Below are 60,948 nucleotides of genomic sequence, written 5' to 3'. Positions count from 1 at the left end.
GATGTTTCTACTACAGGGAATATTAACCAATGAGGTGGGTCTTTCCACATTCTACCAACACAACAGATGTTTCTACTACAGGGAATATTAACCAATGAGGTGGGTCTTTCCACATTCTACCAACACAACAGATGTTTCTACTACAGGGAATATTAACCAATGAGGTGGGTCTTTACACATTCTACCAACACAACAGATGTTTCTACTACAGGGAATATTAACCAATGAGGTGGGTCTTTACACATTATAGCAACCTAACAGATGTTTCTACTATGAAGCAGCTTTCAGGTTAATTCAAGTTTAATTCCCAAATATCCTACACAGGTTTGGTCATTATCAGGTATTGGAGCGTTGAAAGATGATGCACAACAACGGTTTCTTCCAGGAAACCACGACTCCAAAAACCACTGCGGTCGAAATAACTGTAAAGTACGTCACCATCGAAACGGCTACCACTACAATCGACCTGTTCGCAATACATAGGTATTGGGATCTAACATCATTGCTGTGCCAGTAAGCTATGTTTACATGGGTATTGGGATCTGACCTCATTGATCTGTCAGTAAGCTATGTTTACATGGGTATTGGGATCTGACCTCATTGATCAGTCAGTAAGCTATGTTTACATGGGTATTGGGATCTCAGCTATAGTATAATCCAGCAAAACAGTCCTACTAGTTCTGCAGTAATAAGGCAGGCTAGTGGGACACAGCCCAGCTAGCAGTAATAAGGCAGGGTAGTGGGACACAGCCCAGCTAGCAGTAATAAGGCCATTTTGTGTTTCCGAAGAGGCCATGGCCAGAGGTTCTTCGCCGACTCTTGGCCTGTTTCAGTGCTTCCCTTGTCTTTTTTTGACTTGTAGGCATATCATCACACTTGGCTAAAGTGTAGTAATCAGTATGGGTGAAGTTATCGAGTTTTAGTACAAGTTTGTTAAAGATTTATCGGGAGCTCTGTCTTAGCTTTGCTGCATCACGTGACATCCCTCCCCTAGGAGTCTTAACATGTTCGATACCAATGTATCTCAGACAGCTAGGGTGTAAGCTGTCTCTGCGTAACAGGGAATTCCTGTACGTCGGCTTCCTGTATAGGTCTGTGCTAAAGCCACTCCCCTCCCTCTTAATCAAAATGTCCAGATAACTTGTTTCATGCGCATCAAAGGAGAGGGTAAATGTCAGATGTTCACTGCTTGCATTGATGAAAGAGTGGAATTGATGAAGTTCCTCTGCTGTCCCCTGGAATAGAAGGAACACGTCATCAATGAAGCCTTTTCCAGAGCCTGATGAGGTGCTAGAATGGATTGTTAGGGCTGACAATCACATTCTTCTCAAACAGCCCCACATACAGATTGGCATAATTAGATGCTATTTTTAAACTACAATGACCATAATGACCTGCACACCTACTTGTCTGTGTTTCTTTTACACCTGCTATGTGAAAGAGACAGAATAATGCACAATGGTCAATGCTATCTGGGATCCTTGGGATATCCCTACCCTAAACCCTAACCTTAACCCTTTTAAAAGTCAACTTCAATGGGCTAGGGACGTTCCAATTATGTATCTCTACCTGAAAATATATGATCAAAGTTATTGATAGTTGGTATTCAGCAGTCATAAACCCTTATTTACTTTAATGAACTACTAAAATAGTGATTTTGTCAGACAGCATAGACAGCAGCTCTACACTTTATTGACTGACTGATCCATTCATCCTTCCATCCCTCCTCAGCCTTCCTCTCCTCTGAAGACCCAGTGAGGGTGGAGCTCAGTCAGAGAGCAGTTGAGGGACTGGTTAGGAAGAACACTTCTACAGCCAGAGAAGTGAGATGTCACACATGGTTTAGATGGTAAATATTTATGTCCCCTTTTTATTTTTTATTTAACCAGGTAGGCCAGTTGAGAACAAGTTCTCATTTAGTTCTCAGTGCGACACAAACAACGACACAGTTACACATAAACAAACGTACAGTCAATAACACAAAAGAAAAATCGAAAAATCTATGTAGTGTGTGCAAATGTAGAAGAGTAACGCAATAAATCGGCCCTAGAGGCGAAAATAATTACAACTTAGCATTAATACTAGAGTGATAGATGTGCAGATGATGATGTGCAAGTAGAGATACTGGGGTGCAAAAGAGCAAGAGGGTAAGTAATAACATGGGGATGAGGTAGTCGGGTGCTATTTACAGATTGGTTGTGTACAGGTACAGGGGTTCATCACATAAGCAAAAGGGAATATGTTCCATCATCTATTTTTATTTACATTAGTGCAAATTGTCCACTGATATTGGTGTAATTTCTCACCTCTTTTGACTGTATGAAAGTTAATTTCCCCTCAGGCACACACATTTGTTCTTTGATATTATTTTTTAATTTAAATTTGACCTTTATTTAACTAGGCAAGTCAGTAAAGAACAAATTCATATTTTCAATGACGGCCTAGGAACAGTGGGTTAACTGCCTGTTCAGGGGCAGAACGAAAGATTTGTACCTTGTCAGCTCGGGGGTTTGAACTTGCAACCTTCCGGTTACTAGTCCAACGCTCTAACCACTAGGAGGTTGTTTGTGTTAAATGTACTTTTCCCCACTCATTCACCCCATCTCTTTACATTGCTTATGAATATTTGGTGGCCAGACACAAATTCCGAACACAATGCCCATCCTGGCAGATCTGAACCTAATGCAGCTTGTAGTGATCAGATGACAGAAGTCACATTTAGGTGCCAGGGGTAACTGAGGCCATAGATGCTCCATATCCATTACTTTGAATGTTTTATATAATATGACTAAAAGTGTTTCTGTGTTGCAGGGGCAGTCAAGAAATGGAACAGCAAGGCCACAGAACATAAACATAAGCAGAACTGTGGGAGACCACCTCAAGCCCCTGGTAGAGCCGGGGGAGGTGTTTACCACTCCACCACGCTTGAAAAGTGGGATTGATCTGCTTTATCCATTTGTTTGTTTCAATGTTCAGAAGTTGAATCCTTTGACATGGGGTTGATACTGATTTTCATACTAAGAGGGACCAGGAGTCTGTTGATTGGTCAGTCATTGGGTTCATTTGTTGAAATCAAATCAAGCTTTATTTATACAGCACATGTCAGACATGGATGCAACACAATGGCTTCACAGGAAAAAACTATGAAAATAAACAGAAATATCTAGTACACAAACATAACAGGATAAAAGAACAAGATTAACAACTGAAAGACTAATGAACATTCTAAGGAAATGCCATTGATTAAAATACTAATTGGATGCAATATCCAACCCAAAATATAAGCTTGCTCTGAAAGACACTATGGGTGTCCACTGAAAGTTGACTAGTAACAACAACTGGGACATAAAAGGCACCCACCATGAGACCCACTAAATCTGCCAAAGAAGAGGAAAACAAAACAAAAAACCACACCAAACCAAACTTAAAGACAGGAAGCAAACCAAAATGGTGGTTAAAATAATTTATTACAATCAATACCATTCATACTATTACAAAATCATAATTCTCATTCATTCTTAATTAATTGTATTTACAAAAACATTAAACAAAAACAAACCTCAGGGGAGCATCGTCCCTCCCCGTCATACCTAACCAATACCTAACCCTTTCCCTATCTCCCCTTCCCTAATCTATCCCCTTACCAAACTCACTCTAACACTCCCAGCCCTAAACCCCCTTTCCACCTCTCCCGTGCCGCATGCTTCCCCCACTTCCTCTCCTCCCTCTTCATCTTCCCCCTCAAATCACCTTCCACCCTTCTCACTATCCCTTCCACCCCCCAATCTCTCCCTGTCTTGACTAAATTCTGCCTGGCTTCCCACAGTCCCTTTTTAAAGAGACTCATGAGAAGCCAGAGCAGAAACCTGTCCCTATCCGTTCCCTTTGCTCTCCCTACGCCTCTCTCTAGCCTAGCCCATGTCACAACAAAATCACTCCTAATCACTCCTAACCACACCTAGCATTACCCGTGCCCTAGCCCAGACTAGTCCGGCAAAGGCACAGTCCCAAAAGGCATGGCGCACAGTCTCCTCCCTGCCACAAGAGGATCTTGGACAGGTGGGTGATTGCACCAAACAAATTACCCTCCCCTCCCCCCCCCGCCACTCTCTTAACCCCCCCCTCCCCCTCCACACCCCCCTCCCTCTCACTTCCTGCCAAGCTCCCCCTCTTTATCCCTTTCTTCTTTGGTGAAGGAGGTAGCGGGGAGACACAACGTCCCATCCCCACTAACCCCTCCACCAAATCCCTCATTTCGACCTCGAGGAAGCCTGGCAGGCTGTCCCCCCACTCCTTCCCCCCATCTCCCCCCCCTCCCACCCCCTCCCCTCCCACATCCACTCCTCCCTCCTTCTCCTTCACTGTCCCCGTTCCCTCTTCCACTCCTTCTCGTACCACTGTCCCCGTTCCCTCTTCCACTCCTTCTCGTACCACTGTCCCCTTCTCCCTCTTCTCAGCTCCTCCACCTTCTTCTTCTTCCGTCCCCTTTTTCTTCTCTCCTTCTGTTCCATTCTTTTCTTCTCCTCGCCTCTTTCTTCTCACCTCATCCTTCTTCCCATCTTCTTCCTGCGCCGTCTTTTCCCCTGTGCCATCCATGCAATCCGCACGCGTCCTTTCTTTCCTCCCCCCATCCCCCGCTCCCCCCCCAGCTGCAGACGCGTATGACCTGTGACGAGCCGGGCAATCACGCCACAGGTGTGCTCTTGAGCCACACCCGTGGCAAGCCTTGGGCTCGTCACACTCCTTGGCCTCGTGCTCTTCCGACCCACAAAAACGACATTTCTTGGCGCTGCACGAGGCCAGGATATGGCCGTAGGCCATACAACGCCTGCAGAACGGGGGCTGACGTGCATAGTAGAGTGTTCCCCTGTCAGCCCCCAGGGAGAACATCGCCGGAGGATGGAGGTAGCCATCCACACTCTTCGGGGACTCCCTGAGTAACGCCTGGAATCCTCGCCTCCCGTTCCAGAAACCCAGGGAGTCCCTGAGGTACCTCGCTGAGGAGACATTGTCCATGTACCTCCCCAGAAAGGCCCTCACCTCTTCATCTTTCACATGCGGATTGTACATGGTTACGGTGACCACCCTGAAGTTGTTCTTCGCCAGGCTGGTCACCGCATAATGGCACAGGGGTCCCGTTTTCTCCGCTTCCTTTGCCATCTTCATTACTTCATCATGTTTTTCTTCTTTGTGAAATGTCACATCGAAAGCCTTCTCATTCGGGTTCCCTTGAAGGCAGAGCACTTCCTTCACCTCTATCCTGAGGCATCCCATCAATATGGTCCTTCCAAAAGTTTCCCTGCCCCAAGGTTCCATCTCCTTTTCAGTCCATGAAAATCTTACGGTATTTGCTATACCAATCCCCGGAACCGACCAGGTTTGCTTGTTTGTATTCATTTTTTTTTTTTTTTTATTTTATTTTATTTTTTTTGAAGAAAAAAGCTCTCTTCAGAAAGAAGCTACAACCTGAAGTGAAAACATCTTTAAACCAAAACGGTGGAGCAACTGAAGGTGTTGACTCTCCACATCTATCAAGACAACTGGAGCACTGAGCCAGACACTCTAAAATAGAACCTGGACCAGCTCAGGTGAAACACCGTCCCACTAACGAGATGGACAAGCCAGCACAGGTGTAACACATACTGACTAACGAGGTGACACCAATCAGTGCGCCCTACATGCTAACGAGCTATACGTGCTAAAGTACACCCCTTTGTTAAAACCTTTTTGTGAAAGGGGTCAGCGTTTTCACTTTTGGATGAATAGCGTGCCCAGAGTGAACTGCCTCCTACTCTGTCCCAGATGCTAATATATGCATATTATTATTAGTATTGGATAGAAAACACACCGAAGTTTCTAAAACTGTTTGAATGATGTCTGTGAATGTAACAGAACTCATATGGCAGGCGAAAACCTGAGAAAAATCCAACCAGGAAGTGGGAAATCTGAGATTTGTAGTTTTTCAAAGCTTGGTCTACCGAATACACAGTGGGATATGGATACAGTTGCACTTCCTAAGGCTTCCACTACATGTCAACCGTCTTTAGAAACTTGAATGAGGATTCTACTATAAAGGAGGGGCTCATGAGAGCTGTTTGAGCCAGTGGTCTGGCAGAGTGCCTTGGTCTCATGACGCGCGCTCCCGACAGCGTTAGCTCTCGTTCCATGGCTTTTCTACAGACATAGGAATCCTCCGTTTGGAAGCTTATTGATGATTTATGTTAAAAACATCCTAAAGATTGATTCCATACATCGTTTGATATGTTTCTATAACCTGTAATGGAACTTTTCGAGTTTTTGTTTGGACGAAGTGCTCACGCCTCATGAAGATGGATTGCTGGGCTGAACACGCTAACAACAAGTGGCTATTTGGACATAAATGATGGACTTTATGGAACAAATCAGTCATTTATTGTCAAACTGGGATTCCTGGGAGGGCCTTCTGATGAAGATCATCAAAGGTAAGTGAATATTTCTAACTTCTTTTGACTCCAAAATGGCGGATATTTCTCTGGCTGGATTGTTGTGCTTTCGCTGGAAAGCATATTTGAAATCAGACAAGATGGGTAGATTAACAAGATGTTTATCTTTCATTTGCTGTATTGGACTTGTTAATGTGTGAAGGTTACATACTTGTAAAAAATATTTTTGAATTTCGCAAGCTGCCTTTTCGGCGAAATGTTGTCGAGGGTTTCCGCCCTAGAAAGGTTAATATGTATTGGCAATAATTCACTTAATGGTGAGGCATGGAATAATAAAACATGTATCTTTTGTCAGGCTGAATGTTTGAAATATAAAGTGACTTGAGTCATGTTACTTCAGTAGTGGAATAAAGACAATTAGCACTTGAATGTTGTCAAGAAATGCTGGAGTGATGTAGGATTGTTAATAAAATTTATTATAGACCAATTTATTATACTGTGTCCATGTGTATAGGCTGCAAGAACATTGAAATTAAGATGTTTAAGTCATTGAAAAAACTACCGGAAAATACATCTTCTCAACTTTCACTTTCAACCGAACGTATATTGGACTTGGGGCATAGTCTTCTTTTCAATTACATTTTGCTAAATTGGAATAGCGTAATGTAAAAACACAGTTTTAACATGTTCAAATCAATAACCAATATGCAGAAACAGTTTGGATATATTGAAAACCTAAACATTTTGTAGTGTTGCATTTTGATTCAAGTGGGTCACCAACGTGTTAAGTGTAACACAACTCTTTTTTCGTTAGTCACTTTTGTTATATCACATAAATAGTAGTCTTTCAATTCAGAGCCTGGATTTTCACCCTGAGGCTAATATCCATATAATGCTTAAATCAATAGAACAGGGGGCAAACGATTAGGGTTCTACATTGTGACATCATTAAAACACTCCTACTACAATGTTAAAACATTCTGCATTGTGTCATTATTTCATTGATATCATGAAACAACTCCTTCATGTATTTTCTGATGTTTAATCAGAGAACTTTTATCAGAGTATCTCTTCCCACATTGATTATAGTTAAGAGATGTCTCTCCTGTGTGTGAAGTCAGCTGGCTAGATGTAGTAAAACTCTTCCCACATTGACAACAGTTATAAGTTATGAGATTTCTCTCCTGTGTGTGTTCTCTGGTGCACTGTCAGAGAGCCAGATGTAGTAAAACTCTTCCCACAATGATCACAGCTATAAGATTTCTCTCCTGTGTGTATTCTCTGGTGTAAAGTCAGAGAGCCAGATGTAGTAAAACTCTTCCCACATTGATCACAGCTATAAGGTTTCTCTCCTGTGTGTATTCTCTGGTGTAAAGTCAGAGAGCCAGATGTAGTAAAACTCTTCCCACATTGATCACAGCTATAAGGTTTCTCTCCTGTGTGTATTCTCTGGTGCACTGTCAGATTGCCAGATTGACCAAAACTCTTTCCACATTGACCACAGCTATAAGATTTCTCTCCTGTGTGTATTCTCTGGTGCACTGTCAGAGAGACAGATGTGGTAAACCTTTTCCCACATTGATCACAGCTATAAGGTTTATCTCCTGTGTGTATTCTCTGGTGCACTGTCAGATTGCCAGATTGACCAAAACTCTTCCCACATTGACCACAGCTATAAGGTTTCTCTCCTGTGTGTATTCTCTGGTGTAAAGTCAGAGAGACAGATGTTGTAAAACTCTTCTCACATTGATCACAGCAATAAGATTTATCTCCTGTGTGTATTCTCTGGTGTGATATCAGGCCGGTTGACTGAGTAAACCTCTTCCCACATTGACCACAGCTATACGGTTTCTCTCCTGTGTGTATTCTCTGGTGTAAGGTCAGAGTGCTAGATGTAGTAAAACTCTTCCCACATTGATCACAGCTATAAGGTTTATCTCCTGTGTGTATTCTCTGGTGTGATATCAGGCCTGTTGACTGAGTAAACCTCTTTCCACATTGACCACAACTATAAGGTTTCTCTCCTGTGTGGATTCTCTGATGAATTTTAATGCCTGATGAGGAGGTGAATCTCTTCCCACAGTCAGAGCAGCAGTGAGGTCTCTTCCCTGTGGATCTCTGCAGGTGTTTATTGAGGTGTTCTGATCTGGAGAGACTCATCTCTGCCTCTTCAGCATCATGAGGTTGTTGAGGCTCCCCAGAGGATCCACGATAGTCCCATATCTCTCCTGTGTGAACAACAAAGTCAGACAGCTGGTTAAAGGCCCACAGCAGTGGAAATCCACTGTAAAAGGTGATGACAACAGCGTAGCCATGTTGTACAACAATTGACGCCTGTTATGAATGTTAAAATTATTTGACAATTGTCTTAAAATGAGCAACAATAGTCATATTTTAGTAGTATCATCGATGATTGTAGGCTAGAAATAAGATATTCATGTTTTTGAAACTCTAAGCAGTGTGCCAGACGACTTTTGGTCTCCAATATAGGCCCCTTTCTGTGTTTGCTAAAATTGCGGCACGAGGGCGATGCACATGCAATTTGGATGTAGAAACTCCTCCCCACTAATGAGGAAACCGATAGTTATGGATGTACTATATCTGTTTAGAGCAAAAATGGCAACGATGTTAGTTTTCACAATGTATTCTGAATGTGAATGGGGGAAAACTCAGGAAGTAACCTCCATTTCCAGGAAGCTTATGAGTGCATTTCAAACTACTTTGGATTATAATTGTAAGGCTCGCTTGAATGTCCTGCTTAAAATAATGTTTGCTACAGTATTAAGAACCGCGTTAATGACAGTATCCAATTGGGTGTTGTCAAAAAAGTTATGATTTTTAAAATGTATTTTTAATTACATTTTGTTTTTCACCTTTATTTAACGAGGTAGGCCAGTTGAGAACAAGTTCTCATTTACAACTGTGACCTGGCCAAGATAAATCAAAGTAGTGCGACAAAAAAACAGAGTTACACTTGGAATAAACAAACGTACAGTCAATAACACAATAGAAAAATCTATATACAGAGTGTGCAAATGGAGTAAGGAGGCACTGCAATAAATAGGCCATAGTAGCGAAGTAATTACAAATTTGGAAATTAACACTGGAGTGATAGATGTGCAGATGATGATGTGCAAGTAGAAATACTGGTATGCAAAAGAGCAAAAAAAATGGGGATGAGGTAGCTAGTTGGATGGGCTATTAACAGATGGGCTGTGTACAGCTGCAGCGAGCGGTAAGCTGCTCAGATAGCTGATGCTTAAAGTTAGTGAGGGAGATATAAGTCTCCAACTTCAGCGATTTTTGCAATTCGTTCCAGTCATTGGTAGCAGAGAACTGCGGCCAAAGAATGTGTTGGCTTTGGGGATGACCAGTGAGATATACCTCCCGGAGCGTGTGCTATGGGTGGGTGTTGCTATGGTGACCAGTGAGCTGAGTTAAGGCAGCCAGGAAAAGACTTATAGATGACCTGGTGCCAGTGGGTTTGGCGACGGATATGTAGCGAGGGCCGGCCGACGAGAGCATACAGTTCGCAGTGGTGGGTGGTATGAGTGACAAAACAAATGGCACTGTGATAGACTGCATTCAGTTTGCTGAGTAGAGAGTTGGAGGCTATTTTGTAAATGATATCGCCGAAGTCAAGAATCAGTAGGATAGTCAGTTTTACGAGGGTATGTTTGGCAGCGTGAGTGAAGGAGGCTTTGTTGCGAAATAGGAAGCCGATTCTAGATTTAATTTTGGATTGGAGATGCTTAATATGATTCTGGAAGGAGAGTTTACGGTCTAACCAGACACCTAGATATTTGTAGTTGTCCACATATTCTAAGTCAGAACCGTCCAGAGTAGTGATGCTAGTCGGGCGGGCGGGTGCAGGCAGCGATCGGTTGAAGAGCATGCATTTAGTTTTACTAGCGTTTAAGAGCAGTTGGAGGCCACAGAAGGAGTGTTGTATGGCATTGAATCTCGTTTGGGGGTTTGTTAACACAGTGTCCAAAGAAGGGCCGGATGTATACAGAATGGTGTCCTCTGCGTAGAGGTGGATCAAGGAATCACCTGCAGCAAGAGCGACATCGATGATATATACAGAGAAAAGAGTCGGCCCGAGAATTGAACCCTGTGGTACCCCCATAGAGACTGCCAGAGGTCTGGACAACAGGCCAGGTTGATGAAGACGGCTGCACAGTAGTGTCTTTTATCGATGGCGGTTATATCGTTTAGTACCTTGAGCGTGGAAGAGGTGCACCCATGACCAGCTCGGAAACCGGATTGCACAACGGAGAAGGTACGGTTGGATTCTAAATGGTCAGTGATCTGTTTGTTAACTTGGCTTTCAAAGACTTTAGAAAGGCAGGACAGGATGGAAAAAGGTCTGTAACAGTTTGGTATAGAGTGTCACCCCCTTTGAAGAGGGGGATGACTGCGGAAGCTTTCCAATCTTTAGGAATCTCGGACGATACGAAAGAGTTTGAACAGCCTAGTCAAAAAATTCTCGATTATCGTGGAGTTATCGGTGGTGACAGTGTTTCCTATCCTCAGTGCATTGGGCAGCTGGGAGGAGGTGCCCTTATTCTCCATGGACTTTACAGTGTCCCAAAACTTTTCGGAGTTAGAGCTACAGGAAGCCAAATCTCTGTTTAAAAAAGCTAGCCGTTGCTTTCCTAACTGACTGTGTGTATTGGGTCCTGACTTCTCTGAAAAGTTTAATATCGCAGGGACTATTCGACGCTAGTGCAGTACACCACAGGATGTTTTTGTGCTGGTCGAGGGCAGTCAGGTCTGGAGTGAACCAAGGGCAATATCTGTTCTTAGTTCTACATTTTCTGAAAGGGGCATGCTTATTTAAGATGGTGAGGAAATTACTTTTAAAGAACAACCAGGCATCCTCTGCTGACGGGATGAGGTCAATATTCTTCCAGGATACCCGGGCCAGGTTGATTAGAAAGGCCTGCTCGCAGAAGTGTTTTAGGGAGCGTTTGACAGTGATGAGGGGTGGTCATTTGACCAGGAACCCATGACGGATGCATACAATGAGGCAGTGATTGCTGAGATCCTGATTGAAAACAGCAGAGGTGTATTTGGAGGGCAAGTTGGTCAGGATAATATCTATGAGGGTGCCCATGTTTACGGATTTAGGGTTGTACCTGGTGGGTTCCTTGATAATTTGTGTGAGATTGAGGGCATCTAGCTTGGATTGTAGGATGGCCGGGGTATTAAGCATATGCCAGTTTAGGTCACCTAACAGAACGAACTATGAAGATAGATGGAGGGCAAACGAGTCACATATGATGTCATGGGCACAGCTGGGAGCTGAGGGGGATCTGTAACAGGTGGCAATAGTGAGAGACATTTCTGGAGAAATTAATTTAAAACTTAGGGAGGAGGCTTCTGATGTTAACATGCATGAAACCAAGGCTTTTACGGTTACAAAAGTCAACAAATGAGAGCGCCTGGGGACACAGAGCCTGGGTTAACCTCTACATCACCCGAGGAACAGAGGAGTAGGATGAGTGTACAGCTAAAGGCTAACTGGTCGTCTAGTGCGTTGCGGACAGAGAATTAAAGGAGCAGATTTCTTGGCGTGGTAGGATAGATTCAATGCATAATGTACAGACAGGGGTATGGTAGGGTGTGGGTAGTGGAGGTAAACATAGGCATTGAGTGATGATAAGAGAGGTTGCATCTCTGGAGGCACTTGTTATGATAGGTGAGGTCACCGCATGTGCGGGAGGTGGGACAAAAGAGCTCTCTTAGGCATGTTGAGTGGGACTAGGGGCTCTGCAGTAAAATAAAACAATGATAACTACCCTAAACAGTATACAAGGCATATTTACATTAGAGAGAGACAAAGTGAGGCATAAAGCAATCACAGGTGTTGATTGGGAGAGCAAGCTAAGACAAAAATGGGTAAGACAACAACAACAGGTAAAATGGTGATGAATGGGCAGAGAGGGTCAGTTAACTTCACACAGGGCCTGAGTTTGAGGCTGGGGCCGACAGGTAAACAAAATAAACAAAATGGAGTACCGTGATTAATGAACAGTCCAGCAGGCATCAGCTTTGTAGCTAAGTGATCATAGGGTCCAGTGAACAGCAATATATGAACCAGGGAAGCCGTTAGGTAGTCATCACTATGCTAGCTGGGAGATGAGCCTGGCTCGAGGCTAACTGGTGCTAGCGTCGGGACAAGGGCATCACCGACGATTATTTACGTTTTAGGGTACCTGAGATTGGTTTAGGAACGTGGTTTGAAATGTTTGGACCAAGTTTACAGGTAACTTATTAGATACTTTGTAGGCATGTTGGGCGAGTTGAAACCGGTGTATTTCTGAATCAAAAGCGCCAAATAAATTGACATTTTTGGGACATGAAGAAGGACATTATCGAACAAAAGGACCATTTGTGATGTTTTGGGACATTTTGGAGTGCCAACAGAAGAAGAATTTCAAAGGTAAGGCATTAATTATATCGCTATTTCTGACTTTTGTGTTGCACCTGCCTGGTTGAAAAAGGATTTTCATGTGTTTGTATGCGGGCGCTGTCCTCAGATAATCGCATGTAAAGCCTTTTTGATATCTGACACTTTGGCTGGATTAACAAGAAGTTAAGCTTTATTTTGATGTATAACATATATTTTCAAGAATGTTAAATATTTGAATTTAGTATTTTTGAATTTCGCGGTCTGCCATTTCACCGGATGTTGGCCAGGTGGGACGGTAGCGTCCCACATACCCTAGAGAAGTTAAAGGCAGTCAACTTAGTGTATGTAAACTTCTGACCCACTGGAATTGTGAAACAGTGAAACAGTGAATAAGTGAAATAATCTGTCTGTAAACAATTGTTGGAAAAATGACTTGTGTCATGCACAAAGTAGATGTTCTAACCGACTTGCCAAAACTATAGTTTGTTAACAAGAAATTTGTGGAGTGGTTGAAAAACGAGTTTTAATGACTCCAATCTAAGTGTATGTAAACTTCCGACTTCAACTGTATGAAACAGGGAAGCCGTTAGGTAGTCGTTACTATGCTAGCCAGGAGATGCGCCTGGCTCGAGGCTAACTGGTGCTAGCGTCGGGACAAGGGCATCACCGATGTCCGGCAAAGGCCAGTTGAGGGCATATCGGACGGAATTACGGCGGCAGACCAGACGTGATGGATCGGTGGGGCTCCGTGTTGACAAAGGGTCCAAGCCAATTGGCAAAAGAGGTATTGTAGCTGGAGTAATTTTGTTTGCTAGCTGAGAGATGCACCTGGCTCGAGGCTAACTGGTACTAGCTTCGGAACAAGGGCGTTAGCCACTATAGCCAAAGGTCCAGAGCTTATGGCAGGAAACCGGTGATGTAGTGGCTTCTAGTCGTCTTAGTGAAGAGTCTGGGAGGCATCAGCTGTGTAGCCGAGTGATCATAGGGTCCACTGAGCAGGCCGGTAGATGGCTCAAGGCTAGCTTCGGGACTGGGCCACTCGGTAGCAGCTAGCTAGGTGCGATTATCCAGTGTAATGGTCCAGAGCTTACGGCAGGAATACAGTGAAGTAGTGGAGAAATACAACCCAATATGTTCAGGGTTGATATCGCGCTGTGTAGCATAGAGGTCGACCGATTAAATCGGAATGGCCGATTAATTGGGGCCGATTTCAAGTTTTCATTACAATCGGCGATCGGCATTTTTGGACACAGATTGTGGACGATTACATTGCACTCCACGAGGAGACTGCATGGCAGGCTGACTACCTGTTATGTGAATGCATCAAGGAGCCAATGTAAGGTGCTAGCTAGCATTAAACTTATCTTATAAAAAACAATCAAGCTTAACATAATCACTAGTTAACTACACATGGCTGATGATATTACTAGTTTATCTAGCTTGTCCTGTGTTGCATATAATCGATGCGGTGCCTGTTAATTTATCATTGATTCACAGCCTACTTCGCCAAATGGGCGATTTAACAAAAGCGATTAGTGAAAAAAGCACTGTCATTGCACCAATGTGTACCTAACCATAAACATCAACGCCTTTCTTAAAATCAATGCACAAGTATATATTTTTAAACCTGCATATTTAGTTAGCATTGTCTTCTAACATGAATTTATTTTAACTAGGAGAATTATGCCACTTCTCTTGCGTTCTGTGCAACAGAGTCAGGGTATATGCAGCAGTTTGGGCCGCCTGGCTTGTTGCGAACAGCCAACTTCGCCAAACGTGGGATGATTTAACAAAAGCGCATTTGTGAAAAAAACACAATGGTTGCACGACTGTACCTAACCATAAACATCAATGCCTTTCTTAAAATCAATACACAGAAGGATATTTTTTTTAACCTGCATATTTAGTTAAAAGAAATTCATGTTAGCAGGCAATATTAACTAGGCAAATTGTGTCACTTCTCTTGCGTTCATTGCACGCAGAGTCAGGGTATATCCAACAGTTTGGGCTGACTGGCTCGTTGCAAACTAATTTGCCAGAACTTTACATAATTATGACATAACATTGAAGGTTTTGCCATGTAACAACAATATTTAGGCTTATGGATGCCACCCGTTAGATAAAATACGGAACAGTTCCGTATTTCACTGATAGAATAAACGTTTTGTTTTCGAAATGATAGTTTCCGGATTTGACCATAGTGACTTAAAGCTCGTATTTGTGTGTTTATTATATTACAGTTAAGTCTATGATTTGATAATTGATAGAGCAGTCTGACTGAGGGGTGGTAGGCAGCAGCAGGCTCGTAATAGTCAAAGGTATATGGTTTAGAGCGAAATAGTCGACGCGTCACAATTCCTATAATAACACGCGGCTGAACTTGAAATGGGTTCCTTCGTTATTTTACCGCTCATGTCTTCCATAGAGAAGGTCTTGATCTACTTCCAATAAGGTCTGTGTTTCATGCAGGCTTAAAACGCCTCGGCATTTTGATACCCGTGTAAATCTCACTAGGATAAGGTAACATTTGTCAACATATTTTCATAAATCCATTCTACAAAAAAAATGATCTTCGCTTATAGAGTTACCTTGTCCTATGGATATCTACACAGTTATCAAAGTGGCAAGGTGGTGTAAACCTACACGAAACATTGACCTTATTTTAAGTGAATCTAAAAAATATCCTATGGAATAAATGAATGAAGGAACCACTTTTCAAATTTTGCTAGGTGTCATGGGGATTATGACTCACACTTTGGTAGTCAATTCTTACCATGCCCACTATTAAAATAGGATTTCCTGCATATATAAATTTGTTTTTGTTTTCAACATTCAACACAGGTAAACTCGATTTTTATTATTCAAACAGTTGAAAGTATTTGTCTCCTAAGCAGACTCTTCAGTATCGTTGTCACTTCAGAGCTGTGTGTGTGTGTTTTACAGGTGGCAGAGAAAATCAGTGCACCAATGTGGGACTATTACATGGAATTGGCACCAGGGAAAGCAAGGTGTCTTATTTGTAAAAAAAAAACTAAAAAAAAACATGTAAGCATGGGGTCAGCAACGGCTAAATCAAAAAATACCACGAACCTGAGGAATAACCTTAAGAACACCGACCCAAAAGCCTATAAGGAAGCAATGATGAAAAAAGCAAACACATTCTTCACAAGGAAAAAGTGATACAGACACGTCACAGACTACAATCTTACAACTTTTTAATAAACAAGCAAAATGGCAGGACAAAGACCAGACGGCCAAGAAGATGGATGTAGCAATTATTGAGATTATTGCCACTGACAAACAGTCATTCACAGTGGTGTCTGACGTTGTTTTTCGGCAGCTGATTACTCTTGCTGAACCCCGGTACAGGATCAAAGATAAAACATTATTTTGCACCGAAATGCTAGATAAAACACATGAAAGAGTTGTGATGAAAGTGAAGAATCTGGTGGCACCAGTCAACGCTCCACATATGGCATTCACAACTGACTGCTGGTCAGGCACTGATTTCATTGACAATGTCTGGACAAGAAAGCAGGTTGTGCTGAATGTCAAGACTATGACTGGATCACACACAGGAAACTACATCAGAGAGATGTTTTTGACCATGTTGGAATACTGGGAAATCCACACAGAATGTGTAGTGCTGGTCCTCAGGGACAGTGGGGCAAACATGGTGAAAGGTATGAGACCGGCAGAGCTTCCAGACTTCAGCTGCAGTGCACACACCCTACAGCTTGTAATCAATGATGGACTATCCAGTCAGAGCTGTGCAACTCACTTTGACCACTCTGTACTGGCCAAACAGAGGCTGAGGGCCATTCAGGAAGAGCTTGGCCTTCCCAAGCACAGCATCATCCAAACAGTTCAAACTCACTGGAACTCAACACTACGCAAAGGACGTTTGAACAGAGGCATGCACTGAGTGTGTATGCAGGTGAATACAGACACATCAGCAGTTTGTCTGCTGCACAGTGGGACATTGTCTCTAACCTAATTGAGACTCTGGCACCTATGGAGGAGGTGACACTGGAGATGAGCCACTACAACTCTACTGCAGCATGAAGCATCCCCAGAGTGTCGGTGCTGATTCTGATGCTACATCAGGAGGGTTCTTCTACTCAAGGCATAAAAACTTTACGGAAGACCATGTTGGACAGTCTGACAAGGAGGTTCTCCAAGGCCGAGGAGACAAAGTGCCTGGTGCTGGAACTGTCCTGGATCCACGTTACAAGAGCTATGCCTTCAGCTCAGGGACAGCACTAGAGAAAGCAAAGGAGTGGCTGAAGGAGGAGTCTGACCTACTAAGGAAACCAAATCCCAGAGCCACAGCAGATGGGACGAGTGAAGAGGAGGACCTAGATCCAGGTGCAAAAAGGCAAAGAGTCCAGGTAGATCAGCCACCCAGTCTGGTGGACAGCCTCTACGCTAGAATACTTGGAAGCCAAGAGAGCAGGGCGGAAGTCCAGTGTTGTTTTGAAATTGAGTTTGAGTGTTAGCTCACAGAGCCTGTCATTGACAGAAAGAGCGGCTTGCTTTTGGAGTGGTGGAAGCAGAATGAGGACAGACTTCAATCATTCGCTCCACTGGCAAAGACATTTCTTTGTCCCTCACCTTCTTAGGTCCCAAGCGAGAGAGTGTTCAGTGAGGGGTGGTCATTTATGATAAGCAGAGGAGCTGATTGACAGGGGAGCATGCAGACAAGCATTTGCATTTGATCAATTGTTAACGTTTTGTTGATGGTCCACTCTTGATGTTCTACACGTTACAGTGTAGCTTCAGCCATTCCTACAGAACAACATTCAAGTGCATACTGGTTCAACGACTGCAGAGACGGTACTTACTGGTGTTAAACAGATCTCCATTCTCCTCTTCTTCCTCCAATGTGACCGTCATCTCCCCCTTCTCTTTCACTCCATAAACTGCATCCTCCTCCTCTTTCTCTTCCTCCTCTTCTTTTACTGTAACATCCTCCTCCTCTTTCACTCTGAACGCGTCTTCCTCTTCTTTCACTGAAACGTCTTTCTCTTCTTCTTTCACGGTAACAGCCTCACCCTCTACTTCTTTTTGTATTGTAACATCCTTCTCTTCCTCCTCCTCTTTGACGAAAGCTTCTTTCTCCGTCCAGCAGACCTCTTCTTTATCAGGAGGAGAGTAGCTTGGTGAACTCATGGTCGGGGATGTTAGCTAGCTAGCATTAGCGACTAGCTTAGCTCTAAGATAACTTAGCAAACCAGCTAGCTGACAAACAACGTAAACATATAATTAAATGGGCCAACAAGTACATACGACAGAAGTGTGTTTAATACACAACGACTAATATACACCAAAAACAGTGTAAAGAGCGTGAATGTTGTAGCTATGTTTGCTAGAAAGCTACCGAGGTGTCTGACTAGCTGTTGTTGTTGAAGGAGCGCCCGTCCACTAGATTATACGTCACACTGGCAGCGTCGCCTGTATCTAAAAGACGCACATCGCCATCTGCTGACTGGAGTGGGCAACGCAGTTGAGGAACCAAAATGTAAATTTTTCATTTATTTCATAAAGGTTTAATATTATATTAACTCGTTCAAAGAGAATCACGTGTTGATTGTTTTAAATTCTCACTCATTAAAAACGAATCAAACTTTACACTCACTACATATTTGCTTTGAACCATACTTCTGACATGGATCATTTTTAAATTCTTCCAATTTTTCATGACTTTGTCAATCAACTTGTTCTTAATAAATATAAATCATGGTTTAGTGTTTCTGTATCAATATGAACTATTAACAAATTCAACTAATTCAAATCCTTTGGAGTCATGTTGACTGTTTATTTAATATCAAAATCACATTTTTGGACACTGTGCTATCTAACCTCCAAACGAGCTTCAATGCCATACAACACTCCTTCCGTGGCCTCCAACTGCTCTTAAACGCTAGTAAAACCAAATGCATGCTTTTCAACCGTTCGCTGCCTGCACCCGCACGCCTGACTAGCATCACCACCCTGGATGGTTCCGACCTTGAATATGTGGACATCTATAAGTACCTAGGTGTCTGGCTAGACTGTAAACTCTCCTTCCAGACTCATATCAAACATCTCCAATCGAAAATCAAATCTAGAGTCGGCTTTCTATTCCGCAACAAAGCCTCCTTCACTCACTCCGCCAAACTTACCCTAGTAAAACTGACTATCCTACCGATCCTCGACTTCGGCGATGTCATCTACAAAATTGCTTCCAACACTCTACTCAGCAAACTGGATGCAGTTTATCACAGTGCCATCCGTTTTGTCACCAAAGCACCTTATACCACCCACCACTGCGACCTGTATGCTCTAGTCGGCTGGCCCTCACTACATATTCGTCGCCAGACCCACTGGCTCCAGGTCATCTACAAGTCCATGCTAGGTAAAGCTCCGCCTTATCTCAGTTCACTGGTCACGATGGCAACACCCACCCGTAACACACGCTCCAGCAGGTGTATCTCACTGATCATCCCTAAAGCCAACAACTCATTTGGCCGCCTTTCGTTCCAGTTCTCTGCTGTCTGTGACTGGAACGAATTGCAAAAATCTGCTATCTGAGCAGCTAACCGATCGCTGCAGCTGTACATATTATTGGTAAATAGCCCACCCATTTTTACCTACCTCATCCCTATACTGTTTTTATTTATTTACTTTTCTGCTCTTTTGCACACCAGTATCTCTACCTGTACATGACCATCTGATCATTTATCACTCCAGTGTTAATCTGCAAAATTGTAATTATTCGCCTACCTCCTCATGCCTTTTGCACACAATGTATATAGACTCTCCTTTTTTTCTACTGTGTTATTGACTTGTTAATTGTTTACTCCATGTGTAACTCAGTGTTGTCTGTTCACACTGCTATGCTTTATCTTGGCCAGGTCGCAGTTGCAAATGAGAACTTGTTCTCAACTAGCCTACCTGGTTAAATAAAGGTGAAATAAAAATAAAAATAAAACAATTTATTGGTCACTTACACGTGTTTAGCAGATGTTATTGCGGGTGTAGTGAAATGCTTGTGTTTCTAGCTCCGACAGTGCAGTAATATCTGACAAGTTATATCTAACAATTTCACAACATATAACCAATACACACAAATCTAAGTATTTGAATCTAAGTTTCTCTGTAGACATGGTCCATCCCACCAGAGGGTGGAGGGGCTCCTGTATCAGTGGTTATGACCAGATAGACACCTATACAAACAGTATAGTGCCTCCCAAGTACTCTCCTAAGATTAGACTTCTATACCACGTATCACGTGACTGTATACAAAACTGCCAATGGTAGAAAATTCTGCCAGAGGTAGAAAACTCTGCCAGTGGTATACAGTGCATTTGTTAAGTCTTCAGACACCTTCCCTTTTTCCACATTTTGTTACGTTACAGCCTTATTCTAAAATTGATTAATTTTGGGGTTATGAACTAACAGGTATAAATGATGGGTTATGAACTAACAGGTATAAATGATGGGTTATGAACTAACAGGTATAAATTATGGGTTGTGAATTAACAGGTACAAATGATGGGTTATAAACTATGGGTTATGAACTAACAGGTATAAATGATGGGTTATGAACTAACAGGTATAAATGATGGGTTATGAATTAACAGATATAAATGATGGGTTATGAATTAACTGGTATAAATGATGGGTTGTTTATTAACAGGAACAAATGATGGGTTATCAATTATGGGTTATGACTTAACAGGTTTTAATTATGGGTTATGAACTAACAGGTATAAATGATGGGTTATGAACTAACAGGTATAAATGATGGGTTATGAACTAAGAGGTATAAATGATGGGTTATGAACTAACAGGTATAAATCATGGGTTATGAATTAACAGATATAAATGATGGGTTATGAATTAACTGGTATAAATGATGGGTTGTTTATTAACAGGCACAAATGATAGGTTATCAATTATGGGTTATTACTTAACAGGTTATAAATTGTGGGTTATGAATTAACAGGTATAAATGATGGGTTATGAACTAACAGGTATAAATTATGGATTATGAACTAACAGGTATAAATGATGGGTTATGAACTAACATGTATAAATGATGGGTTATGAACTAACAGGTATAAATGATGGTTTGTGAACTAACAGGTATAAATGATGGGTTATGAACTAACAGGTACAAATGATGGGTTATAAATTATGGGTTATGAATTAACAGGTATAAATGATGGGTTATGAACCAGAGCTGCTAGAGTCTCCCGTCTGTCCAGAGCTGCTAGAGTCTCCCGTCTGTCATGAGCCGCCAGAGTCTCCCGTCTGTCATGAGCCGCCAGAGTCTCCCGTCTGTCATGAGCCGCCAGAGTCTCCCGTCTGTCATGAGCCGCCAGAGTCTCCTATCTGTCATGAGCCGCCAGAGTCTCCCGTCTGTCATGAGCCGCCAGAGTCTCCCGTCTGTCATGACCCGCCAGAGTCGCCAGTCAGCCAGGATCTTCCAGAGTCACCAGTCAGCCAGGATCTTCCAGAGTCGCCAGTCAGCCAGGATCTTCCAGAGTCGCCAGTCAGCCAGGATCTTCCAGAGCCACCAGTCAGCCAGGATCTGCCAGAGCCGCCAGTCAGCCAGGATCTGCCAGAGCCGCCAGTCAGCCAGGATCCGCCAGAGCCGCCAGTCAGCCTGGATCCGCCAGAGCCGTCAACCAGCCTGAGCTACTTCTCAGTCCTGAGCTACCCCTCAGTCCTGAGCTACCCCTCAGTCCTGAGCTACCTCAGTCCCGAGCTGACCCTCAGTCCGGAGCTGCCCCTCAGTCCAGTGGGTTCTTAGGCCAAGGTCGGTGGCGAGGGTTGCCACTCAAAGGCGACCCTCATAAGAAAGCGGACTAAGACTATGTTGGAGTGGGGTCCACGTCCCGTGCCAGAGCCGCCACCGTGGATAGACGCCCACCTTTGGGGGGGGTTACTGTTTTCTTTATTATTTTGGTTAGGCCAGGGTGTGACATGGGTGATTTATTGTGTTTGGTCTTGTCTAGGGGTTTATTAGAATTATGGGGTTGTGTTCAGTGTAGTTGTCTAGGTAAGTCTATGGTTGCCTAGAGTGGTTCTCAATCAGAGGCAGGTGTTTATCGTTGTCTCTGATTGGGAACCATATTTAGGCAGCCATATTCTTTGGGTATTTTGTGGGTGGTTGTTTCCTGTCTCTGTGTTCTCTGCACCAGTTAGGACTGTTTCGGTTTTGCCACGTTTTCTTATTTTGTATTTGTATAGTGTTTACGTTTTCGTCTTTTTTAAAGATGCTTAACAATAACCACGCTGCATTTTGGTCCTCCTCTCCTTCCCAGGAAGAAAACCGTTACAGATGGGTTATGAACTAACAGGTATAAATGATGGGTTATGAATTAACTGGTATAAATGATGGGTTATGAACAAACAGGTATAAATGATGGGTTATGAATTAACACACAAAAGGTCCCCGGTTTGAACCCGGGCGGAAACAGCGCTCATTGATACATTCAATAAGTACCATAGTTGTAACAGATAGTTCAATTTTTCATTAATCCCTTATTTTGGGAATTCGAAAACATGCAATGAATATTACGTTAAAAAAAATACCTAAAGTTGTAATACAAAAGTAGTTTGAAATTAAAGTTTACAGTTCATTTTTTAGATATTTTGTAGTCACGTTGCGCAAGTTGGAACTGGTGTTTTTCTGGATCACATGCGCCAAATAAATGGACATTTTGGATATATATCAACGGAATTAATCGAACAAAAGGACCATATGTGATGTTTATGGGACATATTAGAGTGCCAACAAAAGAAGCTCGTCAAAGGTAATGCATGTTTTATATTTTATTTCAACGTTGTGTGTAGCGCCTGCAGGGTTGAAATATGCTAACCCCTTTGTTTACTGCTGGTGCTATCATCAGATAATAGCTTCTTATGCTTTCGCCGAAAAGCATTTTTAAAATCTGACATGTTGGCTGGATTCACAACGAGTTTAGCTTTAATTGAGTATCTTACTTTTACATGTGTGATTTAATGAAAGTTTGAATTTTATAGTATTGTATTTGAATCTGGCGCTCTGCATTTTCCCTGGCAATTGGCCAGTTGAGACATTTGCGTCCGCCTATCGCAAAGAGGTTTTTAGTTCAACTGTTGTACCCCATCAGAACCCCAAATAAGCTTTTTTAGCTCCAATGTTTAGAAACAATGTAAATCAACACTGTATAGCCTCAACATGGTTAAAACTATAATGTTGATATCATGGATGGTCATTCCTTGCATCGATAGGTCTGTCGGTCTGTAGTTACATTTCTCCAACCCCATAATTATCTTATTACCAAAACAGTGGTGGAATGACAGATTTGTTATTGTTTGAACTGCAGATTGCTGGGTTGTGTGGGTTTTTTAAACAGCAACAAAATGGCTGCCCAGAGGTTGGTTTGGTTAACAGCTGAGGGATGGGGGAGGGAGAAGTGTAACCACTCTCAAATTCATAGAGAACGCTATTGTAGAAACCGTAACCCAACACCTAGCGACCTCGTCAAGAAGTTCAGACATCTTGGCGTAACAGTTATAAGGTGTTGACTTGACAGTCGCTGGACCCAGGTTTGAGTTCAGCTCAGGGCTACCCCCTGAATTCACTACACTATGAATACAAAGACTGGCCATGCATGAGGTCATAATGATAGTTTAACCAGGTTTCTAGGCTATATAGTATATTCTATAATTGCCAGTGAAGATTTCTTGTGGGGGTCAAATTGTTAGAGCTGTTGATAAGTCATTGGATAATATTCAGCCAATTTATTTTCATGCCATTACATCAATACAGCCCAACCAGAACAGAAACTTTTCCCGAAGCACCTCATCCTGCTGGCCTTCATAAATTCTGACGTTGCTGGTAATAGGCTACACAAGCAGTCAGCAACCTACATTTGGAGTGCAAATTTATCTGACCATTTCTACCGATCTGCGTGACAGATATGATTTTCATATGTTCATTTTACTGGAACAGTTTAATTTAATCTATAATAGTATCTCAAAATCATTGTCTGATTTTAATCACTGTGATTAATCTACATTCTATCTCAATCTAAATGAAAATTATACAAATCTAAATAACTTTTATTGCCATTGCCAACTGTGTAAAAAAAATAGTCTACACAAAGCCAACAAATAAAAACATTGCAAATAAATATCCTATAAATCACGTGGCCTGTCTACAACAAACTTGGAACATGCAGGCCAGGTAGACTAGTACTACTTCTATATGCGTAATCAGTTGCCTGTCCTTACTCAGCGCATTGACATGAGTGTTTCAAACCAAATGAAGTGTTTCAGACTATGAAAAAATTTACAAAACTCACGCATCTTGCAGGGTCATGTCTGGGTTGTCTGCCATAGGCCATTTCATTTAGTATACGTTTGGGTCGACCTGGGGAATGATTGTATTTCCCTATAGTATCTTGTACTGAAAGGAAGCGTGACTTTATGACTATAATTACTCTTCCCTGAAGGAGGGAAACGAGGTACAAAATACATGTTTGGCCCCGCCCCTTCCTGGGTCGGTGAAGAGCGGTATTATATTTAAGGAATAAATCCAAACCTCACACCCATCACCTGTGGAAGGGGGGTCTTCCAGTGAGGCGTGGATTTAATAGTATGTTGTACCTAGTCTCCCTCCTTCAGGGAACAGTAGTTATAGTCATAACATTTGGATTTAATAGTATATTGTACCGAGTTTCCCTCCTTCAGGGAACAGTAGTTATAGTCATAACGTTAAGCTTGTTATATGATGAACTTCAACTTAAATACTGGATCTTGCTGTCGGACAGTTTTTTTGTATTCAGATCTCTGAAATGCACTCGAACTACGTAACATTTAGTGTCTCCTTATATTACGCTGGGAAAACAGTTTTCATGGGCACAGAAAATATAAATAATTTCAGAGTTTGTTAAATCCAATGGTTTTTAACTTTATTGACAACACCCAAATGGATACTGTCATTAACGCAGTTCTACAATAATTACACATAATACTTAATACTGTAGCTGTTTAGTTAGTCACCTAAGTTATGGGTCCTACAGTATTTCTATGTTAGGTGAAGTTATAGGTCCTACAGTAGGTCTGTTGTTGTTGTTAGGTGAAGTTATGGGTCCTACAGTAGGTCCATGTTATTGTTAGGTGAAGTTATGGGTCCTACAGTAGGTCTATGTTGTTAGGTGAAGTTATGAGTCCTACAGTAGGTCTATGTTGTTAGGTGAAGTTATGGGCCAATTGGTTAAAAACTTAGTGTACGAACCCTTATTGTCTTATTGCTGATGGCAAAGCTAGTCAAAGAGCATGTTTCTAGCTGAAGTGTTTAACTATAAATCAGTTGATTTGCGACAAGAACACAAACATATTAAGCAGGTGATTCAAACGAGCCTTACAATTATAATCCATATTTAATGTGAAATGCACTTATAAGCAACCTGTAAATGGAGGCTCTTTTTGCTGTCAGCCAATGAGAACTCCCCTGAGTTTTCCCCCATGGTGGTGAATTAGTGAATAGACACAGAGATTAATGTGAGTTTCCTTGAGTTGCACTCCTGATCTTGCGCTGTAATATTCAGAATACATTGTGAAAAACAAAACTCGTTGCTCACCATTTTTTGCTCCAGGGAGATATACTACATCCATAATTAGCGGTTTCATCATTAGTAGGGAGGTGTTTCTGCAATCAAATTGTGTGCGCATTGCCCTCGTGTTGCAATTTTAGCAAACACAAAAAGGGGCCGATATTGGAGACCAAAAGTCGTCTGGCACACTGCTAGGGATTTCATAAACTTTAATAACTTATTTCTAGTTACTACTAATGTGAAAACAAGACAAGATATGACTGTTTCTAAGTTGACTGTCTTAATGGTCAAATAGTTTAACAAACGTGAATTGTTGTACAACTTCGTGGGTATGATCTGGGCATCACCTTCTACCTCAAATAAACAATGTATTTCTGCTGTTGTGGGCCTTTAACCGTCTGTCTGACTTTGTCATTCACACAGGAGCGAGGTGGGACAGTCGCGGATCCTCTGGGGAGCCTCAACATCATGATGCTGAAGAGGCAGAGAAGAGTCTCTCCAGATCAGAACACCTCAATAAACACCAGCAGAGACACACAGGGAGGAGAACTCACTGCTGCTCTGACTGTGGGAAGAGATTAACCTCATCAGGCATTACAATTCATCAGAGAATACACACAGGAGAGAAATAGTTTAGCTGTGCTCAATGTGGGATGAGTTTTACTTGAAGAGACACACTGATAAAATATTTCTAACTAAATATCAGAAAATACATGAAGGAGATGTTTCATGATATCAATGAATTAATGTCACAATGTAGAATGTTTCAACATTGTAGAAGGAGTATTTTAATGATGTCACAATGTGGAATCCTAATCGTTTGTCCCCTGTTCTATTGATTTCAACATGATATGGATATTTGCCTCAGGGAGAAAATCCAGGCTCTGAAATGGAAGAGTACTATTTACGTGATTTAACAAAAAGGTATTAACAAAAAAATAGTTGGGTTACCCTTACCACATCAGTGACCCACTTGAATCAAAATGCCGCACTTCAAAATGTCGCTAGCTGTTTTCTACAAGTTGTCCTCTAACCACTGATGGACACATTATTCCCAGATTCCTTGTGGGTTTTGAGCTGTTAGTTTTAACAGAACGTGCAACCTCATCTCCCTCCTGTCACACAATTGATTTCAACATGATATCGATGAGTGATGACAAATAAGTGTTGCGTTCCTTTGTTTAACGACCCCTACATTTAAATGCATCACTCCCAAATGTAGCTGACTCTCTTCTGCAGGTTGTCCTCTAACCAGTGAGGTAAAAGATATCTCCCATTTCCATGTTTCTTTGGTTGTGTTAGTTTCAACAGCACGTACAACCTGATTTCCCCCCTAATTGATATCAATGATTTATTGCTATTTATTAAAACAACAGTGATTCTGGTGCTTCTGGAGTTTATAAGGAACTTGTTTAAAAAAAATACAAGTAATATGATTATTGTGGCAGATGTTTGTACATTTTATGTTTAGGTTTGGTTATTGATTTGGACACGTTAAAACTGTGTTTTGACATTGGGCTATCTCACCTAGAAAAATGTAATTGAAAAGAGTTTGAAAATAAGACTATGCAATCAAATATTTCATATTTACATTTCATGTAACATTTAGTCATGAAAATTATTCATGCAAACAACAGACAAGTTTTTGGTACAATTATATTGACATTGTTGCCCTGCTTTTAGAATATCAGGGTTAATTCTCACATGTGCCAACCCAAATGTACCAGACCATGACATCGGGGACTGGGCCACGATCCAACAACATGCCTATCGAGTGAACCCTGAAAAGAGAGAGAAGCTCCGCAGTGAAGTGTAAAATTACTATGAATATTGCAGGAGTTTCCTCTTGAAATCAGACATGTCCGTGGTAAGGAAACCTTGGTTTCTGTTTGTCTCATGGTTGGGCAGTCAAAAAGTTTTGCGTTTAGCCAGTGGGTTACCATGGATCACAATTCATTTTGGCTGCACATTTTTCCGTATTGGAGATGAGTTTTGTTTGGGCTCGTTCCAAGAGTTCTAGAAGCGAGTGAGTTTTAGGAAGACGAGAGTTCCAGAAGTTTTAGGATTCTATAGAAAGAAAAATGAGAAAAGATAAGATTCAATAGTTATATGATTGAATATTATTATTTAGAAATACATGTTTTTTCTTGATTTTAATTGTTGACAGCCAGTACACACCATGTAGAAGGCCAGTACACACTTGTAGAAGGTGAAGCATTGTAGTTGATTATTATATGAAATGGAAGTTGTTTTCTGTTGGTGGTGAGCAAACTTGTCCAACAAAAATATAGGATATATTTGTTGTCTTAAGGGGGAAGGTGTACATGCTTTGGTTTTTCCATTTATGTTTTGAGGTTTGGACTTCAGCACGTCTAGCTCGTTAGCCCGTCTAGCTCGTAGCATGTAGGACGCACTGACTGGTGTAACCTTGTTAGTCAGTATGTGTTACACCTGTGCTGGCTTGTCCATCGCGTTAGTGGGAAGGTGTTTCACCTGAGCTGGTCCAGGTTCTATTTAAGAATGTCTGGCCCAGGGCTCCAGTTGTCTTGATAGATGTGGAGAGTCAACACCTTTAGTTGCGCCACTTTTTTGGTTAAAGATGTTTTCATTTCAGGTTGAAGCTTCTTTCTGAAGAGAGCTTTTTTTGAAGAAAAATGAATACAAACAAGCAAACCTGGTCGGTTCCGGGGATTGGTATAGCAAATTCCGTAAGATTTTCATGGACTGAAAAGGAGATGGAACCTTGGGGCAGGGAAACTTTTGGAAGGACCATATTGATGGGATGCCTCAGGATAGAGGTGAAGGAAGTACTCTGCCTTCAAGGCAACCCAAATGAAAAGGGTTTTGATGTGACGTTTCACAAGCAAGAGAAACATGATGATGTATTGAAGATGGCAAAGGAAGCGGAAAGAAAAGGACCCCTGTGCCATTATGCGGTGACCAGCCTGGCAAAGAACAACTTCAGGGTGGTCACCGTAAACATGTACAATCCGCACGTGAAGGATGAAGAAGTGAGGGCCTTTCTGGGGAGATACATGGACAATGTCTCCTCAGCGAGGTACCTCAGGGACTCCCTGGGTTTCTGGAAAGGGAGGAGAGGGTTCCAGGCGTTACTCAGGGAGTCCCCGAAGAGTGTGGATGGCTACCTCCATCCTCCGGCGATGTTCTCCCTGGGGGCTGACAGGGGAACACTCTACTATGCACGTCAGCCCCCGTTCTGCAGGCGTTGTATGGCCTACGGCCATATCCTGGCCTCGTGCAGCGCCAAGAAATGTCGTTTTTGTGGGTCGGAAGAGCACGAGGCCAAGGAGTGTGACGAGCCCAAGGCTTGCCACGGGTGTGGCTCAAGAGCACACCTGTGGCGTGATTGCCCGGCTCGTCACAGGTCATACGCGTCTGCAGCGGGGGGGGGGGGGGGGGGGGGGGGGGGGGGGAGGAAAGAAAGGACGCGTGCGGATTGCATGGATGGCACAGGGGAAAAGACGGCGCAGGAAGAAGATGGGAAGAAGGATGAGGTGGGAAGAAGGAAGAGGCGAGGAGAAGAAAAGAATGGAACAGAAGGAGAGAAGAAAAAGGGGACGGAAGAAGGTGGAGGAGCTGAGAAGAGGGAGAAGGGGACAGTGGTACGAGAAGGAGTGGAAGAGGGAACGGGGACAGTGACGGAGAAGGAGGGAGGAGTGGAGGTGGGAGGGGAGGGGGTGGGAGGGGGGGAGATGGGGGGAAGGAGTGGGGGGACAGCCTGCCAGGCTTCCTCGAGGTCGAAATGAGGGATTTGGTGGAGGAGTTGGCGGGGATGGGACGTTGTGTCTCCCCGCTACCTCCTTCACCAAAGAAGAAAGGGATAAAGAGGGGGAGCTTGGCAGGAAGTGAGAGGGAGGGGGGTGTGGAGGGGGAGGGGGTGGGTTAAGAGAGTGGCGGGGGGGGAGGGGAGGGTAATTTGTCCTCCCGGTTTGCCTCAGCCCCTTGCATTTTAGTGGATGACTCCAGTGAGGGGTCGGTGGGTTGTTTGCTAGAGGGATCCCAACTCCTGTTTGGGGAGATGGGGTCCCCTACATGCAGCCCCGAGGCAAACAGGGAGGGGGGATGGTGGGTGGGGAGGGAGGACCCAACACACTGCCTGGATCATGGGTTGGGATGGAGGACGGGGGGGCGTCAAGAGAGGAGAGGACGTCCCCACCGGTGGAGATGGACCAGGGGAGCATCGGGTGAGTCTCCTGGTTTTTCTTTGGGTTTTGGGTTTTTTATTTGTTGTAAATAATTAAATGAATAGTTCTGTTTCTTTTTTTAGTCTAAATGTTAGGGGGTTAAGGGATAATGTTAAAAGGAGGGCGGTTTTTTGTTATTTAGAGGGTGTGGGGTTTGATTTCTGTTTTTTACAGGAGGTTCACCTGAGGGATGGTGGGGATGTGTGTAGATTTAAGAGGGAGTGGGATAAGGGGGAATCTTTTTGGGGCATAGGAGGGGTGCACTCAACAGGAGTAGGGATTTTGTGTGGGCATAGAGAGGTTAAAATAGAGAACACGTTTGTAATAATGCAGGGTAGAGTTTTGGGGATAGATGTTAAGTTTAGAGAAGCTAGATATAGGTTAATTGGGGTGTATGGGCCACAGGTGGCGGCAGACAGGAGGGAGATGGTGGACTGTCTGGCGCCCCTGTGTGTTACAAACAGGCACTTGGTGATAGGAGGAGACTTTAATATAGATTTAGGGGTAGGCGGTGATAGCAGTGCAGGTGCCATCTCTGGGCTAATGGCTTGCCATGGTCTGGTTGATGGTGGCCTGCACATTACTCCGGCAATGGCCGGTCCTACATGGCGCAACTCCAGGGGGGTTGCGCGGAGGCTCGACTACATTTTTGTATCCAGGTCTTTGGGTCAGTTGTCTGGGCGGCTGTTGCCTGTTTTCTTCACGGATCACGACGGGGTGTTCCTGCAGGTGGGGTCGCCAGTCTGCCTCTTCGGTAGGGGGTACTGGAAGTTAGATCGGGATATACTGGAGGAGCAGGCTTTCGTTGATGGATTTTTTTGTTTCTTTCGGAGGCTTGAAGGCCTCCGGTCCATGTGCGAGGGGGTGTTAGAGTGGTGGGATTTAGTCAAGGGGAGGATAAGGGCTTTTATAATAGGATATTGTAGAAGGAAAAAAAGGGAGGAAAGGAGGGAGGTGGATCGTATCCAAAGGTTAATTGAACTCGAGTACGAGGCAGGCAACCTCGGCGGGTCGATTGACTGGGAGAGATTCGCAGCCCTAAAGGCGCAGCTCAGGGAGCTGCAGGAGCAGAAGGCTCGAGCTTTCCTGGAGCGTGCGCATAGTCGCTTTCTAGAACATAATGAGACTTGTTCCGCTATGTTCTTTAGGTCGGTTAGGGCCAGACAGAGTAGGAAGGTAATGCAGGGAGTTAGGGAAGAAAATGGTAGTATAGTAAGTAAACCAGAGGAAATGGTCAGGGTGACAACTGATCATTTCCAAGGTTTATTTAAGGAAAGGGAAATAGATGTAGAGCAGGGAAACGTGTTTTTAGAACACTTGTACCGGCAGTTGCCAGAGGACATTAGAGACGTGATGGAGGCCCAGATCTCACTAGAAGAGGTTGAGAGCGCTCTTAGGAGGATGGGAAAAGGGAAGGTGCCTGGAATGGATGGGCTGCCGGCTGAGTTTTACCTCAAGTTTTGGGGTATACTTGGACCAGTGGTTCTCGAAGTCTTGAAGGCCATCCTTGAGACGGGGGTTCTTGGGGGATCAATGGCTGTTGGTGTGCTGTCACTTCTTTATAAGAAGGGGGAAGCAACTGACCTTGGCAACTGGCGGCCATTGACCATGCTGTGCGTAGATTACAAGATTCTTGCAAAGGTTTTAGCAGACCGGTTGCGCACAGCCCTTCCCTACGTTGGGGAGAAGTTGGGGAGAAGTTTATAGGATGGATCCGTACTTTATATGTCGGAGCGGGGTGTCGAGTTAGTGTAAATAGTCACTTAGGTGACGTTTTTGACCTCTCGTCTGGGGTCAGGCAGGGATGCCCACTCTCGGCTCTCCTCTTCGTTCTGTACATGGAGCCTCTGGGGGCTGCCATCAGGGCAGACACAGGGGTGGAAGGCTTGTTGATCCCTGGAAGCGGTGGGCTGCGTGTTAAGATGACGCAGTACGCCGACGACACTTCCTTGCTGTTGTGCAAGGACTCGTGCCTGACAAGGTCCCTTGCCATCTTTGGGGATTTCACCTGAGCGTCGGGAGCGGTTCTGAACCATGCAAAGTCTTCCGTCAAGTTTTTCGGAAGATGGCGCGGTAGAACGGATGTGCCTGGGGGGTTATCTCTCTGTGAAGGGGCCCTGAGGATTCTCGGGGTTCATTTTGAGACCTCCGGCTCAGCGACGCTAAACTGGAACATGCGTATCGCAGTGGTACAGAGGAAGCTAGCAATATGGAAGGCTAGGTATTTGTCTTTTATGGGCAAAGTCCTGGTCCTAAAGGTGGATGTGTTGCCGTCTCTTTTGTATGTGGCATACATCTACCCATTGCCGGCTTGTCTGAGGAGGCCTCTAGTGAGGCTTGTGTTTCAGTTTATGTGGAGTGGCAGTTGCGAGTGGGTCGCCAGGGCACGCATGATCTGTCCCATCGGGGAGGGAGGTAGGGGGGTACCACATTTCCCCCTCAAGCTGGACGCCATTTTTGTTTCTTTCTTGTTGACGGAGCTTGCTCGTCCGGTTATACACCCGTCCGGTTACCTCCTGCGGGTGTTCTTCTCGTATAAGGCGAGAAGCGTAATGGTGTGGTCTAACGCGGGTCCTCGGGCGGAACAGCTGCGTGGCATTTTGGCCATGCGGCCAAGTGGCTGCGTGCGCACCCCGAGGTTGAAGTTGCCCGAGTAGGTTTAGACCACAGGCACCTGTACGAGGAGGTCAGGCAGGCAGGGAGTCCTGCGCCTGTAGCGGGCATCTCGTCAGTGGTCTGGGAGGGAGTGCAGGCGCGGGGCCTGGACAACAGGCTCAAGGACCTGAATTGGTTGGGCCTCCATAAGTGCTTGCCGGTACGTGCCATCTTGTACCGGTATAGTTTGGTGCAATCCCCCACCTGTCCAAGATCCTCTTGTGGCAGGGAGGAGACTGTGTGCCATGCCTTCTGGGACTGTGCCTTTGCCGGACTAGTCTAGGCTAGGGCACGGGTAATGCTAGGTGTGGTTAGGAGTGATTTTGTTTTGACATGGGCTAGGCTAGAGAGAGGCGTAGGGAGAACAAAGGGAACGGATATGGACAGGTTTCTGCTGTGGCTTCTCATGAGTCTCTTTAAAAAGGGACTGTGGGAAGCCAGGCAGAATTTAGTCAAGACAGGGAGAGATTGGGGGGTGGAAGGGATAGTGAGAAGGGTGGAAGGTGATTTGAGGGGGAAGATGAAGAGGGAGGAGAGGAAGTGGGGGAAGCATGCGGCACGGGAGAGGTGGAAAGGGGGTTTAGGGCTGGGAGTGTTAGAGTGAGTTTGGTAAGGGGATAGATTAGGGAAGGGGAGATAAGGAAAGGGTTAGGTATTGGTTAGGTATGACGGGGAGGGACGATGCTCCCCTGAGGTTTGTTTTTGTTTGATGTTTTTGTAAATATAATTAATTAAGAATGAATGAGAATTATGATTTTGTAATAGTATGAATGGTATTGATTGTAATAAATTATTTTAACCACCACCTTTTTGGTTAAAGATGTTTTCATTTCAGGTTGAAGCTTCTTTCTGAAGAGAGCTTATTTTTTTAAATGAATCAATACAAGCAAACAAGATCGGTTCCGGGGATTGGTATGGCAAATACCTTACGATTTGCCTGGACTGAAAAGGAGATGGAGTCGTGGAGTAGAGAGACATTTGGAAGGACAATTTTGATGGGATGCCTCAGGATAGAGGTGAAGGAAGTGCTCTGCCTTCAAGGGAACCCGAATGAGAAGGCTTTCGATGTGACGTTTCACAAAGAAGAAAAACATGACGAAGTAATGAAGATGGCAAAGGAAGCGGAGAAAACGGGACCCCTGTGCCATTATGCGGTGACCAGCCTGGCGAAGAACAACTTCAGGGTGGTCACCGTAACCATGTACAATCCGCATGTGAAAGATGAAGAGGTGAGGGCCTTTCTGGGGAGGTACATGGACTATGTCTCCTCAGCGAGGTACCTCAGGGACTCCCTGGGTTTCTGGAACGGGAGGAGAGGGTTCCAGGCGTTACTCAGGGAGTCCCCGAAGAGTGTGGATGGCTACCTCCATTCACCGGCGATGTTCTCCCTGGGGGCTGACAGGGGAACACTCTACTATGCCCGTCAGCCCCCGTTCTGCAGGCGTTGTATGGCCTACGGCCATATCCTGGCCTCGTGCAGCGCCAAGAGGTGTCGATTTTGTGGGTCGGAAGAGCACGAGGCCAAGGAATGTGACGAGCCCAAGGCTTGCCACGGGTGTGGCTCGAGAGCACACCTGTGGCGTGATTGCCCGGCTCGTCACAGGTCATACGCGTCTGCAGCGGGGGATGGGGGGAGGAAAGAGAGGACGCATGCGGATTGTACGGATGGCACAGGGGAAAGGACGGAGAAGGACGAAGAAGGGAAGAAGGAAGAGGCGAAAAGAAAGAGGAGAGAAGATGGAAAGAAGGAAAAAGAAGGAGAGATTAAAAAGAAGGTGGAAGAACGTGGAGGAGCAGAGAAGAGGGAGAAGGGGACAGTGGTACGAGAAGGAGTGGAAGAGGGAATGGGGACAGTGACTGAGAAGGAGGGAGGAGTGGAGGTGGGAGGGGAGGGGGTGGGAGGGGGGGGAGATGGGGGGAAGGAGTGGGGGGACAGCCTGCCAGGCTTCCTCGAGGTCGAAATGAGGGATTTGGTGGAGGAGTTGGCGGGGATGGGACGTTGTGTCTCCCCGCTACCTCCTTCACCAAAGAAGAAAGGGATAAAGAGGGGGAGCTTGGCAGGAAGTGAGAGGGGGGGGGGGTGTGGAGGGGGAGGGGGGGATTAAGAGAGTGGCGGGGGGGGGGGGGGGGGGGGGGGGGGAATTTGTCCTCCCGGTTTGCCTCAGCCCCTTGCATTTTAGTGGATGACTCCAGTGAGGGGTCGGTGGGTTGTTTGCTAGAGGGATCCCAACTCCTGTTTGGGGAGATGGGGTCCCCTACATGCAGCCCCGAGGCAAACAGGGAGAGGGGGATGGTGGGTGGGGAGGGAGGACCCAACACACTGCCTGGATCATGGGTTGGGATGGAGGACGGGGGGGCGTCAGGAGAGGAGAGGACGTCCCCGCCGGTGGAGATGGACCAGGGGAGCATCGGGTGAGTCTCCTGGTTTTTCTTTGGGTTTTGGGGTTTTTATTTGTTGTAAATAATTAAATGAATAGTTCTGTTTCTTTTTTTAGTCTAAATGTTAGGGGGTTAAGGGATAATGTTAAAAGGAGGGCGTTTTTTTGTTATTTAGAGGGTGTGGGGTTTGATTTCTGTTTTTTACAGGAGGTTCACCTGAGGGATGGTGGGGATGTGTGTAGATTTAAGAGGGAGTGGGATAAGGGGGAATCTTTTTGGGGCATAGGAGGGGTGCACTCAACAGGAGTAGGGATTTTGTGTGGGCATAGAGAGGTTAAAATAGAGAACACGTTTGTAATAATGCAGGGTAGAGTTTTGGGGATAGATGTTAAGTTTAGAGAAGCTAGATATAGGTTAATTGGGGTGTATGGGCCACAGGTGGCGGCAGACAGGAGGGAGATGGTGGACTGTCTGGCGCCCCTGTGTGTTACAAACAGGCACTTGGTGATAGGAGGAGACTTTAATATAGATTTAGGGGTAGGTGGTGATAGCAGTGCAGGTGCCATCTCTGGGCTAATGGCTTGCCATGGTCTGGTTGATGGTGGCCTGCACACTACTCCGGCAATGGTCGGTCCTACATGGCGCAACTCCAGGGGGGTTGCGCGGAGGCTCGACTACATTTTTGTATCCAGGTCTTTGGGTCAGTTGTCTGGGCGGCTGTTGCCTGTTTTCTTCACGGATCACGACAGGGTGTTCCTGCAGGTGGGGTCGCCAGTCTGCCTCTTCGGTAGGGGGTACTGGAAGTTAGATTGGGATATACTGGAGGAGCAGGCTTTCGTTGATGCATTTTTTTGTTTCTTTCGGAGGCTTGACGGCCTCCGGTCCACGTGCGAGGGGGTGTTAGAGTGGTGGGATTTAGTCAAGGGGAGGATAAGGGCTTTTATAATAGGATATTGTAGAAGGAAAAAAAGGGAGGAAAGGAGGGAGGTGGATCGTATCCAAAGGTTAATTGAACTCGAGTACGAGGCAGGCAACCTCGGCGGGTCGATTGACTGGGAGAGATTCGCAGCCCTAAAGGCGCAGCTCAGGGAGCTGCAGGAGCAGAAGGCTCGAGCTTTCCAGGAGCGTGCGCATAGTGGCTTTCTAGAACATAATGAGACTTGTTCCGTTATGTTCTTTAAGTCGGTTAGGGCCAGACAGAGTAGGAAGGTAATGCAGGGAGTTAGGGAAGAAAATGGTAGTATAGTAAGTAAACCAGAGGAAATGGTCAGGGTGACAACTGATCATTTCCAAGGTTTATTTAAGGAAAGGGAAATAGATGTAGAGCAGGGAAACGTGTTTTTAGAACACTTGTACCGGCAGTTGCCAGAGGACATTAGAGACGTGATGGAGGCCCAGATCTCACTAGAAGAGGTTGAGAGCGCTCTTAGGAGGATGGGAAAAGGGAAGGTGCCTGGAATGGATGGGCTACCGGCTGAGTTTTACCTCAAGTTTTGGGGTATACTTGGACCAGTGGTTCTCGAAGTCTTGAAGGCCATCCTTGAGACGGGGGTTCTTGGGGGATCAATGGCTGTTGGTGTGCTGTCACTTCTTTATAAGAAGGGGGAAGCAACTGACCTTGGCAACTGGCGGCCATTGACCATGCTGTGCGTAGATTACAAGATTCTTGCAAAGGTTTTAGCAGACCGGTTGCGCACAGCCCTTCCCTACGTCGTCCACGAGGATCAGACGTGCGGGGTAGAGGGCCGCTCTATAAGATGGAACCTACAGTTGATCAGGGATTCCATCGCTTGGGTTGAAGATAGAGGGCTGCCTTTAATGGTAGCAGCGCTAGATCAGGCGAAAGCTTTTGATCGCATGAATAGATATTTTCTATTCAGGGTGTTAGGTAGATTAGGATTTGGGGAGAAGTTTATAGGATGGATCCGTACTTTATATGTCGGAGCGGGGTGTCGAGTTAGTGTAAATAGTCACTTAGGTGACGTTTTTGACCTCTCGTCTGGGGTCAGGCAGGGATGCCCACTCTCGGCTCTCCTCTTCGTTCTGTACATGGAGCCTCTGGGGGCTGCCATCAGGGTAGACACAGGGGTGGAAGGCTTGTTGATCCCTGGAAGCGGTGGGCTGCGTGTTAAGATGACGCAGTACGCCGACGACACTTCCTTGCTGTTGTGCAAGGACTCGTGCCTGACAAGGTCCCTTGCCATCTTTGGGGATTTCACCTGAGCGTCGGGAGCGGTTCTGAACCATGCAAAGTCTTCCGTCAAGTTTTTCGGAAGATGGCGCGGTAGAACGGATGTGCCTGGGGGGTTATCTCTCTGTGAAGGGGCCCTGAGGATTCTCGGGGTTCATTTTGAGATCTCCGGCTCAGCGACGCTAAACTGGAACATGCGTATCGCAGTGGTACAGAGGAAGCTAGCAATGTGGAAGGCTAGGTATTTGTCTTTTATGGGCAAAGTCCTGGTCCTAAAGGTGGATGTGTTGCCGTCTCTTTTGTATGTGGCATACATCTACCCATTGCCGGCTTGTCTGAGGAGGCCTCTAGTGAGGCTTGTGTTTCAGTTTATGTGGAGTGGCAGGTGCGAGTGGGTCGCCAGGGCACGCATGATCTGTCCCATCGGGGAGGGAGGTAGGGGGGTACCACATTTCCCCCTCAAGCTGGACGCCATTTTTGTTTCTTTCTTGTTGACGGAGCTTGCTCGTCCGGTTATACACCGTCCGGTTACCTCCTGCGGGTGTTTTTCTCGTATAAGGCGAGAAGCGTAATGGTGTGGTCTAACGCGGGTCCTCGGGCGGAACAGCTGCTGTGGCATTTTGGCCATGCGGCCAAGTGGCTGCGTGCGCACCTCGAGGTTGAAGTTGCCCGAGTAGGTTTAGACCACAGGCACCTGTACGAGGAGGTCAGGCAGGCAGGGAGTCCTGCGCCTGTTGCGGGCATCTCGTCAGTGGTCTGGGAGGGAGTGCAGGCCCGGGGCCTGGACAATAGGCTCAAGGACCTGAATTGGTTGGGCCTCCATAAGTGCTTGCCGGTACGTGCCATCTTGTACCGGTATAGTTTGGTGCAATCCCCCACCTGTCCAAGATCCTCTTGTGGCAGGGAGGAGACTGTGCGCAATGCCTTTTGGGACTGTGCCTTTGCCGGACTAGTCTGGGCTAGGGCACGGGTAATGCTAGGTGTGGTTATGAGTGATTTTGTTTTGACATGGGCTAGGCTAGAGAGAGGCGTAGGGAGAGCAAAGGGAACGGATAGGGACAGGTTTCTGCTGTGGCTTCTCATGAGTCTCTTTAAAAAGGGACTGTGGGAAGCCAGGCAGAATTTAGTCAAGACAGGGAGAGATTGGGGGGTGGAAGGGATAGTGAGAAGGGTGGAAGGTGATTTGAGGGGGAAGATGAAGAGGGAGGAGAGGAAGTGGGGGAAGCATGCGGCACGGGAGAGGTGGAAAGGGGGTTTAGGGCTGGGAGTGTTAGAGTGAGTTTGGTAAGGGGATAGATTAGGGAAGGGGAGATAGGGAAAGGGTTAGGTATTGGTTAGGTATGACGGGGAGGGACGATGCTCCCCTGAGGTTTGTTTTTGTTGGATGTTTTTGTAAATATAATTAATTAAGAATGAATGAGAATTATGATTTTGTAATAGTATGAATGGTATTGATTGTAATAAATTATTTTAACCACCTTTTTTGTTTGCTTCCTGTCTTTAAGTTTGTTGAGGGTTTTTCTTTTGTTTGCTGCTTCTTGGGCAGATTTGGTGGGTGTCTTTTAGGTCCCAGTTGTTGTTACTAGTCAACTTTCAGTGGACACCCCCATAGTGTCTTTCAGAGCCCCTCCTTAAACCCCACCTGTTTAATTTTTGTTGTCCGTGACTCTTTGTTTGTTCCACTCTTCTATATTAGGGATATTTGGGTTTTCTTGATAGGGGAACTTAGCAACAAACAATGGAGTAAAACAAGCTTATATTTTGGGTTAGATATTGCATCCAATTCTTAATATTTTAATCAATGGCAATTCTGTAGAATGCTCATTAGTCTTTCAGTTATAATTCTGTTTGTGTACTAAATAATTGTTTATTTAATTTGTTTTTTTTACTTGTTTTTACCTGTGAAGCCATTGTGTTGCATCCATGTCTGACATTTGCTGTATAAATAAAGCTTTATTTTGATTTGAACATATTGCAAAACAAATGAACCGGATGACTGACCAACAGACTCTTGCTAAACCAATGAACAAATATGTGCAAAAGCAACACACATCTTGCTCCATCTTAGTGTAAATTCAGTAAATCTTCCACAATGGTATGTATGTTTAGTATCACTTTTCAACCACCCATTTGTTGAAGATGAAAAATGTTCAAATCAACATTACGTCAAAATATTCAACTACTGAAAATTGATACAAACAAATGGATCAAACAGATCAATCCCACTTTTCAAGCCTGCTGAAGGCGTGGTGGAGTGGTAAACACCACCCCCGGCTCTACCAGGGGCTTGAGGTGGTCTCCCACAGCTCTGCTTATGTCATGTTCTGTGGCCTTGCCGTTCCATTTCTTGACTGCCCCTGCAACACAGAAAGAAACACATTTAGTCATATTATATAACACATTCAAAGTAATGGATGTGGAGCATCTATGGCCTCAGTTACACAAGGCACCTAAATGTGACTTCCGTCATCTGATCACTTCAAGCTGCATTAGGTTCAGATCTACCAGGATGGGCCTTTGACATAGTCTGGATGCAGTCAGGCCACCGCATATAAATAAGCAATGTAAAGAGATGTGGGGAAAAGTACATTCTACACAAATTACCTTCATAATTTCAAAGAACAAATGTGTCTGAGGGGAAATTAACTTTAATACAGCCAAAAGGGGTGAGAAATTACACCAATATCAGTGGACATTTTGCACTAATGTGAATAAACATAGATGATGGAACATACTCTCTTTTGCTTACGTGATGAACCGCTAAGGAGACATAAATATTTACCATCTAAACCATGTGTGACCTCTCACCTCTCTGGCTGTAGAACTGTTCTTCCTAACCAGCCCCTCAACAGCTCTCTGACTGAGCTCCACCCTCACTGGGTCTTCAGAGGAGAGGAAGGCTGAAGAGGGATGGAAGAATGAATTGGTCAGTCAGTCAATAAAGTGTAGAGCTGTTGTTTATGCTGTCTGACAAAATAACTATTTTAGTAGTTCATTAAAGTAAATTAGGCTTTATGACTGCTGAATACCAACTATCAATCACTTAGATCATGTATTTACAGGTAGAGCCACATTCTTGGGACCTACCTAGCCCGTTGAAGTTGACATTTAAAATGGTTACATAGCAGGTGTAAAAGAAACAGTGGTGTAAAAAGTACCCAATTGTCATATTTGAGTAAAGAAAACGTTTAAAATGCGCAATGGATTATGGTCATTGCAGTTTAAAAACTTGCATCTAATTATGCCAATCTGTATGCGGGGTTGTTTGAGAAGAACGTGATTGTCAGCCCTAACAATTCATTCTAGCAGCTCATCAGGCTCTAAAAAAGACTTCATTTTTATGTGTTACTTCTATTCCAGGGGACAGCAGAGGAACTTCATCGATTCCACTCCTTCATCAATACAAGCAGTGAACATCTGAAATTCACCCTCACCTTTGATGTGCATGAAACAAGTTACCCGATGGTTGGACGATACTTTTCTCCTCAATCATCTTAAATACTTCAACTGGAAATCAACCAATCCTCCATTGCAGTGGAAAGGTCAAATGCTTTATTATCGAAAAATTGAAAGTGAGTGATGGAGGGTAATAAAATGGTTAAGTTACGGTAAAGTATATAAAAGATCAAATAAAATATTTTTCCCCAAAAACGTTTTAAGTTCCATTGCAAAGTTACACACCACTGTTCTATTTTTGAAGTTAATACATAAAACCAATCAGAATTCAGAAGAATGCCAAAGTCAGGTGTGATGTAATATGGAGGACCAGCCTATTCCCTATGATGTAAACTACAACAGAAATATCTTCACATGTAGAACTTCAAATTAAACCAATCGTTTGCGCTCATGACTTGAGTGATTAAAGTAAACCAACGTTTTGGAAATACATAACGCCATCTAACAAAATATCAAAGAATGTTAGCTATATTTAGTTATCTTAGCCAGCCAGCTAACATTAGCTATTTAGCCAACTATCTATGGTCAGCGAGCTGGAGCCCAACTACAGGAGACCAGTTAGAACCCACTAAGTTAGAACCCACTAGTTAGCCAAGGTGGAAAACGTTACAAAACTCCCGTAGTCTACTTCACAGAGAACATGCTGAAAAGTAGTGATGGGGAAACAAAGCTTCCTGAAGCATTGATGCTTTCCAGCTAATTGTGTCAAAAATAGGTTCATTACTCAAGGCTTTGAGCGACACAGAATTTAGAACAACCACATTTTTATAGATGACGTCCCACAACGTAGCAGCGTAGCCATTATGTCATATATTAAACCACTGGCCGTGTTCGAGAGCATCAAATCCATGCTGCATTGTGGGTAAACGGTGACTGGCTGACTGATTTATAAATAATAATGAGTAGTTATTTATGATGCAAGGTGATTTGTAGATGAGTCAGTCAGCAGTCACCTGCAGTGTCTCCTGCAGTGTCCAACCAGCCCAATACCAAACCAATCAGGTGGTTGTTTGATGAAATTAATCTTCCGACGTCATTGATGACGTGCTGCTGATAAAGTGACACAGGCATCAGCACACTGCTTTGAAGTTTACTGCTTAGCGATTTAGAAGCATGCCTTGTAGCTCCGGTCTCAAACTTAACCCCCCAAATGAAAAGTTGACAAAACAAAAAGAAGCAAGCAGGTTGAGAGAATCGAGAGGCTGTGTTCTGACTTGTGTTGTTGACTGAGAATGTGTGTGTTTGTTTGGGCTGTCAGACTTGACCTTTTTGTAATGTTAGTGCACTATTTTATCATTGTGATGAATCCATTTTGTCTGAAAGGGTTAAAAACACACTGAAAACACAAAATACATCCTGTATACCGCTGCAATCTACAACGCCATGTAAAAACACACTGAAAACATCCAGAATACCTCCTGTATACCGCTACAATCTACAATGCCATGTAAAAACAAGATGACATTGAGGTTAAATAAAGTGTGCTTTATCAATGTAACATATTGTGACCCGTCCACTGTGGGGCGCTGTAGAGTCATAATATCCATAACAACTACAGGTCAAACATGGAAATGGTTCACATAGTTTTTCCACCATTCATTTTTCCCACAGGGCTGTGTTTTGTTTAGGCTCACCGTGGTGTGATGTTTTGATAACCATGTAAATCTCTCTAGGACAAGGTGACTGAGGGTGAATGTACACTAGATAAATAGCGGTAAATTGCTGTGTGACGCTTAGGCCGCCCGTTGTGACTCCGGCAAGAATTCAGCAGAACAAGTTTGTATGAAGGTCTGGTTATTAAATGAGTACATAGTTCAATAGTAATATCCTCTAAAATGCTCTGGTGACAAACTTTGCTGCCCTGTTTCCAATTGCCCACATGGCTGGGAGAACCTATTCAAGTAAGTAAGTAAATAGATTTTGAAAATGTAAAAAAACAACAATGTATTATTAGCTAACTAGCTACAGTGCAGGCTAACTCAAATGAGCTGCTAAATGACCTATCTAACCAACTTCAAATACTGTATAGATAGATAGCTATCTAAGTGAATTAAATTTCACCAGCTACCTAACTTAATATTAGCTAGGTATCTATTTATCACTGAAAAAACAAACTCCAAATGCATTTGTAGGTAGCCAGCTAACAGCCATTGAGGGTGAAAGGATAGCAGCCCCAACTGTCAGTGAGAGGGGAGGCTATTCTGGATAAGGCAGGTACTTTTGTGTAGTTCCTGTTCCTAGAAGTGAGGACTAAGACAATAGTAACATAATATTCAGTGTGGTGTAATTTGACTATTATGAAGTCTGTTTCTTGTGAGGTTTTCTGTCCTCAGATAAATAGCGCTATGAAAGCCAGTCTACATATGAAGAGGTCCCAATGAAGAGCAGTGGTTCTCAGTCCTGGGGACTCAAAGAGGGGCATATTGTTGTTTTTGCCTCAGCACTGCACAGCTGATTCAAATGATCAACTCATTATCAAGCTTCAAGTGGTATTTCTGTATTCATTTGTGATGCCGTCCTTGATATGATCCTGTTATTGTCACATGCTACACATGCGCATACAGTGGGGCAAAACAGTATTTAGTCAGCCACCAATTGTGCAAGTTCTCCCACTTAAAAAGATGAGAGAGGCCTGTAATTCTCATCATAGGTACACTCCAACTATGACAGACAAAATGAGAAAAAAAATCCAGAAAATCACAGATTTTTTATTAATTTATTTGCAAATTATGGTGGAAAATAAGTATTTGGTCAATAACAAAAGTTTATCTCAATACTTTGTTATATAGCCTTTGTTGGCAATGACAGAGGTCAAACGTTTTCTGTAAGTCTTCACAAGGTTTTCACACACTGTTGCTGATATTTTGGCCCATTTCTCCATGCAGATCTCCTCTAGAGCAGTGATGTTTTGGGGCTGTTGCTGGGCAACACGGACTTTCAACTCCCTCCAAAGATTTTCTATGGGGTTGAGATCTGGAGACTGGATAGGCCACTCCAGGACCTTGAAATGCTTCTTACGAAGCCACTCCTTCGTTGCCCGGGCGGTGGGTTTGGGATCATTGTCATGCTGAAAGACCCAGCCACGTTTCATCTTCAATACCCTTGCTGATGGAAGGAGGTTTTCACTCAAAATCTCACGATACATGGACCCATTCATTCTTTCCTTTACTCGGATCAGCCCCAAAGCATGATGTTTCCACCCCCATGCTTCGCAGTAGGTATGGTGTTCTTTGGATGCAACTCAGCATTCTTTGTCCTCTAAACACGCCGAGTTGAGTTTTTACCAAAAAAGTTATATTTTGGTTTCATCTGACCATATGACATTCTTCCAATCTTCTTCTGGATCATCCAAATGCTCTCTAGCAAACTTCAGACGGGCCTGGACATGTACTGGCTTATGCAGGGGGACACGTCTGGCACTGCAGGATTTGAGTCCCTGGTTGTGTAGTGTGTTACTGATGGTAGGCTTTGTTACTTTGGTCCCAGCTCTCTGCAGGTCATTCACTAGGTCCCCCATGTGGTTCTGGGATTTTTGCTCACCGTTCTTGTGATCATTTTGACCCCACGGGGTGAGATCTTGCGTGGAGCCCCAGATCGAGGGAGATTATCAGTGGTCTTGTGTGTCTTCCATTTCCTAATAATTGCTCCCACAGTTGATTTCTTCAAACCAAGCTGCTTACCTATTGCAGATTCAGTCTTCCCGGCCTGGTGCAGGTCTACAATTTTGTTTCTGGTGTCCTTTGACAGCTCTTTGGTCTTGGCCATAGTGGAGTTTGTAGTGTGACTGTTTGAGGTTGTGGACAGGTGTCTTTTATACTTATAACAAGTTCAAACAGGTGCCATTAATACAGGTAACAAGAGGAGGACAGAGGAGCCTCTTAAATAAGAAGTTACAGGTCTGTGAGAGCCAGAAATCTTGCTTGTTTGTAGGTGACTAAATACTTATTTTCCACCAAAATTTGCAAAACAATTCATAAAAAAATCCTACAATGTGATTTTCAGGATTTTTTTTCTCATTTTGTCTGTCATAGTTGAAGTGTACCTATGATGAAAATTACAGGCCTCTCTCATCTTTTTAAGTGGGAGAACTTGCACAATTGGTAGCTGACTAAATACTTTTTTGACCCACTGTATGTATGCCCATGCATCTATCAATCCAATGTTATCATGATTTGCTATCAGGGATATTATACTTTAGTAATCCATAATGACCTGGTGATGTAACAGTCTAGTAATTACATTGTTTTCCATATTCCTACAGATACCTTGTAACTGGAGATTCCTTCAAAACGTTTGCCTACAGTTACCGTGTAGGGCACTGCAAGGTCGGGTGACCAGGGTCATCTGGGACTGCCTCCTGGAGGAATTAAGGTGTGTTAAGGCTACCGGTGTCCTGCGTAACTTCATGAAGATGGACTCTAGGACCAGGAGGGGACCTGCAGCTCACCGCCAAGTGCCAGAGGAGAAGTCTGCTGCTCTGCAGGATTGTTCAGTCATTTTGTAATCAATGTTCATAAATTTAAATTATCTTTATCTGTCTGATACCCAGAGGTTGTAAAGTTCTGGTTTCAAATAAAACAGACAGAATTCCCAGCTCACAGTTGATCAGATCCAATTTTATTTGCGAGAGCTCTGCCGTGCATACACAACTACGTTCCTTTTATAACATTCTAACCTACGCACATACATACACACAAATATAGGGATTTTCTCACGAGTCTCACCACAGTTTATAACCACTCAGCTGACAGTTCCAGTCTCCCCCAGATACTAGAGCTCTGGAGGGGCTCTCCCTGTCCTATCTTATCTCTCCAGAGTTACAGCCAGGTCGGTTCAAACATAGGTTAATGCTCCTCTTCATTCTCTTTCTACACTCACATACATTCCTTTCTTCCTAGATCTATGCTACATCACCCCTTCCTAATGAACAAACATTATTTAACACTACTAGAAATACAGGGTAGAATTCTGTTAGTTATAATTCTACGTTAACTGTATACATTATTTAGTCATTATTCATAAAAAAAATCCCGTAACAAGGATGTTTCAAGGATGGGGATGGGGTCCATCAATGCAGCAAGAGAGGCAATCCGTGTGCAAGAGATCTTCATCTCCTACTTCTTCAAAGAGGGTGCTGTTCCCTGGCAACACCATAGACTACACTATGCACAACCAAAGGCTCGTTTAAGAGCCATTCACATTGCAATAAGAGTATTCTTCCATTTACTTAGCAATGTCAACTACAGTTATTCAATTCGCAGTTTCTCTCCCTTTGATTTCTACTTCTCATGTGAGGGTGCTGTTTAAGTAAGGGTGTGATGTCTGTACAAAAACCAAACAGGCTATTTTAAATCACCCATATTGAAAAAAATGTAGAACAATTAGACACCCTATAACCCACACCTACACACTCATGAATCAATATGGTTGATGGATTTTGTTGTGCAGTAAGCAGGCTCAGGTGGAAAACTGTGGCTTCTTCCACCTTACAATAGTAAGACACTTCATTATTTCTATAACTACGCTATATTGTTTCTCCTTGTGGGTCCGTTCATGTTTTTCAGCATAAAGTACTCTGCAGCCACTTAGTGTGGTGTGGACACCAGGTGAGTCCACATACAGATTCCTGTTGAACACTGTGGCTTTAACTACCTTATTTTCTCAATAACTGTCTCTCTCCTTCACTTCATCCCTGTCTCCCTAAATCCTTTAGGTTATATCAGCTGTGTCGGTGAACCCCTCCTGCATCTGAACTGGCTACATAGAGGTCACAGCATGATCAGAGGTGAGAGGTCCCTTGGTCAGGTCAACAGGAAGTATTATTAAAGAGATGCTTTACATTGATATACAGCTTTAAATGCAGTAGTCCCAGAGTTAATGATCCAAGGTCAGTTTTGCATTTCACCTCCTGAATGATGACTAACAATGTTAGAATAAAAAATAAAAACCCAAGGCTTAAACATGCTCTCTCTCTCCATCTGTCTCTCATCTGCAGATATCTTTTGATGTGAGAGGATGCCAACCCCCAGTCCCATCATCGCCACCTCACCCGCTTTTAAGATGACCTTTGGGCCGACGAGAGACACTATTATGTAATTGTGATGAACTGAGAGAATATTTAGGTAGCACTGTGATTCATTAATCATGTGCTGCCTTCCCTGCTCCTATGTGCTTACCTCTTTCCCCTTCTGTCTTTTACACCTCTCTCGCTACCTCCTAATTCTTCCTCTGTTTTTATAATGCACAACATCTGTGCATTGAAGTACAGATTGAACTTGTATTTATAAAATTTTTATAATGAGCTTTTCAATAAAGTGTTTCACATTCTCTACTGGTTGAAATGAAGTGTAATGTGATGAAAAACTCCACCTATCATGTGCTTATCAGATCAATGCAGATGAAGGGCATTAGATATTGAGATGAACCGGTTTTAGAGTATTTACATGATGCATAGGAAGTGTAGTGTTCTGTTTTTTAACATTATATTTCTGGATATATGAATTAACTAGTTAACTCCTGTTTCTAGTCTATTAGTTACAATGTGTAACCATTGATGTTCCAGGACCAAGATTGGTAAACACTGTTGAAGTGTATAATTGTAATACATACATGCAGACACAAAGTCATTCAAAGACTGGAATTTGATACTCCTGGTATTGGATATGACTGAAAAATAATCTCAAAGACATTCATACCTAAACTGCACCTTTATTTACCAAGGTAGAGTACATAATCAGTGAATATGTTAAATTTACAGGCTACAATGTGGGGATCTCATGCATGGTAATAACTACATGTATATACGACTTGCATCCTTGGCACAACATGATATTATATTCTACTCAATCCATAGGCTTCATTAATGTCATTCAGGCTGTTTTGAAGTTTATACAACTGGCTATGATAGCTGAGGTTCATAGCTAGGTTCTGAACTAATATGTATACCAAACGTTTGGGTCCATACACAGATCAGCTAGACAGCTAGCTACACATCCATAGGCATACAGGGATTTTTATAATCCACTGCACAATAAGCAAGAACATAGCTAGCTACGTTATTTAAGCTATCTGCATGGCAAATATCAGCAAGGCAAGCTTACAAAATTGAACATTCAATTTGCAGTAAATTCTTCAGCTAGCTAGATTCTATACATCCACTGTTTCACAAAACTACAGCCTGGTTTGCTGGTTGTTTCAGGAGTCCCTAAAACAACCAGAATGACAATTTCATACTCATGTCACAACACCCATAAAGCTAGCCTAGCTAGCTGGCTAATGTTAGCTTATAGCTTATTAACTTTATGATTAAATTATTTCAAAAATGCAGTATAGTTTGTCTCTACATTAACTAACATTCCTGTCAACTGTACATGTTTTTGCATGATTCGTTATGACGTCACAATCCCATACATTTGCTTCCATCCTAGTATTTCTGTCCGCCATCTTTGATCCAGTTCAGTTCTGTGTAGGGGTACCTCATCTCTCCTAGTATTTCTGTCCGCCATCTTTGATCCAGTTCAGTTCTGTGTAGGGGTACCCCATCTCTCCTAGTATTTCTGTCCGCCATCTTTGATCCAGTTCAGTTCTGTGTAGGGGTACTGTAAATGATTAGTTATTGGAGAAACAAGACCAAGATGAGACTCTGGACAAGGCGGATACGGTATATTAGAGGCCTTTAATCAAGCATAATAATATCTGGCAAACGTGCAGCACGGCTCCTATTCGTCCAACCCTTAGGGAGCTTTCGGAAAAAGAGGCCTACAACATATTTGGGCAGTTCATTTATACATTGAAATGACGTAGGTAGATTCTGGTAGTTCTGGCTCCTGGTTGGTTGTTCGTAGGTGATAGACAGTCCTCTCCAGCCTGGCGTCAGTATCCCATTGGTTCTCGACAGAGTTCTTTGTCTTTGGAGCCCATCCCAAAGGGTTTTGAGCAGTGTATATTTATGGGTTGTCAGTGTGTCTTATCTTATTCCGCCACCCTGGTGGGGGTTTCCCGTGCAGTTAGTATATTGAGAAACAGAGAGAGAGAGAGAGAGTATAACACAGAGTACAAGCCAAAATTGTATGGTTAAGCCCAGGCAGACAACAGTCAGTGAATGCGTCATTACATGTTTTAATATGTTATTACAACACCCCCTCTTCACGTCTATTAGACGTGACAAAAACTAAAAGTAAGAAAAATAGAACAGGAAATTTAGGAAATTTGTAGTCCCCCTCTTCACGTCTCCAAAGAGACGTGAAAATTACTCATATGTGCATGTTTCAAACTCCACCAGAGGATCCTCCTGTTGTAGGAGGGGGAACATCAGTGCAGGGTCATTATTTGGTGCAATAGCAGAAGTAATAACTCGAGAAAGCAGGGAGCGGGCACATGGGATGCAACAACAGCCACAGAGGGTTAATATTGCAACAAACACAGAGATAGAGACCAGAATAGAAGAGACCAGGACCTTATATTTACCAAATGCATCCATCCAGGAGTCCCACGTGCTGGTATCAACCCCAGAGTGGGATTTCATTTTACCATTCAGGGTACGTAGTCCTTATAACGCAACAGTGAGACTGCCATCAGAGGCTGTGTTATTGGGGATAAATGTGCAACATTGCTCCCCAAACATAAAACATATCCCACCCTTCTCAGCCAGCAACATGTCAACGGCAATGCGATTTTGAAAAGCCATAAGGGAGGTAGCCGCCAGTTGACCATGTACGGCCTCAAAACCTTGTTGAGTCCAGTTTCCTAATTTTTGGACATTGAAATGTATATAGTTAATGCGGTCAACATTTTTATTCACAGTGCACCACCAGCAGAGAGATGATTCAAAACCTGCGGCGACCTGGTCCACCAGCTTGTACTCATCAGGGACCCCCCTAGGAACACCTATAGCATCAATATACGTGGGATCCCCAACAGTCAGGGCTGCTTCCCGCTTGGTTCTGGTAGGCAGAAACTGTGGGTCCACAGCCTGTATCCGGGTCACCAAATCACCCACACCTATAGGGTAAACAGAGATAGGCAGTAGAAGTGTTACAAGCGCACAAGTACCTGTAGCCTTATTGGGAGGTCTGTCAAAAAGCCGAGGTCCCCCACACCACCACCAGATGTCAGCCCTGATCACTGGCTTAAAAACACCAACTACTACGATAGTATTTGTACACCAACCAACAGGGAGCAAACCTAACTGTAGTATACCCCCTGTCATGTTAATACAGGAGAATTCGGCCCTGGCAACATCAGAGGAAAATACTGGTGCCCTGTCCGTAGCGGAGACAACAGGGTAAACTGCATCCCACAAGAAACAATTACCAGTCGGATTGTCTTTGTCCATAAGGGGCATTAAACATCCGATCTCAACAGTAGCCGGGACAATGCGGAGCAATGGTCTGGCACCCATGCAAACTACGCAACTAGTGGGGGTTGTATTGGCTGCTTGTTCGGTCAATAATAACCAATTGTTAGACAAACCTGAGATACCTGTAGCAACCCGAATGTTCTCATCCGGGGTAGGGGTGGTGACCACTAAAACAGCAGAACCCCACCCATCCCTGTGCTGGGGTAGGGTATGTGGCTTTGCCATATCGTCACGCACCGTCACAGAAGTAGGCTGTGGTTGTGGCGTAACACAGATATATAGTGTGAAATGGACTTCAGCCCTGTCGGTATCTACATATGGGGCCAACGTAAAAACCTGACAACCCATAGTGGTCCCAGGTCGTACAATCAGCTTTAGTTGAAAACCAGTGCGTGAAAATGTAAGCCGTTTGCGCCAGGCAAGAACAGCCCGTCCCTTGGAATAGCTGGACCAGTCATGCCCTGTTTCCGCCACCAGGTTTTTCCAAGACCACTCACCATATCCCCCTTTGGTTATATACCAGTTAAAACTGGAATAGGTCCAGGCAGGTAGCCCCAAACTATTTTGCGCATGACCCAAAAGGCCCCAAGGCAGGTAAACGGTGGTGGTGGCATTGAAAGGCAGACACAAGGTGGTGCTCTTCAACTCCTGGGGGGTGCACTTAGTGACCCCCACCTCACGCCTAGCAACGGTATGGTCTTGTGGTAGATAAGAGGAAAAAGAGAGAGAGTTAGTTTCACCTGGAAGAGTAGAATTCAGTGTGTGAGTCTGTAGTGGGTGCATCTGTTGGTCTATAAGCCATGTGAGTGTACATACAGTGACTCCTCCCATGAGAAGAAAAATAACAAACAGGGGTCCGGAGATCCCCAACCGTTCCCAAGGAGTACGGTGTGACTTAGTCAGTGAATATGGGGTTGAACCTCCCATTTTCCCTGGCTAAGGAGGTGCAAGATTTGGGGCCGAATGTAGACCACTTAGGTCGGTTCTGACTTCCGTCAGTGTGCGGGAAGGGGTTGGAGCTGGTGTACAATGTGTGAGGTGGTGCCAAGGTGCGCCCAATTTACCTTTGACCTGGACTGAGTGTGAAGTAACCTCCTTCACTTCGTACGGACCAGTCCACCTGGGTTCCAGCCACTTTCTCTTGTGGACCTTTACCCTTACACAGTCTCCAAGTTTTACCTTCAGTGGTGGCGTGTCCCCCGGCAGCTCCCCCTCCTGGACCTTGTGAACCTGGGTAGAGAGTGCTGCAGAGAGAACGGTCAGTTTTTTCACATAATTAGACATTACAATTTATTGCACATCAAGGGCGGGCATATGACCTCCCTCCCTTGGTGGGCCAGGCATGACTCTACCAGTCATTATCTCATGAGGAGAGAGATGGGTGCTTGACCCTGGTGAGGCTCTCATGGCCATCAACGCCAGGGGCAGGGCTTCGACCCATTTCAACTTCGACCCAGCACATACGTTTGACTTGCGCGTTCCATGAGATCTTGGGATTGTGGCCTATAACTGACCTCGCATCCTCCCCCGCCGTTGGAATTGCCTCTACCCATTTGGAAAACCTATCCACCATCACTAATAGGTATTGTTTCCCATTAACCACCTTATTCGTCCCCCTGTCAGTGTAATCTATGTTAATATCCTGAAATCATGCATTAGGTAATGGGTATGAGCCCATTGTTGTTCGATATGGTTTCTTTGGGTTGTGTCTGTCACAAACATTGCATTCATCACAAAATAAATCATCGCCATGAAATAAGTCAGTCATATTTTCTATGTGAGGGTGCCACCAGATGTGCGAGGCCTTTTGGAGGGTCTTTAGTCTGCCTTCGTGTGTGGGGCCATGTGCTTCTCATAAAAGTTCTGGGTCCATCAGTGTGGCCTGCTTCATTGGCATAGGCTGAGTCTCTATAGATATTCACAGTCTTTCCTTTTCCTCTGATGAGGGCCTGCGTCAATCCGATGATTTCAGCTAATTTGGCCGATGCTGGTTGAGGGATGATGGCTGATTGAAGGGTGACATCACGAGGTGAGCTGTTTTTTCAATAGCTTTTGCTACTGCAGCAACGTATCTGGAGCATGTTGTCTGTTCTACCTCAATGTGGTCAAGTTTGAAAGAGTAGTACATCAAGACCCTTCTCTCCCCCTCTTGTTTCTGGAATAGGACGGATGAGGTAAATCCTTCCCTTTCAGAAACATCCAAATGGAACTTGTTCTTGTAGTCAAGTGCAGTCAGAGCTGCTGCCGCTGATAGATCTGTTTTCAGGAGTGCTATGGCTGTTGATGCTTCAGCCGTCCAGGCCAGGGGTGCATGGAGGTTCCTTGATTGTAGGATGACCGGTGCTGCCACCCCCTCTGGGCCACACACAATGGTACAACACCTGATAGGTGGGATCAGGTGCATCATGTCTTCGTCCCAGTCTGCAGTGTAGAGGCAGTCATCAGTTTCTGTTGCATTGAGTGTGCAATGGATCTCAGCTTGGGGAGTCTTATATGGGTGCAGAGTGTAGATTTGAGCTTTCAGTTGGTTGAACTTAAACTGGATGTGAGGGGTGGCAGGCCCTGTGGGTAGGCATTTTGGCCAGTACACTTCTGGGGTTTCAGACAGTGTGGGCATCTTTTATGGCCAGGGCATGGTGTTCCCTGCCATACCTTGAAACTGTGGTTGGTTGTAATCTTGCTGTTGCTGCTGCATGTGGCTGGGCCCTGGGTGGTTGTATTGTAGAGGAGGGGGTCCTCTTCCTCCTCCTCCTCATCCTGTGTTCGTGGCTTTGGGTAGTAGTAGTAGTTTTCATTGCAGTTGGTGTAGCCATGTAGAGGCTCCTCCATGTAGGCTGGGCATCTGTCCCATCAAAGCGGTCTTCCAAGGCTGGTACTCAACGAAGCGTGGATCAGCTGCTGGGCGTAGGGGAAGTTGGCAGGCCCCTTCCTGCTCCTTTCAGTGCTTGTGTCAAGCCTATGATTTCAGCTAATTGTCTGTGTTTGGAGTAGAGGAGAACTGAATAAGATCGTGGCCTTCTCTCTTTAGGAGGCCCGGTTGAGATCCACCTTCCCTTCCTTGTGGGTAGTTCAGCAGGGACCCACCTGGGCCTTGTAGTGCTGTGGGGCTTGAGCAATCGGGCCCTTCTTCACAGACGAGGTGGCCTTCTTGAATCCCCACAGTCATGTTCCCTTTTAGCTGTCCTCCCTGCACCATGAAGACCGGGGCCTGTATGGCTGCTGGTGTGGTGTGGGTTTTAAATGGGTTGTGTGGGAGGTGTGCGAATGGATTTTGTGAATAGGGAGATGGCACTTCAGTCTTCTCTTCCTGTTGCAGTGGCGGGTATAGAGAGAGCGGGGCCGATGGGGTGGTCACGGTGGGCGGTGGTGTGTTGTGGTTGTTGATTGTGCCTTCTCTGACGTCATCTGAGGCCCCAGCAAGCACCCCCATCATATCAGGTTTCTTTTGTTTGGCGTGTCCTTTTTGTCTCCTCTATTGCCCATGTCCCTATTCTCAGCTCCGCCTCCGCTCTCTCTCTCTCTCTCCTTCATTCCTTTCTTCTTGAAAAAATGGCTGCTATTCTTTTCTGCCTCACTCTCTTTCCATAGTGCTGAGTTGTTCCCTTGATGGGGCAACTCCACTAATGTAACCTGCCTGGGTCCATCTCAGCCTAATTCCCCCCATATCTTCTTTATTGATTTATATTCCTGTTTTCCTCCTGCCCTTTCCTGTATTCTCTGATCTAAATATTCATTGAATTTGAGTTTGGGAACGGTAATTGAGGCCATATTGACGATTCACTATGTCTGGGTCCGATAAAAAATTATGTAAAACAATTAAAAACAACTAAATGTGCTAACAAGACATTGCACTATGGCCCTCTGCAACTATGTGCACTTAGCCCGTCACTTGGTCGAAACCAGCGATGTATCCCTGGTGCCCACACAGACTTATCTCTCGTGTCTCACCCTCGTGCACACAGAGTTTTGTAGAATTGCTGTACTATAATATCGCAAAGGGATATTCGCGAGATAATTATGCGTCTAGGGTATTTTACTGGAGTAATTTTACAGGTTCACACATTTCTACTGCCTGGCGAAATGTTAGTGTCCCAAACGCCTACTTTTGGGTCAATGTCAATGCATTCAGATGCCTTCTATAATATTTGTCAAATTAATTCTAGGCAACCCCAACAGCACAAAGAGAACAGAAATCAATTCGTTACACGGCACGGCGGCCGCACAGCCCCGCCCAAACTTTTGACTCGGCGGTCAAATTTAGAGCCGGTGGTCAGTATCCCTCGGTCTCATGGAACGGTGAATCAGTGACATTAATCTGGAGAGATCAGGTTTAATTCCTTCACTCCTAGTCCAATTATTTAGCTTATTAACTGATGCTCCTAGTGGGATGCTACTCCACTAGTTACAGTCTTAAATATACGTCTCGATCAATTAACAAAACATTTCATCATCTCATTCATATTTCATTTCACTGAGTTATCGAATCCCTCACCGTAACACCTAAACGATTGCCACATCGAAAATTGCCAGTCTATTTGGACCCGATTAAAACAGTGCATCACATTCCATCAAATTCTGTTATCAAATCCTTCACCGTAACACCTAGTCGATTTACATATCAACTACTGCCAGCCTATATGGATTAGATTTTAAACAATATATCACATTCTGTCCTCCAATTCCTCACCATGACACCCAGCAAATTTACATATTACTGTTGCTGGACTATTTGAATCAGATTTGAACAATATATTTACACAGATATCATTATGCAAATGCCTTTGGTTATCGGAAAATTTTTCATAAATTTAACGGCAATTCATACTCACGCACTCAGTACTTCTGACCATAATTTGGATACTGATTATACTATAATATGCAGATTTCGATTAAACAGGTTCTGCTTACCTTTATAGTGTCGAGCTCTTTGGTCAGTTTCCTGAGGCGAGTTGAATCCCCGATGGCTCCTGTAGACAGGTCGCCCGTCCTTCTAGAATCTGTCGTCAACTTGTCTTTTCTCTCATCAAATCTATGGACCGAATTCATGGATTTCTACCATCCTCTAGCTACCAATTTGTAAATGATTAGTTATTGGAGAAACAAGACCAAGATGAGACTCTGGACAAGGCGGATACGGTATATTAGAGGCCTTTAATCAAGCATAATAATATCTGGCAAACGTGCAGCACGGCTCCTATTCGTCCAACCCTTAGGGAGCTTTCGGAAAAAGAGGCCTACAACATATTTGGGCAGTTCATTTATACATTGAAATGACGTAGGTAGATTCTGGTAGTTCTGGCTCCTGGTTGGTTGTTCGTAGGTGATAGACAGTCCTCTCCAGCCTGGCGTCAGTATCCCATTGGTTCTCGACAGAGTTCTTTGTCTTTGGAGCCCATCCCAAAGGGTTTTGAGCAGTGTATATTTATGGGTTGTCAGTGTGTCTTATCTTATTCCGCCACCCTGGTGGGGGTTTCCCGTGCAGTTAGTATATTGAGAAACAGAGAGAGAGAGAGAGTATAACACAGAGTACAAGCCAAAATTGTATGGTTAAGCCCAGGCAGACAACAGTCAGTGAATGCGTCATTACATGTTTTAATATGTTATTACAACAGTACCCCTCTCTCCTAGTATTTCTGTTCCGCCATATTTGATCCAGTTCAGTTTTGTGTAGAGGTACCCCTCTGTCCTAGTATTTCTGTCCGCCATCATTGCTGAAGAAAGTCTAGTGCAGCAGCAGCCTACCCTGGTCCTAGTGCTGGCCCGATCGTAAGTTTAAGATGCGATGGAGCAGTTGACGAAAAAAGGAAATCACATAAAAAATATATTGACTGATATTGATTTATTTAGTGGGGGCTAATTAATATATTAGGCCTATTGACGTCAAAGATTCCTACCCTTTAACTTTTTGTCTGAAAATTAAAAATACATTTACCCAACTGCGTTACCCACTCCAGTCAGCAGATGGCGGTCTGCGACTTTAAGGCAATGCTGTTAGTGTGACGTATAATCTAGTGGACGGAACGCTTCTTTCAACAGCAGCAAGTTAGTCAGCCACCTCGGTAGATTGCTAGACGAAATAGCTGAACCAATAAAGCTCTTTAGACGCGTTAGTGTATATTAGTCACTGTGTTTTAAAACCACTTCTGTCGTCTAGTTAGTTATCCGATTTAATTTAATATTTACGGTGTTGTTGTTATTATTCAGCTAGCGGACTGGTTAAGTTAGCATTAGCATAACTAACATCCCGACCATGCGGTCACTAAGCTACTTTCCTTCTAATGAAGAGGATATCACAGTAAAACAAGAAGTAGAGTGTGATGCTATTACTGTGAAAGAAGATGAAGACGCGTTCAGAGTGAAAGAGGAGGAGGATGTTACAGTAAAAGGAGAGGAGGAGGCAGTTTATGGATTGAAAGAGAAGGAGTGGGAGATGACTGTTAAACCGGAAAATGAGGAGGAAGAAGAGAAGGAGGAAACTGGATATCTGGGCCCGGTTTCCCAAACGCATCTTAAGGCATCCAATGGTTCTAACGGTGAATTTAGCCATAAGATGGTTTTGAACACTAGTAAGTACTGTCCTAAAAACAGGGGCACAAACTCTGCAGTTGTTGAACTGATGTTTGGTGTTAAAGCGGAAATCTGCAATTGCTACATCCATATTGTGACTTTTAAATTATTTATTTATAGCCATTGATTCTTGAAGAATATAACACATGCTTCATGAGCTTAGTTCAGCTGTTGTACCCCATCGGATCCCCAAATAAGCTTTTTTTACTCGAATGTTTAGAAACAATGTAAATCAACACTGTATAGCCTCAACATGGTTAAAACTATAATGTTGATATCATGGATGGTCAGTCCTTGCATCCATAGGTCTGTCTGTCTGTAGTTACATTTCTCCAACCCCATAATCATCTTTTTACCAAAACAGTGGTGAAATTACAAATTTGTTATTGTCTGAACTGCCGATTGCTGGGATTTGTGTTTTGTAAACAGCAACAAAATTGCTGCACAGAGACTCTGTTTGGTAAACATCTGAGGGATGGGGGAAGGAGAAGTGTAACCTCTCTCAGATTCATAGAGAACGCTATTGTAGAAACCGTAACCCAACATCTAGCGACCTCGTCAAGAATTTCAGACATCTTGGTGTAACACTTATAAGGTGTTGGCTTGACAGTCGCTGGACCCAGGTTTGAGTTCAGCTCAGGGCTACCCCCCGAATTCACTACACTATGAATACAAAGACTGGCCATGCATGAGGTAATAATGATAGTTTAACCAGTTTTCTAGGCTATATAGTATATTCTAGAATTCATCCAAGAGGTCATAATGATAGTTTAACCAGTTTTCTAGGCTATATAGTATATTCTAGAATTCATCCATGATGTCATTAATAATAGTTTAACCAGGTTTCTAGACTATATCATATATACTAGAATTCATCCATGATGTCATAATAATAGTTTAACCAGGTTTCTAGGCGATATCATATATACTAGAATTCATCCATGATGTCATAATAATAGTTTAACCAGGTTTCTAGGCGATATCATATATACTAGAATTCATCCATGGTGTCATCGTGATAGTTTAACTAGGTTTCTAGGCTATATAGTATATTCTAGAATCCATCCATGATGTCATAATGCTAGTTTAACCAGTTTTCTAGGCTATATAGTATATTCTAGAATTCATCCATAATATCATAATGATAGTTTAACCAGGTTTCTAGGCTATATAGTATATTCTAGAATCCATCCATGATGTCATAATGATAGTTTAACCAGGTTTCTAGGATATATAGTATATACTAGAATTGCCAGTTAAAATTTCCTGTGGGGGTCAAATTGTTAGAGCTGTTGATAAGTCATTGTATCATATTTATTTCATGCCATTACATCAATATGCCCAACCAGAAGAGAGAGAACTCTTCCTGAACCACCACCTCCTGCTGGCGATCATAAATTCTGACGGTGCTGGTAATAGTCGACACAAGTAGTCGGCAACCTACATTTGGAGTGCAAATTTATCTTACCATTTATACTGATCTGCATGCCAGTTATGATTTTAATATTCACATTTTCATGGAACAGTTTCATTTAATTGATAATAGTATCTCAAAATCCTTGTCTGCGATTAATCTACATTCTAAATCTAAATGAAAATTTAGAAAAGTTACTTTTATTGCCATTGCCAACTATGTAAAAAAAAAATGCCTACATAAAGCCAACAATTAAAAACATTGCAAATAAATATCTTGTAAATCACATGACCTGTCTCCAACGAACTTGAAACCTTGTTTAAAATAATTCTGGGCTCTCGGTTTCCCGCGCCATTGAGTTCGGGAAAGACACAGTTGTTGGCTATTTGTGGAAGGGATAAGAGGTACTCTGGTATTTTATGACATTTCCACTGGATCAGCGCGTTACATTTTTCCCTTTGGTTATCGAAAGGGCGAGAGCTGGAAATGTTTTTGAAGTACTTTAAAGAACTATTCTCACTTGCAATTGATTTTGAGTAGACTTTGTTTACTTGCTGTTTGAGGTGAAGAGAAATTTGCTATGAGAAGCTCCTCAGCTCATTAGTGGTGGTGCGTTAAGACAATCAGAAATACTATCAGACATCCCCAAATGGGCAAATTTATAGGCCTAGATTTGCGCTCCGGCCAGGTAAACTAGTCCTACTTCTATATGCGTAGTAGGTCTATGTTGTTGTCAGGTTAAGTTATGGGTCCAACAGTAGGTCTACAGTGGGGAGAACAAGTATTTGATACACTGCCAATTTTTCAGGTTTTCCTACTTAAAAAGCATGTAGAGATCTGTAATTTTTATCAGAGGTACACTTCAACTGTGAGAGACAGAATCTAAAACAAAAATCCAGAAAATCACATTGTATGATTTTTAAGTAATTAATTTGCATTTTATTGTATGACAAAAGTATTTGATCACCTACCTGTTCTCCACTCATTACCTGTATTAACTGCACCTGAATTCGTTACCTGTTTAAAAGACACCTGTCCACACACTCAATCAAACAAACTCCAACCTCTCCACGATGGCCAAGACCAGGGACTGTGTAAGGACATCAGGGATAAAATTGTAGACCTGCACAAGGCTGGGATGGGCTACAGGACAATAGGCAAGCAGCTTGGTGAAAAGGCAACAACTGTTGGCGCAATTATTAGAAAATGGAAGAAGTTCAAGATGACGGTCAATCATCCTTTGTCTGGGGCTCCATGCAAGATCTCACCTCGTGGGGCATCAATGATCATGAGGAAGGTGAGGGATCAGCCCAGAACTACATGGCAGGACCTGGTCAATGACCTGAAGAGAGCTGGGACCACAGTCTCAAAGACAACCATTAGTAACACACTACGCCGTCATGGGTTAAAATCCTGCAGGGCATGCAAGGTCCCCCTGCTCAAGCCAGCACTTGTCCGGGCCCGTCTGAAGTTTGCCAATGACCATCTGGATGATCAAGAGGAAGAATGGGAGAAGGTCATGTGGTCTGAGGAGACAAAAATAGAGCTTTTTGGTCTAAACTCCACTCGCCGTGTTTGGAGGAAGAAGAAGGATTGAGTACAACCCCAAGAACACCATCCCAAGCATGGAGGTGGAAACATCATTCTTTGGGGATGCTTTTCTGCAAAGGGGACAGGACGACTGAACCGTATTGAGGGGAGGATGGATGGGGCCATGTATCGCGAGATCTTGGTCAACAACCTCCTTCCCTCAGTAAGAGCATTGAAGATGGGTCGTGGCTGGGTCTTCCAGCATGACAACGACTCGAAACACACAGCCAGGGCAACTAAGGAGTGGCTCCGTAAGAAGCATCTCACGGTCCTGGAGTGGCCTAGCCAGTCTCCAGACCTGAACCCAATAGAAAATCTTTGGAGGGAGCTGAAAGTCCGTATTGCCCAGCGACAGCCCGAAACCTGAAGGATCTGGAGAAGGTCTGTATGGAGGAGTGGGCCAAACTCCCTGCTGCAGTGTGTGCAAACCTGGCCGAGAACTACAGGAAACGTATGATCTCTGTAATTGCAAACAAAAGTTTCTGTACCAAATATTAGGTTCTGCTTTTCTGATGTATCAAATACTTTTGTCATGCAATAAAATGTAAATGAATTACTTAAAAATCATACAATGTGATTTTCTGGATTTTTGTTTTAGATTCCGTCTCACAGTTGAAGTGTACCTGTGATCAAAATTACAGACCTCTACTTGCTTTGTAAGTAGGAAAACCTGCAAAATCGGCAGTGGTATCAACTACTTGTTCTCCCCACTGCATGTTGTTGTTAGGGGTCCTACAGTAGGTCTAATTTGTTGTTGTTAGGGGTTCTACAGTGGGTCTATGTTGTTGTTAGGTGAAGTTTTGTGCCAAATTGGCAAACACTTAGTGTACAAACCCTAATTGTCAGGCTGATGGATATGCTAGCCAAAGAGCATTTTACTGGTTGAAATGTAAAAAAAAAAAGTATAAAGCAGTTGATTTGTGACAATAACACAAACATTATATTAAGCAGGACATTCAAACGAGCCTTACAATTATAATCCAAAGTAGTGTGAAATGCACTCATAAACAACCTGGAAATAGAGGTTACTCCCCTGAGTTTTCCCCCGTTCACATTCAGAATACATTGTTAAAAACAAATCTTTGCTCACCTTTTTTGCCCCTGGCAGATATAGTACATCCATAACTATCTGTCAATGAGGAAACCGATATAGTACATCCATAACTAGCGGTTTCCTCATTAGCAGATATACAACATCCATAACTAGTGGTTTCCTCATTAGCAGATATACTACATCCATAACTAGCGGTTTCCTCATTAGCAGGGAGGAGTTCCTACAACCAAATTGTGTGTGCATCGCCCTCGCGCCGCAATGTTAGCGAACACCGAAATTGTCCTATATTGGAGACCAAAAGTCGTCTGGCACATTGCTTAGGGTTTTCCACAACTTGAATACCTCAATCATCGATGTTACTACTAACGTGAAAACAAGGCAAAATATGACACTTCTTGCTCATTTTTACTTTTTTTTTTTTTTTTACTTTTACAATGGATTTCTGCTGTTGTGGGCCTTTAACCATCTGTCTGACTTTGTTGTTCATCCAGGAGAGAGACGTGACTATCGTAGATCCTCTGGGAAGCTTCAACAACATCATGATGCTGACAAGGCAGAGAAGAGTCTCTCCACATCAGAACACCTCAAGAAACACCAGCAGAGACCCACTGGGAAGAGAACTCACCGCTGCTCTGATTGGGGG

General features: G+C 43.8%; 2 protein-coding genes across 2 annotated transcripts in view; one reads left to right on the top strand and one right to left on the bottom strand.

Annotated features, from left to right (window-relative positions):
* Nucleotides 1-6,882: 6,882 nt before the first annotated feature.
* Nucleotides 6,883-18,266, bottom strand: LOC139413163 (zinc finger protein 135-like). The gene is made up of 2 exons (XM_071160261.1): nt 17,685-18,266; nt 6,883-8,650 (listed from the first exon to the last, which is right to left on the bottom strand). Exons 1-2 carry the CDS (start codon nt 18,010-18,012, stop codon nt 7,584-7,586), a joined length of 1,395 nt encoding a protein of 464 aa, XP_071016362.1. The 5' UTR covers nt 18,013-18,266; the 3' UTR covers nt 6,883-7,583.
* Nucleotides 18,267-55,906: 37,640 nt separating this feature from the next.
* Nucleotides 55,907-60,948, top strand: part of LOC139413147 (zinc finger protein 271-like) — a 7,619-nt gene continuing 2,577 nt past the window's right edge. The window contains exons 1-2 of the mRNA XM_071160241.1: nt 55,907-56,246; nt 60,797-60,948. The exon at nt 60,797-60,948 is cut by the window's right edge and continues 2,577 nt beyond it. Of these exons, the coding sequence (XP_071016342.1) occupies nt 55,931-56,246; nt 60,797-60,948 (468 nt within the window). The 5' untranslated portion in view covers nt 55,907-55,930. The remainder of the gene's footprint in view (nt 56,247-60,796) is intronic.

This window comes from Oncorhynchus clarkii, chromosome 7 (genome assembly GCF_045791955.1).
Source record: "Oncorhynchus clarkii lewisi isolate Uvic-CL-2024 chromosome 7, UVic_Ocla_1.0, whole genome shotgun sequence".
NCBI lineage: Eukaryota > Metazoa > Chordata > Actinopteri > Salmoniformes > Salmonidae > Oncorhynchus > Oncorhynchus clarkii.
The sequence above is the reverse complement of the archived record's forward strand: the minus strand, read 5'-3'. Positions and strand labels throughout refer to the sequence as shown.

Coding starts and splice junctions, on each gene's coding strand:
- LOC139413163 (XM_071160261.1), bottom strand. CDS start 18,012: ATGAGTTCACCAAGCTACTCTCCTCCTGATAAAGAAGAGGTCTGCTGG. Junction 8,651..17,684: donor TGGAGATCTGTTTAACACCA/GTAAGTACCGTC, acceptor TTGTTCACACAG/GAGAGATATGGGACTATCGT.